General features: G+C 41.0%; 2 protein-coding genes across 3 annotated transcripts; one reads left to right on the top strand and one right to left on the bottom strand.

The window, feature by feature from the left end:
• Positions 1-35953: 35953 nt before the first annotated feature.
• crhb (corticotropin releasing hormone b) lies at positions 35954-37590 on the top strand. Its single transcript, XM_061921821.1, has 2 exons — positions 35954-36116; positions 36257-37590. Exon 2 carries the CDS (start codon positions 36277-36279, stop codon positions 36817-36819), a length of 543 nt encoding a protein of 180 aa, XP_061777805.1. The 5' UTR covers positions 35954-36116; positions 36257-36276; the 3' UTR covers positions 36820-37590.
• A 659-nt stretch (positions 37591-38249) lies between these two features.
• Positions 38250-59654, bottom strand: trim55b (tripartite motif containing 55b). 2 transcript variants are annotated; one of them, XM_061921819.1, is made up of 8 exons: positions 59215-59654; positions 58848-59017; positions 54876-55059; positions 54706-54801; positions 45372-45605; positions 45268-45290; positions 42749-42873; positions 38250-42692 (listed from the first exon to the last, which is right to left on the bottom strand). In XM_061921819.1, exons 1-8 carry the CDS (start codon positions 59332-59334, stop codon positions 42478-42480), a joined length of 1167 nt encoding a protein of 388 aa, XP_061777803.1. In that variant the 5' UTR covers positions 59335-59654; the 3' UTR covers positions 38250-42477. The 2 variants fall into 2 exon arrangements, with proteins under 2 accessions (XP_061777803.1, XP_061777804.1); XM_061921820.1 differs by having other exon boundaries at positions 54876-55056; positions 59215-59652.
• Positions 59655-72089: the final 12435 nt, after the last annotated feature.

The following is a 72089-nucleotide window of genomic DNA, read 5'->3' as shown; positions in this document are numbered from 1 at the left end:
TTCCCAAAAACAACAAAACACTCCTGTTATAGAGCAATGCTTTGACTAGCCTTGACACACTGTTGACTGTTTCTTCATAGAATGACCAATGCCAGGTTTTACCTTTTAAAGTAACTTTTTATGCAAAATCGTGCAAAATTCGTATGGGATCAAGCCTTTAAGAGTATTATCGGGATGCAACTGGGTTATTCCATCATAATTGACATAAATTGTAATTTTTTCAACTGTAAATCTGGTAATTCACATGCTGAGCTACTCAAAATGTATGTTAGTACATCTCAGACAACGTTATTGTACAAAATCCAAAACCAGTGAAGTTGGCACGTTGTGTAAATGGTCAATAAAAACAGAAGACAATGATGTGCAAATTATTTTCAACTTATATTCAATTTAATAGACTGCAAAGACAAGATATTTAATGTTCTAACTAAGAAACATTTTTTTCTTAAATAATCTTGAACTTAGAATTTAATGGGTGCAACACATTGCAAAAAAGTTGGCACAGGAGCATTTTTACCACTGTGTTACATGGCCTTTCCTTTTAACAACACTCGGTAAATGTTTGGGAACTGAGGAGAACAATTTTTGAAACTTTTCAGGTGGAATTATTTCCCATTTTTGCTTTATTCAGCTTAAGTTGTTCAACTGTCCGGGTTCTCCGTTGTGGTATTTTACGCTTCGTAATACGTCACACATTTTCGATGGGAGACAGGACAGGTCAATAGTGTCCACAGTTCTTTCCGCATCCTCCAATCATTTGTGGCAGCTTAGGGGTACTTTGAAGACTGCCATCCCTCCATCCATTTTCTAACACTTATTCCCTTTGGGGTTGCGGGGGGCACTGGTGCCTATCTAAGCTACAATCGGGCGGAAGTCGGGGTACACCATGGACAAGTCGCCACCTCATCGCAGGGCCAACACAGATAGTAACTTCCAATTTGTCGACAAACCAGAGCAACCCTTACTCCAATCAGCAGTCCTGTTGTCATAATTCCGAATAGGTTGATATATCTTCACGTCCTCGACAGAAAAGGTTTCGCCTGGCAAGCGGCACTCCTTCTTCTCCCAAGAGTCAGTCGTGTGTCCAGCAACAACCGCTCCATCACGACAAGCCGGGGGTCAGCAACCCACGGCTCTAGAACCACATGCGGCTCTTAAGCGGCGCCCTGGTGGCTCCATGGAGCTTTTTTAAAAATGTATGTAAATGGAACCAAACAAATGTAATATGGTTTTATGTAGGATGACAAACACAACTTATTGTTAGAAAGCCCACTGTTTAATATGTTTTTATTAATGCTTCACTGAACTCACCGTTGTGTGGACTGTAACTCAACAGTTTGTGTACATCTGTAACTTTCTCCGCAGAAAGACGTGTTTTATGCCACTCCTTTTTTGTCTCATTTTGTCCACCAATCATTTTATACTGTGCGTGAATGCACAAAGGTGAGCTTTGTTGATTGTATTGACTTGTTGGAGTGCTAATCAGGCATATTTGGTCACTGCCTGACTGCAAGCTAATCAATGCTAGTATGCTATTTAGGCTAGCTGTATGCACATATTGCATCATTATGCCTCGCAATCCTGTTCCAGACCAGAGCAAATGTTGCCCAGCTCGGAAAGATTGTAATAAATCCATTAGAAGAAGAAAGCCGGTTGTTTCCTTTAACTTGGACAAACACATCTATACATTTGGTCATTCTAAGACAGTCATTTTCAGGAGTTATCTCACCCTCTGAGAAGTTTTACTAATGTTTTCCAATGTTGTAAAAATGTTTAGAATAACTATTATATTTCAAAATTTCTGTCAACAAATAATCGCGTCATACATACTTGTTTTGATAGTTGGCTAATATAGTTAATTAGCCACTTACATCATGTGTTACCATCATTATAACACTTAAATAAGTCTTTTGAATTTTTGCGGCTCCAGACGGATTACTTTTTTGTATTTGTGGTCCAATACGGTTCTTTCAACATTTTGGGTTGCCGACCCCTGCCCTAAACCCAAGATGTTGTCAATTTCGTTGAGGCCAGTTAAATAGTTCCAATGTTGATTTGGAGAGCAGTGCAAAAAGAGGCAACAAAAAAGTTAAGACAAGGCAAAGAAGCAAACAGGAGAGATAACAGAGAGGAAAGGGGAGCGTCCACCCTCGATGAGTGCCAGAGAGAATAAAAATAAAAAATCTACAAATTATACATTAATACAAATTCTGTATTCCTACAAATTACAATATCTGACTGGAGGCATTTTTTTTTCATTGTCGTTAAAAGCATGTTTAGGTCCTTGTTGTGTTGAGCTGTTTAGAAAAGCATAACTTATACAAATTTATTTCATTAAAGCAAACTAATTGTCCAGTCATGGTAATAAAAACTTGAAAATTTTCTGTCCAGATTACACTTATGAATGACGAAAAATTGTCGATGAATCTCTATTAATTTTCAGTTAACTATAAAAAACTGTGATTCATCTCGATTATATTTCGATTGTTTGACAGCCCTACATAAAAATATAGCCACATGGTATTTTTGCCAACATTATCATAGTTATTCAACAAAAAAATCATTTAAGTAACAGGACTAAGCTGAGAGGCGCCATGGTCAGAAAAGGACACTCTATTTATTGTAAAGACAGACATAAAAATCTGAGCTGTCGACCATCATGAATGCTGCCCTCTTAGATGTAATGTCCTCGCATAAAGAGCTCAAACCCATGCACCCTTGAGAAATGCAAAGACGTGAACACCAAAGAATTTGGAAACTCTGCATGAAAATCACATTTCCACCTCCTTCAGCCCATCAAAGCAGAGAACCCTGTCAGTCCAAAAAATGCTTTCAGGCAGGGAGGGCACCGTAAAGGAGGCGTCTAAAGGGCAGAGCATGATAGGAAATGTTGGATGGGTTGGACACCAGCTTTTCCTTCTATTCCTAATGCCCATCTGAAGTGACCAATATCTGATGGCCTATATAGACGGCTCCACATTGTACAACAATTAATTTCCACAGAACAGTTATGTTGGTTTCCTTCAAAACTTCTTCCCCATGAAAACCCAAAAGAGAGTGAGGACAAGACTGACCACTACTTCTCGCTTGGCATAAACATGGCTTTAATAAGCAAAAGTCAGATACTCAAGTGTGGCGTAAACAGTAGCCATTGATCCTGGATCATAAAACATCCTTTTCAATAAAACAGAACATGGCGCCATGCCCAGACGGAGTGAAACGAGCTGCAGAGCACAATAACCGGCATGGAAGACTTTCATCAACACCACGGTGATGAAGGCGAGGAAATAATTCCTCCAGTAGATCCTTAAAAACATATTCTGTCACAGAGGATCTCTGATTAGGGTTTTTGCTGTACATTCCTAAAAACAGCAAAGTATTACGGTCGTATAGAGCAGTGGTTCTCAACCTTTTTTCAGTGATGTACCCCCTTTGAACATTTTTTTAATTCAAGTACCCCCTAATCAGAGCAAAGCATTTTTGGTTGAAAAAAAAGAGATAAAGAAGTAAAATACAGCACTATGTATAAGTTTCTGATTTATCAAATTTTAAACAGTGCAAAATATTGCTCATTTGTAGTGGTCTTTCTTGAACTATTTGGAAAAAAAGATGTAATAATATCTAAAAACTAGTTGAAAAATAAACCAGTGATTCAATTATAAATAAAGATTTCTACACATACAGGTAAGTAATCATCAACCTAAAGGGCTCTCTTTGGGGATTGTAATAGAGATCCATCTGGATTCATGAACTTAATTCTAAACATTTCTTCGCAAAAAAAATAATCTTTAACATCAATATTTATGGAACATGTCCACCAAAAATCTAGCTGTCAACACTGAATATTGCATTGTTGTATTTCTTTTTCACAGTTTATGAACTTATATTCAATTTTTTTTAAGTATTGTTCAATAAATACATTTATAAATGATTTTTGAATTGCTGCTATTTTTAGAATATTTAAAAAAAATCTCACGTACCCCTTGGCATACTTTCAAGTACCCCCAGGGGTACGCGTACCCCCATTTGAGAACCACTGGTATAGAGAATATTTGACATGCATTTTTTGCAGTACATCCTTAAAAACAGCACAGCAATTCTGTAATAAAGAATATTTGACCGCCGTTTTTGCAGTAAGTTCCTAAAAACAGTAGAGTGCTCCAGACATGCATTTTTGCAGTCGATCCTTAAAAACAGTAAAGAAATTCTTTCGTAGAGAATATTTGACTTGCGTTTTTGCAGTAGATTCCTAAAAACAGCGGAAGTTTTTTGTCATTTAGAGAATCTTTTATGGAAGTATTATTTTAGCAAAATAATTTGCAAATGCGTATCTCACATGCTTCCCGAGCACTAATCAGAGGCAGTATTTAAGCTCGTCTTTGCCAGTCAGTCGGTGGCGTCATTTTTCTTTTCATGCTCAGTTCATGCTAGTTTTTTTCACCTCATAGTTCATGCTGCTTGTTTCACATCACAGTAAGTGTTTTGTTTTTTTTTGGTTTCATGTCCATAGTCTGTCTAAGTTACTTTTTGTTTCCATACACTAAGTTTGTGTCTCCGTCTTGAGCGCGCCTTTCTGTTTGTACTTTGTTAGAGTTAGAATTCTTGACAGAATGACGCCCACTACTGACTGGCAAAGACAAGCTTAAATACTGCCTCTGATTAGTGCTCGGGAAGCAGGTGAGCAGGCGAGCACTAGTCAGAGACAGGTGAACACAAGGAGTAACCAAAGTGACAAAAAAACCAAGGAAGTGCAAACAGGAACTAATGGAGTCGTCATGGACACTAAAACAAACAAGGGTGCACAAAAACAGGAACTAATGGAGTCCAAAACCAGCAGAAAATACAAAAATATGATCTGGACCACGGATCATGACAAATAGTTGGGTTATGTATCAACCAACATTGAGTTAGATTATCTCAACTTTTGGGTTAAATAATGTACCCAATAGTTTGGTTGGGAATAAGCCTAACTCAAGTTTTTGGTTAAATAATTCAACGCAAAAGTTGGGTTGAAGAAACTACCCCAAAATGTTGAGTTAAAATAACTCAAACAAGGGGTTCCTCCTTTCTGAACCAGCAGGTGGGTTAAAATTGGGTTGATTTTTAACCCAACATTTTTTTAGTGTGTACAATACGAAATGCACAGATTATCACAACTGGGTATAAATGCCACAGGTTACATTACCAACAACATCTTTGACTATCAAGGCATGAACGCAACAGTACGTAATGTGCGAGGACAACACTCACACAAAAATTCATGTGTAAAAAGACATCCAATCACACGAATCTACATGCAGACAGACACATTTTTTTTTTAGTAACGCACAACTCTTAGACACAGATTTCTTTACACATACACACATCTGAATACGCACAAACAACTTGTAGTAAAAGGTGACGTGTAAAGAGACAACCGATAGAGGAAATAAGGACGGACAGATTTGTTTTTTACCCACAGAAAAATCATAATACGGTCAGACAACTTCAAACACACACACGCAGCTCTGATTACACACGTATACATTGAGATACAGACACACACCTTAGTATATCGACACATGAGTTGGATTACAGACGCACAGATTGAAATACTGTTAGAATAATTGTATCTAAATTATCACAAAACTTTGTGTTGTCATGAGTTCACATCACCCGGCGAGAAGACAAAAGCTGTCTTTATCCTACCAAGCAGAAGGCTTGTAAAATTCCACTGTGTAGGATGGGAAGCAACATGAAGGTGTCCTGTTTCTTTGATGTATTGTAATCAACAGAAAGATATTGCCTTGACCCGAGATCTACAAAGCAAAGAGGAAGCAGGACCTGACTCCACTACAGGGACCTCTTCTTTGAACTGTTTTACGACCTTTTCTGTGAACAGTTTACGACCTTTCCTTAGAACTGTTCTGTAACCAAAAGCGATGGCTGTTTACGACCCCCTCCCTTAAAAACAGCTGTTGCCAGGTAATCAAGGAAAGTCTAAATAAAAGAGGAGGCGTACAATCTTTCCTCAGGGGCGTGGGACGACACCGTACAAGGGTAAACTGTCTCTCCTCAATTGAGCCAAATTTAATTCTGTTTTTGTTTAATTCGTTGCTTCTTGTCTTGTTTACTAGATGTCATCAGTGTTTGAACCTGACAGATATGCATTTGCATATATTTTTCTACACTAATATTTCCATAATCTTTGATTAGGATTTTTGCGGTAGATCCTTAAAAACGACATAGCAAATCTGTCATAGGGGATCTTTGGCTAGCATTTTTTACAGTAAATTTTGAAAAACAGCACAGCAATCCAGTCATAATCAAGCATCTTCGACCAGAGTATATGCATCAGATCCTTAAAAACAACAAAGCATATTTTACACCCCCGCGCCCCCAACCCCGCCCACCTTACCGACGCACGGGAGGTGGGGGGGGGGGGGGGGGTAGCGGGTGGTGGGGTTTGCTGCTAGCGGGGTGTATAATATAGTCAGGATGTGTCATGGATGCAAAGGATTCCGGGTATTTGTTGTGTTGCGTTTATGTTGTGTTACTGTGAGGATGTTCTCCCAAAATGTGTTTGTCATTCTTGTTTGGTGTGGCTTCACAGCATGACGCATATTAGTAAGAGTGTTAAAATTGTTTATATCACAACCATTAGTGTACTCTGTATCACCCAGTATGCCTTGCAGTCGTGTGCGTGTGTCTGCGGAGGCCACATACAACATATTGCTGGACTGGCAAGTAGATTGTACATGTTGTAGAAGGCGTCAAAGGCAAAGACTTCATAGCCAGCCATAAAACGTATTAACTGGGTGACTGCCGGCAGACATTCTTGAGAATGTTTACGTCTCCTATTGTCTTCTTCGCTTTGTGACACGGGTCCAAAATGGCTCTTTGAACGGTAAAAGTTACCAATCCCTGAACCATGTATATCAAATATTTCCAAATGGTTCAACCGCCACCCGCCTGAATCTATTTAAAATCTATTTTTTCGTCATGTCAGCCGCCCGACCTGCGGTTTATCCGCGGATGAGACCGCAAACCGCGCATCTCTAACGCTTACATATGTCTGGTGATAATGATCCCCTTTAAGACCAGTAGTAGAGAGTTATGCAGAAGTTTGATGTCCACATTATTTTTAATTTACCAGTTTTATTTGAGTCGGGACTAAATCCTGATCCCATCCAACTCTAACATGTCAGCCGTTATTATTTTGAGGGCCTTTGCACTACACTAGTTTGCCCGTAGTGTCTGCAGAGAATAATGCAGAGTGACAGCCGCCCGGCCTGGACGTCAACGCCACCAACAATTCTCAACAGGAAAAAAAAATGTTTGATCAATCTTTTTTATCCCCAATGCGACGCGGTGACTGGAAAGTGTGTGAACGACCGCAGGATGTTTACAATCGCCTCGTGTTCACCCCTGCCCATCATTGCCAAGCAAACTACACCCGCTCCGAGGCTCAGGGTTACATCACAGGGCTGTATATAGCGCCATTTATTATTGTTGTGGGCATACATGTAGCCTTTACGCTAAAGTGAGCGCATGCAGACAAGAACTTTACAGCTCAGCGAGGAGTGGCTAATGTCTAATTATTATTTACATGAAAGCATCTTGTAATTCACGCCCCACAACCTCAGGAGAGAAGTGGTCAAGGAGCTCCGAGGGGGGAAGCCCACCTGCGTTAAAGATTGCACTCACAACTCAGTGAGCTGGACACAACTAATTAGCAAACAGTACAGACTGGCGATTATTAGTCAACATCCAGAATTGCCAATGTACATTTGCTTTTGACTACTTTTATCAAAGTGGGAATAAAATTGAACATGCAAATTAGACATGGTTTCTACTTCACCGAACAACAAGCAGTCAAAAATGTGATAATGTACAAATGTTCAGGAGTTGAGTTGAGTTTGAGTTTATTTCGAACATGCAAGCATACAACATGATACATCACAATTTCCAATTTCTCTTTTCAACATGTTCGAAAAGGAGTAGGAAGAAGCAGAGCTTATTTAATCCTACCCTTTTTCTTTTACATAGCAGTTGCTAATACATTTGTTCACTTCCTGTTCTCAATTTATTTACAATATACTCCATAAGTAATCACATTAAAGATCTACTGAAACCCACTACTAACGACCACGCAGTCTGATAGTTTATATATCAATGATGAAATATTAACATTGCAACACATGCCAATACGGCCTTTTTAGTTTACTAAATTTCAATTTTAAATTTCCCGGGAGTTTCTTGTTGAAAACGTCGCGGAATGATGACGTGTACGCGTGACGTCACGGTCTGTAAGGAAATATGAGCGCTGCGCACACACACAGCTAAAAGTCGTCTGCTTTAACAGCATTATTACACAGTATTTTGGACATCTGTGTTGCTGAATCTTTTGCAATTTGTTCAATTAATAATGGAGAAGTCAAAGTAGAAAGATGGAGTTGGGAAGCTTTAGTCTTTAGCCACACAAACACACGGTGATTCCTTGTTTAAAATTCCCGGAGGTGAAGCTTTCCTATGGATCAGAGCGGTCAAGCGAACATGGATCCCGACCAAATGTCAACCAGCAGTTTTCGGTGAAAAAATTGTGGTAAAAAGTCGCCACTTACCAGAGATCAGCTGAGCTTGTGCCGTCCATACAGCTGACGTCGACTTCCATCAGACACTGGCCTCAAGACACCCGTGGAGACACCCTACTATCAGGTACTATTAAACTCACTAAAACACTAGCAACACAATAGAAAGATAAGGGATTTCCCAGAATTATCCTAGTAAATGTGTCTAAAAACATCTGAATCCGTCCCAATGCAATCACGTTGTTTTTTATTTTTATTTTTTTCTAGTCCGTCGCTATCAATATCCTCAAACACGAATGTTTCATCCTCGCTCAAATTAATGGGGAAATTGTCGTTTTCTCGGTCCGAATAGCACTTTTTGTTGGAGGCTCCCATTTTAAACAATGTGAGGATGTGAGGAGCCATCACACGGGTGACGTCATCGTCTGCGACTTCCGGTAAAGGCAAGGCTTATCTTTTAGCGACCAAAAGTTGCGAACTTTATCGTCGATGTTCACTACTAAATCCTTTCAGCAAAAATATGGCAATATCGCAAAATGATCAAGTATGACACATAGAATGGACCTGCTATCCCCGTTCAAATAAGAAAATCTCATTTCAGTAGGCCTTTAAAAATAAATACATAAATAAATAATACTCGGTGAAGTATGATATAATTCATATGGTGAGATGAGTAAGATTATTTTGAAAATGAACGGATGGATGGAGGAAATAAATTCAGAATGTTTATCATGGTTCTACTTCTTTGTACTTTGTAAACACTAAGTTTGAAAAATTTATTGAAGAAGATTATATTCGTACATTGTTTGATTGCTTTGCTTTATCCATTCCATAATTTAATTCCACATACAGATATACTGAAGGTGTTGTACGTGCATACAAATGTTTTAAATTACATTTTTCTCCAATGTTATATTTCTCCTCTTTTTTTTATAGAAGAATTGTTGTATATTTATAGCAGATTATAGTTTGCTTTGTGTATAATTTTAGCTGTTTGCAAATTCAACGTCGTGGATTTTAAGTATTTTTGATTCAATAAATAAAGGGTTTGTATGTTCATGGGAACCAAATTCGGTTCCTTGAGTGGAACAGTAGTAATAACAATATAATAACAAAATAAAATGTACCCCGCCTTCCGCCCGAATGCAGCTGAGATAGGCTCCAGCATCCCCCGCGACCCCAAACGTGACAAGCAGTAGAAAATGGATGGATATCAAAATGTTTTAAAAAAAATTATGTATTTTTTCAAATACCCTTATGAGATTAACATACTTGGGATAGGAAGATAATGTGGAAATGACTCATTTACTTAAAACGTGTAAAATCATATAGTCTTTACATTTAAAAAAGAGGGTGGTTTGGGGGGTAATTATACCCATATATAAATAAAGAACATTAAACATCCATCCATCCATTTTCTACCGCTTATTCCCTTTCGGGGTCCCGGGGGGCGCTGGCGCCTATCTCAGCTACAATCGGGCGGAAGGCGGGGTACACCCTGGACAAGTCGCCACCTCATCGAAGGGCCAACACAGATAGACAAACAACATTCACACTCACATTCACACACTAGGGCCAATTTAGTGTTGCCAATCAACCTATCCCCAGGTGCATGTCTTTGGAAGTGGGAGGAAGCCGGAGTACCCGGAGGGAACCCACGCATTCACGGGGAGAACATGCAAACTCCACACAGAAAGATCCCGAGCCTGGTATTGAACCCAAGACTGCAGGACCTTCGTATTGTGAGGCAGACGCACAAACCCCTCTACCACCGTGAAGCCCGAACATTAAATATTTTAATTTATTTCAATTTATTTCTCATTGATATCATAAAATTAACAAGTATAAATAATTCGTTATGTAAAATGGGATAAATGACAGGTGTTTAATAAAAACTGATAAAAAAAAAGGCATATTGATTTTTTAGTATTTTAGAAAAAGATAATGAAAAAAGATAAAAGCAGAATTTTGTACATTAAAAACAAAATCCATATACATAATGATGTTGTAAATCAATGTGTTTTAAGAAACTTCTACCACATTAATAGTAGCACACAATTTAAAAGGAGAACAGTTTACTTAGTCTTATAAAATGGGATGAATGATATTTAAATAGTAAAAAAACAGGTAACACTTTAGTATGGGGGACACATATTCATCATTAATTATGTTCTTATTAACATGCAGATTAGTAATATATTGGCTCTTAATTAGTCATTATTAAGTACTTATTGATGCCTTATTCTGCATGGCCTTATTTTACAACCAGTAAGCCATTAACTAAGAGTTTACCCTCAAAAACTTCAGAATTATTGCTTATTAGTAACCCTAACCCTAACTCTTATATGTTCCCCTAGTGTCCAAATAACTCTAAATTAATTCTTTGTTACTTTAATAAGCAACTAGTTCATGGTGAATATGTTCCCCATACTAAAGGGTTACCAAAAAAAAGTATGCAAAATATTGCATTTTTATTTTATTTTGGGTATATGTATAAGTACTGTAAAAATAGTACTTAAAAAACAGAATGTAGAATATTTGCAGATTAAAACATGAAATTACCTTATTAAACCCGATACATTTTAAGAAACTGCCACATTAATAGCAATATATATATATATATATATATATATATATATATATATATATATATATATATATATATATATGTATGTATGTATGTATGTATATATATATATATATATATATCCATCCATCCATTTTCTACCGCCTATTCCCTTTCGGGGTCGCGGGGGGCGCTGGCGCCTATCTCAGCTACAATCGGGCGGAAGGCAGGGTACACCCTGGACAAGTCGCCACCTCATCACAGGGCCAACACAGATAGACAGACAACATTCACACTCACATTCACAAACTATGGCCAATTTAGTCTCGCCAATCAACCTATCCCCAGGTGCATGTCTTTGGAGGTGGGAGGAAGCCGGAGTACCCGGAGGGAACCCACGCATTCACGGGGAGAACATGCAAACTCCACACAGAAAGATCCAGAGCCTGGATTTGAACCCAGGACTGCAGGACCTTCGTATTGTGAGGCAGACGCACTAACCCCTCCGCCACCGTGAAGCCCTGTATATATATATATATATATATATATATATATATATATATAATTTAATTATATATATAATTTAATTATATAATAATTAGTCCTACAAAATGTGATGAATATTTAAAAAGTAAAAAATAATTCACAAAAGTGTATAACCTATTGACTTTTTTTAAACTACAGTTGTTTTTTTGTTTTGTTTTTTTATATATAAAATCTACTGTTATTAATATTAAATCCTGTATTTTTTTTTATATAAAACAAGATAAAAGTAGAATCTTTGCAAAAACAAACAAACATGTATACCTATAAATATGTACATTTATGCATTTTGAAAAAACTTTCACCTTAAAAATAATGGCACAAAATAAATATAAAAAATGTAATTAAAAATTTGAATGATATAAACTATTGACCAAAGTATACAGCATATTCAAATTTCTTTATTTTAGGTGTTTGAATAAGTTCTGCAAAATGTCTTAGTGAAAAAAAGATCGTTGTATAATTTTTTCAGATTAAAACATGAATATACCTAATAAAGTTGAATGTGAGTGTGAATGTTGTCTGCCTGTCTGTGTTGGCCCTGCGATGAGGTAGCGACTTGTCCAGGGTGTACCCCGACTTCCGCCGGATTGTAGCTGAGATAGGCACCAGCGCCCCCCGCCACCCCAAAGGTATAAACGGTAGAAAATGGATGGATGGATGGAAGTTGCAAATCAATACATGCTGTTCATCAACGTTTGTATTATATAAAGAAAAACATCATGAATTCAAGGTTATTTTGAAAAGTCTTTTACTGTAACTACTTTAAAAATAACTCACATAAACTATTATCGCATCAGAACACAATGATGTCAAAAAATGAAAACTGCCGTTGCATGAACGACCAGAACTGGAACATTTGAATTGGAGTTTGGACTGCGGCTCTCATGATGTAAGAGATTATACTACATTTAAGGGGGATTACACACACCCTTCATGGCAACAACACAATAGTTAGGGATGTCTGAGAGGATTTAAAAAAAAAAAAAGATTAGGAAGGTTCACAACAAAGAAGGGATGAAGGCAGGACGTGCTTAGCAGCTTAAACAGAAAAATGAAAACTTGTTGGAAGTGCACAGATTCCAATTTAGCATTTGGAGACGTTGACGTATTTCAAGTGAACACGACGACCTCTTCATGGATTGGTTTATTTCAACATTAGCAAAAACAATCAAATTTCATTTGGATCACCCTGCAAAGAAAGTCAACATGTTTGGTTCACCTGCAGCTGAAAAGGAGAGTTGATGGATCCATTTTCTACCGCTTGTCCATTTTGGGGTCGCGGTGGGGTGCTGGCGCCTATCTCAGCTGCATTCGGGCGGAAGGCGGGGTACACCCTGGAACTGTCGCCACCTCATCGAAGCATTTAAGTCTCACCTTAAAACTCATTTGTATACTCTAGCCTTTAAATAGAACTCCTTTTTAGACCAGTTGATCTGCCGCTTCTTTTCTTTTTCTCCTCTGTCCCCCCCTCCCTTGTGGAGGGGGTCCGGTCGGATGGCCATGGATGAAGTACTGGCTGTTCAGAGTCGGGACCCAGGATGGACCGCTCACCTGTGTATCGGTTGGGGACATCTCTACGCTGCTGATCCGACTCCGCTTGGGATGGTTTCCTGTGGACAGGACTCTCGCTGCTGTCTTGGATCCGCTTTGAACTGAACTCTCGCGGCTGTGTTGGAGCCACTATGGATTGAACTTTCACAGTATCATGTTAGACCCGCTGGACATCCATTGCTTTCGGTCCCACATATGAGGTCCTCTCCAAGGTTCCCATAGTCATCATTGTCACTGGCGTCCCACTGGGTGTGAGTCCTCCTTGCCCACTGGGTGTGAGTTTTCCTTGCCCTTATGTGGGTTCTTCCGAGGATGTCGTAGTCGTAGTGGTTTGTACAGTCCTTTGAGACATTTGTGATTTAGGGCTATATAAATAAACATTGATTGATTGATTGATTGATCGCAGAGCCAACACAGATAGATAGACAACATTCACACTCACATTCACACACTAGGACTAATTTAGTGTTGCCAATCAACCTATCCCCAGGTGCATGTCTTTGGAGGTGGCAGGAAGCCGGAGTACCCGGAGGGAACCCACACAGTCCCGGGGTGAACATGCAAACTCCACACAGAAAGACCCCGAGCCCGGGATTGAACTCCAGGCTACTCAGAACAGTTGTATGGTGAGGCACATGCATTAACCCCTCTACCACCTTACGGCCATGATGGAGTCATTATATTAGTTTTATTTGACTTGCTGGCTTGATGGATGCCCGGCTGTGACGGCTTTTCAATCACACAGGCAGTCATGTCGAATTAATCACTGGGAATTGGGCGCGGCGCCCTCCAAGTTAATGCCACGAAAGGTTAATTAAAAGCATATTACGACTACCTTAACAAAAGGAGTGTGCAACTTTGTGGGAGGCACATTGGTACATTTTAATAATATATTCCTGTGCTGTGCTGTTGCACACGATTGCATCTTGCTGTCACTCACTTATGGATTTGCAAGAAGGGAAGTCAAGACACAAAACAAAAAAAACACCAAAAAAAAGAGGTCGGCTTCAAATCCATTCTTGAAATGTTCTCCTAACGAGCTTATTCTTCTGCCTTCTTTGCACTGGCAAACAAGAAGGACGTGACCTCTGCAACTCCGTGTTTTGCGCATTAGACGACTTTCACACTCTACTTTCTGGAAAGCGTCTTTATCGTCATCATCGCTCTGCATCGTCACTGACCTGCATCTTGTTTATTGCGCTGGAGGACATCCATTATGTGTGCTACGCTGCATATGCGCATCCAAAAATAGGATGTTCATGCCCATTTCTGGAGTCTTTTACATGCACAGGAGCACTTTTTTTTTTTTGTTGTTTTGTTTTTAAAAAGAGTCAAAGCCTTTTTAAATAACAAGGGGCCATGTGAATTGACTCAAGTGGTCAGCGCTGTGTTGTTCCCGATATGTGAGCCTTCCTCTTATCACGCAGGCTCGGCACGTCCTCACGCCAAAGCGTAACTTAGTGTGACTGCCAGCGTCTAAAAAGGGTCACATGCATGGCTGACGTGAGTATTCTGACAGTTGTCTCTCGTTAGCTTGACAATCAGCTCCTCTCCCTTTGTTCTGCATCCTAAGATGCATCAACCTTCCGCCACAGATGGCTCCTTTAGGACAAAAAAGCCTGAGACGAGACAACCGGCAAAACAAAAATTGCCCTTTTTGCTTCTATGATGGTTACATGATATGAGTGGGATTGGAAAACAAAAATGTTTTTAAGGTCAACGATGCTGAGGGGGGAAAATGGGCATTGTGATCCTTCAGTATCTGCAGCGGGTAGTAGACAAAAAACAATAGTTTGCAACTCTGGGGTAGAAACGACATTAATGCATATAAACACACACTAATAAACTGTCAAGCACATGCCGGGCCAACAGGTGGCACTGACGTCCCTAAATGTAAGCACATTTCCGACTAGGGGTGTCAAACATTTTTATCCAGCCCGTGGGATGAGCTTGCTAAGTAAAAAAATTTGCCAAAATTTTTTAATGAAAGAAACTGCAGTTGTAAATGTGTCCAGTAGATGTCGCAATATCAATTCTTTGTATCTATGTAGATTATGCTATATATGTAAAAAATAAAAAACAAACCAATCAATCAATCCATCAATGTTTATTTATATAGCCCTAAATCAAAAGTGTCTCAAAGGGCTGCACAAGCCACAACGACATCCGCGGTACAGAGCCCACATAAGGGCAAGGAAAAACTCACCCCAGTGGGACGTCGATGTGAATGACTATGAGAAACCTTGGAGGGGACCGCAAATGGTCAAGGCAAATGAGAGTTTTACACCCTTGTTTCAGACCATCAGGAGCCGGAATTTCTGGAATAGCAGATTGGAGTAAATGGTCAATTGAAATCCCCTGCATACTGATTTGGAAGTGCAGTTATTGTCAGAGTAGCTCAGGCAACAAGAAAGAAATGGTCCCAGTGGAGTCCAGTCCATAGTGGATCTAACATAATAGTGAGAGTCCAGTCCATAGTGGATCTAACATAATAGTGAGAGTCCAGTCCATAGTGCTGCGATGAGGTAGTGACTTGTCCAGGGTGTAAACTGCCTTCCGCCCGATTCTAGCTGAGATAGGCACCAGCGCCCCCCGCGACCCCAAAAAGGAATAAGCGGTAGAAAATGGATGGATGGACAGTCCATAGTGTATCTAGAACAATAGTGAGAGTCCAGTCCATAGTGGCTCTAACAGAATAGCGAGAGTCCAGTCCATAGTGGATCTAACATAATAGTGAGAGTCCAGTCCATAGTGGATCTAACACAATAGTGTGAGTCCAGTCCATAGTTGATCTAACACAATAGTGAAAGTCCAGTCCACAGTTGATCTAACATAATTGTGAGAGTCCAGTCCATAGTGGATCTAACATAATAGTGAGAGTCCAGTCCATAGTGGATCTAACACAATAGTGAGAGTCCAGTCTGTAGTGGCTCTAACACAATAATTAGAGTCCAGTCCATAGTGGATCTAACACAATAGTAAGAGTCCAGTCCATAGTGGATCTCACACAATGTTGAGAGTCCAGTCCATAGTGGATCTAACATAATAGTGAGAGTCCAGTCCATAGTGGATCTAACATAATAGTGAGATTCCAGTCCATAGTGGATCTAACATAATAGTGAGAGTCCAGTCCATAGTGGATCCAACACAATAGTGAGAGTCCAGTCCATAGTGGATCTAACATGATAGTGAGAGTTCAGTCCATAGTGGATCTATCACAATAGTGAGAGTCCAGTCCATAGTGGATCTAACATAATAGTGAGAGTCCAGTCCATAGTGGATTTAACACAATAGTGAGAGTCCAGTCCATAGTGGATCCAACATAATAGTGAGAGTCCAGTCCATAGCGGATCTAACATAATAGTGAGAGTTCAGTCCATAGTGGATCCAACACAATAGTGAGAGTCCAGTCCATAGTGGATCCAACATAATAGTGAGAGTCCAGTCCATAGTGGGGCCAGCAGGAAACCATTCCAAGTGAAGACCACATGATGTTAGTACATCAGTACATCTTGTACTTTGATTTTGATATTATTTTTTTTATCTTGATTGATTGAAAATAAACACCAATGAGTTGACTGATGAACATTATCACAACATTTATTCAGAAAGTATAAAGAGCGACAAATAAAGGTAGAATACTTTTAACTGCAACATGTATGTGTAAAAACAACCCCAACAACATTATGATTTGTACATTTTTAGAATGTGCTTGTTCTATTTTTAAACGTAGAAAATGAAATTGTCTTTATTTTTAAGTTATCGTGCCGTGATTTTAATAGTCCGGCCCACTTGGGAGTAGATTTTTCTCCATGTGGACTCTGATCTAAAATGAGTTTTACACCCTTGTTTCAGACCACCAGGAGCCGGAATTTCCGGAATAGCAGATTGGAGTAAATGGTCAATTGAAATCCCCTGCGTACTGATTTGGAAGTGGAGTTACTGTCAGAGTAGTTAGGATAAGCTCAGGCAACAAGAAAGAATTTCAGCCAGTCAGAGCCCAGAAGAAAGTTATTTCCGGAAAAGGCACAATAACAACAATGGCAAATCAAGGAAAATGGGTAACAATACTGTCAATGTGGCCTGATAGGGAAAGGGTGTCACTGGCTTGACAGGTGGCTCGATAACTCCAGAAGGAGACCTCAGCCTATTAGGAACCAGAAGAAAATCACTTATGCAAAAGGTGGAAAGGAAAAATGGATGTTTAAGGGAAAAAAATCATACTTACACGTTAGATACATGATAAATAAGTCATGCTTGCATACTGTACATTACCTTTTGCATTTTATTAATTTCTAGTGTGTTGTCTACCTTGTACTTTTTTTGTTATGTCATTGCCTGAAATAAATGAAAAAATGAAAAAAATAAAATAAATGAAATGAATACTGTCTAGTGCAGGGGTGTCGAACTCATTTTAGATCGGGGGCCACATGGACAAAAATCCACTCCTGGTAAAATCGCTGCACCATAACTTAAAAATAAAGACAACTTTAGATTGTTTTCTCTGTTTAAAAATAGAACAAGCACATCCTGTAAATGTACAAATCATTGTGTTATCAAGAACCGTGGAAAGGTATCGTTATCGACGACAGAAATTCTGGTACACCACAATATAATAACGACAAATCAAGCTAAAGGGGGATTCAAAAAGTAAGAACTGAGTGATAAACAACATGAACAAGCTAAAACAACACCAAAATGCATGATAAAATCTTTTTCTTTTGAATTCGACACTAAACTCCGACAAGGTTTTAAAGCATCAGCAGCCGAGCGGTGTATTATTCCTGAATGGATGCAATCATCTAACCTGTGGTAGAACACCAAGAGTGGAGCTTTTCCTCCATTTTCCAACACAGACACAATAAGAGTGTTACTTTTAAAGCAGATCTGCACATATTGAGGCAGGCTTGTTCAATATCTCCAATTTGCACATTAAGTGCATGACGGGCGAGAAAAGCAGGTGCAGCCTATTGAGGCCCAACTGAGTCCATCATTCGGACGATACACCGGAAATTTGCACCAGGGAAAATCAATTTTAGAACTTAAGTGCATTAAAGATGGTAGAAATAATTCCACTTTAAAATAATTGCTCGACTTGTGTGGTTGAAGCAGCTTGTCTGTCGTCACGACAACCACACTTCACAAAATTACATTTGAATTTCTTACCATAAATTAATAAATATTGTCTTAAATATTTTTAAAATGTAATATATATATTTGAAATAATATATTAGGTTTAAAATAAAATGAAATAAAGACCATCGTTGTGTTGATTATTCATACCATTACATATATAAAACCAATAATTTACTCACTTTATTCTCAATATTCTCGAAATTCAACTTTAGTCAGAGAATCATCAAGATCTATGGCAGTGTTTTTCAACCACTGTGCCGCGGCACACTAGTGTGCCGTGAGATATTGTCTGGTGTGCCGTGGGAAATTATGCAACTTCCCCTAATTGGTCCCAAAAATATTTTTTGCATATATATAATCATAATAATGTGCCATTGTCTAGTGCCTGTGCTGTCTAGAGCTGGGCAGTGTAATCTTGTAATACTCCATATCAGTAGGTGGCAGCAGGTAGTTCATTGCATTGTCCAACGCGTCAAGGACGGTTTGTCGTGATCCCAATATACAGAGCACAGCAGGAGACAGCGTGCAGCTAAAAAGGTATGTAGCGCTTAAACCAAAAATCACCAAAAAGGCAGGTCCCGCGAGGAAAAGGCACTGAAGCATAGGGATGGCTATGGAAAACAGTAGTAAAACTGAAGTGGCTACAAAGTCAACAAAAACAGAATGCTGGACGACAGCAAAAACTTACAGCGTGTGGAGCAAAGACGGCGTCCACAAAGTACATCCGTACTTGACATTACAATCAACAATGTCCCCACAAAGAAGGATGGCCTACGCACAACTTAAATAGTTTTGATTGCGAAAACAACGCAATTTTGGGAAATAGCACTCAAAAGAAGGCGTGAAGCTGCTACAGGAGAACACCAACAAAACAGGAAATGTCACACAGGAAAGAACAATAAACTCAAAATAAGGCCAGACAACCTGGTGGAGTTTCATTTTTTAACCTTTTCTGCTGGTGGTGTGCCTCCGTATTTTTTTTAATGAAAAAAATGTGTCTTGGCTCAAAAACGGTTGAAAAACACTGATCTATGGAACGTATTATGACCCTACTCAATAAAATACACAAAGGCTTTTTATAATATAGTCCCAAAATTGACTGTGGCAACCTATTATTGGAGGTTGTTTAGCCGGTTTGAAGGCTTTAACAGGAACCAATAGTATTAATACGTTGAATCACAGACAGGGAAAGGGCAACAAATATATTGTCGTTTGTTTTTGGTGGTGAAGAAAAGTGCGGGACGTGTTCACATGTCACATGCAACCCTCCATCCGAACTGTTTAATATTTAAAATTGTCTTCAAAGAGCTTCACACAGACTTGATGAATACAGTTCCCAACCTGCATGCATGTTGCATAATCATTTAGCTGGCTTTACTATTTGAGCAAGCGTTTTTTTCCTCGTTTTTGTGTGTGTGGTTGGTTCAGTGTTGTAAAACTACAAATGTCACTTCTGTTAACATCCTCAACGGTAAAGGTCAACTCTCGCCCGTGTGAGCGAGGTGTTTTATAGACAACATCGCAACGTGCCGTAAACCGAAAAGGACACCTGAGCTGGAGCGCCGAGGTCATGTCGTGCGGGCATGGTGGCAATCATAGTCCGGGCAGACCGCCGCCCCACTGCGCCTGGGTTTTGCTTGAGGGAGTCTTCACTTGCCTCCGTCACCAAGCGCTTTCTCATATGGGGTTTTGTTGGTTCTCTGGGTGCATCTTTTAAAAGCAGCCTCAAAAAACCTTGGGGTTGTGTTTAAACAGTCCATGTCTTTGGAGGGTCACTGTTGTCAACTGACCAAAAACTGTTTTTATCATTTCAGAAATATTTCTAAAGTGAGACATCTGTTGTCATACTTGGATCTCAAAATTATCATTCACGCGTTCATTTTGTCTCGCATTGACTATTACAATTCTCTTTTTACTCTCTCCAAAAAGTCAACGCTAAAGAGACTTCAGACTAAGGCTGGGCGATATATCGATTTACTCGATATATCGCAGGTTTGTCTCTGTGCGATATAGAAAATGACCATATCGTGATATTCGAGTATACGTTCTCAGACAGTTGCTTTTAGCTGCAGGCATTACACTGCATGCGTTTCCCACTCTTTCTTGTCTCTCCTTCTCAAAGAGTCATAGACAAGCACACCTTCTTACATACGTCACGTGTGCAACGTCACACCCCCTCCCTGAGCAGAGAGGTACCGACATGGTAACATTTAGTGATGCAAACGGTGCGTTGCGAGTGGTAATACAAGAGAGAGAGAAGGTACAAATCTGGTAACAAATGGAGTAATAATTAATTCCCAAGAAAAACAGCACGGGGTCCATCGTCTGGCGTTGGTTTGGCTTCAAACAGGAATATGTTGAACAATTATGCAGCAAAAGCATTGCTACAAAAAGTAACAGCACTGCTAATGTAGCATCATTTGAAAAGTCACCCGCTAGAGCAGGGGTAGGGAACCTATGGCTTTCGAGCCAGATGTGTCTCTTTTGATGACTGCATCTGGCTCTCAGATAAACCTTAGCTGACATTGCTTAACCCGATAATGAATAATTCCGCTGGTAATCACAGTTTTGATTGATTGATTAATTGATTGAAACTTGTATTAGTAGATTGCACATTACAGTACATATTCTGTACAATTGACCACTAAACGGTAACACCCGAATAAGTTTTTCAACTTGTTTAAGTCGGGGTCCACGTAAATCAATTCATGGTACGTATTAAAGTGTTAAAAACAACGTTGAAAATATAAAACTTTCTAATGCATTTTAATCCAACCATCCGTTTTCTACCCCACAATTTCAAGAAGTCGCATTAAGAAGTATTTCATTTATTATTGGTTAGCTTCAGAATAACAATGTTATTAAAATGAAGAAGAGACTTGTTATACTCTAAAAATGTTGGTCTTACTTACAAATACACGCATTTAGTTGTATTCAGTGTTAAAAAATATGATATGGCTCTCACGGAAATACATTTTAAAAAATTTGGCTTTCATGGCTCTCTCCGCCAAAAAGGTTCCCGGCCCCTGCGCTAGAGAATGAAGAGTGCTTGAAACTGCATATCAACATGTCCGTTCGGTGCCACACCAACAAAATGCCGAAGCAACTATTTCCTTATCAACACTGTATGAAAAAAATAGTGAACAACATAAGGAGATAACGTCCGCAGGAACCTACCACAGAACTATTATGCAGCTCATTTGTATTTGACAGTTATTGAAATATCTTGTTTACAATCATGCACAAACGTGCACTTTATTTATTTTTAACGATTGTAGTGGCGTTCTGTACAAAAAGTGCACTTTAATTTAGTGTTGTTTTGATGTGTCATCTTATAGCTTGTTTTAAAATGTCTTTGACAATCTTGCACTTTCTGTTTTAAAATGACATGATGTTTGTCATACAGTTAAATACAGTTTTGCTAAATTGACTAAGTTGGGATTTCTCTCTCCGTATGAAAGTTTAAAAGTAGCATATATGAATGCAGAATCATCATACTGCCGTGATTATATGCATCAAGTGTTCATTCAAGGCTAAGGCAAAATATTGCGATATAAATCGTGTATCATGACATGGCCCCAAAATATCGAGATATTAATAAAAGGCCATATCGCCCAGCCTTACTTCAGACTGTACAAAATGCAGCTGCCAGACTTTGGACCGGTGCACTCAGAACAGCCCATATCTCCGCCATTTTATGTAGTCTTCATTGGCTACCAGTTAAAATCCGCATTGAGTTTAAAATTTTAGTCCTGACTTTCCGTGCGTTGCATGGTAAGGCCCCTTAGTACATCACTGACTTGCTATTCCCCCACTCTTCAGGGCGCAGCCTCCTGTCTCCAGGCCAGGGTCTCCGTGGAAACCTGGCATTCCAGGCTGTAGCTCCCAGACTCTGGAACAATTTGCACCAGTCCCTCCGTGATCTTGACTGTGTTGAAACTTTTAAGAAACATTTCAAAACGTCTCTATTTGGTAAAGCTTTTAGTTAATGCACCTTTTAACTATCAATTTTAATCCACTTTGTATTTATAATGTTGTTGCCCCTGTTGTTTTAAATTGAATTGTTGTTTTACTTCACCAATGTTTTGTACAGCGCTTTGTGATTTAATCTGTAATTTTATCCTTTCTGAACTGCCACCTTATCATGGTAGAGGAATTTGCATGTCCCAATGATCCTAGGCGCTATGTGTTTCCGGGGACTTCTATTCCCCCTGGTAGGGTCTCCCAAGACAAACAGGTCTTAGGTGAGGGATTAGACAACGAGCAGTTCAAAGAACTTCATGAAAAGTACAACTCGAGGATCTAGATTTTCCCACAACTGGACGCGGTTCACCGGGGCTCCCCCCTGGAGCCAGGCCCAGAGTCGGGGAATAATGGCGAGCGCCTGGGGCCCGAAGAGGCAATGTGGGTCCCCCCTCCAATGGGCTCACCACTCATGGGAGAGGTCATAGAGGTCAGGTGCAGTGTCAGCTGGGCGGAAGCCAAGGCAAGGCACTTGGCGGTCCGATACTCGGCTACACAAGCTAGCTCTAGGAATGTGGAACGTCACCTCGCTAGGAGGGAAGGAGCCTGAGCTGGTGCGCGAGGTGGAGAAGTTCTGTCTAGATATAATCGGACTCACTTTGACGCACAACAAGGGCTCTGGAACCAGTTCTCTCGAGAGGGGCTGGACTCTTTTCAACTCTGGCGTTGCAAGCAATGAGAGGCGACGGGCTGGGGTGGCAATTCTTGTTGCCCCCCAGCTCGAAGCCTGCACGTTGGACTTTAACCCAGTAGACGAGAGGGTAGCTTCGGGTGGGGGGACGGGTCCTGACTGTTATTTGTGCTTACGCACCAAACAGCAGCTCGGAGTACCCACTCATTTTTAGATTACCTTGAGGGAGTACTGGAGAGTGCTCCCTCGGGTAACTTCAACGCTCATGTTGGCAACGACAGTGAAACCTGGAGAGGCGTGATTGAGAAGAATGGCGGCCCGGATCTGAACCCAAGTGGTACTTTGTTATTGGACTTTTGTGCTTGCCACGGATTGCCCATAACAAACACAATGTTCAAACACAAGGGTGTCCATATGTGCACTTGGCACCAGGACACCCATAGGCCACAGATCCATGATTGACTTTATAGTTGTGTCATCGGATTTGCGGCCGCATGTTTTGGACACTCGAGTGAAGAGAGGGGCGGAGCTTTCTGCCGATCATTACCTGGTGGTGAGTTGGCTGCGATGGTGGGGGAGGATGCCGGACAGACCTGGCAGGCCCAAATGCATTGTGAGGGTCTGCTGGGAACGTCTAGCAGAGTCTACTGTCAGAAAGAGTTTAAATTCCCACCTCCGAAACAACTTTGAACATGTCACGAGTGAGGCACTGGATATTGAGTCTGAGTGGACCATGTTCCATGCCTCTATTGTTGAGGCGGCTGATTGGAGCTGTGGCCGCAAGGTGGTCGGTGCCTGTCGTGGCGGTAATCCTAGAACCCGCTGGTGGAAACCAGCAGTGAGGGATGCTGTCAAGCTGAAGAAAGAGCTTTATTGGGTCCTTTTGGCACATGGGACTACAGAGGCAGCGGACAGGTACTGACAGGCCAAGCATACTGCGGCTTCAGCGGTCGTGGAGGCAAAAACTCAGACATGGGAGGATTTTGGGGAAGCCATGGAAAACGACTTCCGGACGGCTTCGAAGCGATTCTGGTCCAGCATTCGCCGCCTCATGGGTGGGAAGCAGTGCATTGTCAACACCGTGTATGGTGAGGATGGTGTGCTGCTGTCCTCTACTTCGGCTGTTGTGTATCGGTGGAGGAAATACTTCGAAGACCTCCTTAATCCCGCCAACATAATTTATTATGAGGAAGCAGTGCCTGGGAAATCTGTGGTGGGCTCTCCTATTTCTGGGGTTGAGGTTGCAGAGGTAGTTAAAAAGCTCCTCGGTGGCAATGCCCCGGGGATGGATGAGCTCCGCCAGGAGTTCCTTAAGTCTCTGGATGCTGTGAGGCTGTCTTGATTGACAAGACTCTGCAACATTGTGTGGACATGGGGGTGGTACCTCTGGATTGGCAAACTGGGGTGGTGGTTCCTCTCTTTCAAAAGAGGAACCGGAGGGTGTGTTCCAACTCTCGTGGGATCACACTCCTCAGCCTTCCAGGCAAGGTCTATTCAGGTGTACTGGAGAGGAGGCTACGCCGGATAGTCGAACCTCGGATCCAGGAGGAACAGTGTGGTTTTCGTCCTAGTCTTATAAGGGTAGACCAGCTCTATACTCATGGCAGGGTCCTTGAGGGTGCATGGAAGTTTTCCCAACCAGTCTACCTGTGCTTTGTGGACTTGGAGAAGGCATTTGACCGTGTACCTCGGGAGGTCCTGTGGGGAGTGCTCAGAGAGTATGGGGTATCGGACTGTCTGATTGTGGTGGTCCGCTTCCTGTACGATAAGTGTCAGAACTTGGTCCGCATTCCCTGCAGTAAGTCGGACCCATTTCTAGTGAGGGCTGGGCACTTGCCAAGACTGTCCTGTGTCACCGATTCTGTTCATAACTTTCATGGACAGAATTTCTAGGCGCAGTCAGGGTGTTGAGGGGATCCGGTTGGGTTGCAGCAGGATTTGGTCTCTGCTTTTTCCAGATGGTGTGGTCCTAATGGTTTCAACTGGCCAGGATATTCATCTCTCACTGGATCTGTTCGCAGCCGAGTGTGAAGCGACTTGGATGAAAATCAGCACCTCCAAGTCCAAGTACATGGTTCTCTCCCGGGAAATGGTGGAGTGCCATTTCCAAGTTGGGGAGGAGATCTTGCCCCAAGTGGAAGAGTTCAAGTACCTAGGAGTCTTGCTCACGAGGGGGGGAAGAGTGGCTCGTGAGTTTAACAGGCCGATCGTTGTGGCATCTGTATCAATCCGTTTCGGTGAATAAGGAGCTGAGCCGGAAGGCAAAGCTCTCAATTTACCGGTCGATCTACGTTCCCATCCTCACCTATGGTCATGAGTTTTGGGTTTTGACCGAAAGGATAAGATCACGGGTACAAGTGGCCGAAATGGGTTTCCTCCGCCGGGTGACGGGTCACTCCCTTAGAGATAGAGTGAGATGCTCTGTCATGAGGGAAGAACTCAGAGTAAAGCCGCTGCTCCTCCACATCGAGAGTAGCCAGATGAGGTGGTTCGGGCATCTGCTCAAATACAGCCTCAAGTATTTTTGAGTATGATGCCACAAGCTTGACACACCTATCTTTGGGCAGTTTCGCCCATTCACTTTGCAGCAACTTTTCAATCTCCATCAACTTTTCAATCTCCATCACGTTGGATGAGAAGCCCTAGGTGTCATCTAGGATGTCTCTGCTGCATTCCTCTTAGTCTGGTCAGGGAGGTGACCAGGAACCCAATGGCCATTCCATCTGGGGCCTACATTGTACTCAAAAACACTTAAGTCTGTAATTGCTGCTAAAGGTGTATCAACTAAATATTGAACAGAGGCTGTGAATACGTGTGATTTTTTTTTGTATACATTTGCAAAAAAATATATATGTTATTGTCATTATGGGGAATTGTGTGTAGAATTTTGAGGACAAACATGAATTTATTCCGTTTTAGAATTAGGCTGGGACATAAAAAAAAAATGTGGAAAAAGTGAATTGCTGTGAACACTTTCCGGATGCTCTGTATATCACTAACCCATTTATTGTTTATATCGTGTCACCCTACTTGTCACTGAACAGGAAGTAACTGTTCAGTTAATGCTGCGGTATGTGAACATAACTCAGTTATTAAGAACATTTAGTGGGGCTGAAGCCCCTCTAAAATAAACACAAAAATGTCCATTTTAAAAATCCTTGCTGATTAAAATGAGTTGGTCAACAAGTATTTGTTTAAACAGCTGCACTAAGGAGGGGCAAGGATGTTCAATTATTAAGAACATCCCCCCATTAAGGGCGCATGATGAATCAAAAAATGTGTTGCTACTGAGAATTTGTAGAGGAGCCTCTTCCCCCAAATTATTACCATGAGCAAGAGGTTATCAGCAAAAGGTCAACGCCCGCAATGCCCTCGTTCATTATTATGTTTTTAATCGGCTCTAATCGTGGTTCTAATTGAGGAAACAAAGGTTGTGCGTGTGTGCGTGCGTGTATCTGTGTGTGTGTCTCTGTGTGTATGTGTGTGTCTGCGAGGTGTTTAAGCTGAATAATCTTTTCCGGTGTGTCGTCGCAGCGGGAGAGGATTTCTGATGGGACAGTGATTTGCAAAGGAGGCGACGTGTGTTCACCACGAGGTGTTTTCTATTTGTGTCAGCCGACATGTGCTCCTCATGATGGGACCTGACACCCACCACCCCCACCTCCCTCCCCCTGCAGCGACATCATAAGCGCAAAGTCAATATGGAAAGCAGCGTTTCCCACAGATGTCATTTCCATCACAATTTCTCCGTGATTGATGGTGATGACACTTTGACCCCACCAACTATAGCACGTAATGTATGTCTGGGGCCTACTTTTCCCTGCCCCCATTGGTCCGGGGGCTGAATTGGAAGCAATGGCGAGTGAGGAAGGAGATGCTCTTAAAGGGGAACATTATCACCAGACCTATGTAAGCGTCAATATATACCTTGATGTTGCAGAAAAAGGACCATATATTTTTTTAACCGATTTCCGAACTAAGTGGGTGAATTTTGGCGAATTAAATGCCTTTCTATTATTCGCTCTCGGGGCGTTGTGACGTCACCTAGGTAGTCAATCCGCCATTTTCTCAAACACATTACAAACATCGAGTCAAATCAGCTCTGTTATTTCCGTTTTTTCGACTGTTTTCCGTACCTTGGAGACATCATGCCTCGTCGGTGTGTTGTCGGAGGGTGTAACAACACGATCAAGGACGGATTCAAGTTGACTTACGTGGAGTGTGCATCGATTAGCACGGCATGCTAATCGATGCTAACATGCTATTTAGGCTAGCTGTATATACATATTGTATCGTTATGCCTCATTTGTAGCTATATTTGCATCCAAACTTTCCCTCCACCCACATTTAATGCCAAACAAACACTTACCAATCGACGGATTTAAGTTGCTCCAGTGTCAAAAGACCCAAAAGTCCCTCGTCTGCACATTTTACTGGCGATACTACGACAGAGATGTATGGATACCCTGCGACACTCAAAGCAGATGCATTTCCAATGATAAAGTCAACAAAATCACAACGGTGAGTTTTGTTGATGTTATTGCCTTTTGTGCTAATCAGACATATTTGGTCGCGGCATGACTGCCAGGTAATCAATGCTAACATGCTATTTAGGCTAGCTGTATGTACATTTGTAGCTATATTTGAATCCAGCCTTTCGCTCCACCCACATTTAATGCCAAACAAACACTTACCAATCGACGGATTTAAGTTGCTCCTGCACATTTTACCGGCAATGCTACGACAGACATGGCACAGAGATGTATGGACACCTTGCGACACTCAATCGTTGGTTAGAAGGCGATCGCTGAATAGCTTCAATAGCTATTCGCTCAATAGCTTCAGTTTCTTCTTCAATTTCGTTTTCTCTATCTGCCTCCATACTCCAACCATCCGTTTCAATACATGCGTAATCTGTTGAATCGCTTAAGCCGCTGAAATCCGAGTCCAAATCCGAGCTAATGTCGCTATATCTTGCTGTACTATCTGTCATGTTGGCATCACTAAATGACGTCACAGGAAAATGGACGATGGATTTAAAGATAGCGAAAATCAGGCACTTTAAAGTCTTTTTTCGGGATATTCCATGATGGGTAAAATTTTGAAAAAAACTTTGAAAAATAAAATAAGCCACTGGGAACTGATTTTTATTGGTTTTAACCCTTCTGAAATTGTAATAATGTTCCCCTTTAACGTAACAAATATGTGCCGTGGAAAAGTGTCACCAGTGACACGGAAAAGAAAGTAAGTGGTAATTGCCCCTTTTATTGGCCAGCACTTTAGTCAAAGCAAAGTGTGAAAACAGCTACTTTTTATCATCAAGCTGCTTAGGATTCTAATGGCTCGCCTTATATTGGATGGAGCTTTCCATCTTGAAAGTGTGATTTGGCGGTGGGCCCTCGCCCAGAAGAGGGGAAGTGGCCGAGGTAGTGACGCGCGTACGAGCGGCAGCGGCAATGAATCACTGCGGGACAACGCGGCATCTCGCGCTTCCTGACTTGGATGCAGATGCACATTCATTCATTAAGTGGCAACACAGGGGGGTCGACGGCCCGGGGAACATTTGAACGGGACTGCGCCACTGCCTCAACATTAGGTACACCTGCACAGTCTTACTAAAGTTACCCTAGGGTAGAGAAGCCAGAATATGAAAGTGTGATTAACGTGGACCCCGACTTAAACAAGTTGAAAAACTTATTTGGGTGTTACCATTTAGTGGTCAATTGTACGGAATATGTACTGAACTGTGCAATCTACTAATAAAAGTATCAATCAATCAATCAATGATCACAGTTTTGACAGCACTGCATGCTACAACAACGAATAACTACTGCTGTTAAACGATTATTTTCTTAAAAACAGATTATTCACTTTAGTCGCAATTAATCGCGGTAAATACTAGCGCGCCAATTTAAAATTAATTTTAAAACAGACTGCATTATTTGGACAGAAATGCAATAGTGTTGTCACGATACCAATAATTTGGTACCGGTACCAGTACCAAAATGTATTTTGATAATTTTGGGTACTTTTTGATAATTTTCTAAAAAAAAAAGGGAACCACACAAAATTGCATTATTGGCTTTATTTTAACACAAAATCTTACGGTACATTAAACATATGTTTCTTATTGCAAGTTTGTCCTTAAATAAAATAGTGAACATAAAAGACAATTTGTCTTTTAGTAGTGAGTAAGTAAACAAAGGCTCCAAATTAGTCTGCTGACGTGTGCAGTAACATATTGTTTCATTTTCTATTCTATTATTTTGTCAAAATTATTAAGGACAAGTGGTAGAAAATGAATTATTAATCTACTTATTCATTTACTGTTAATATCTGCTTACTTTCTCTTTTAACATGTTCTATCTACACTCCTGTTAAAATGGAATAAGCACTTATTCTTCTGTTGTTTGATACTTAACATTAGTTTTGGATGATACAACAAATTTAAGTATCAATCCGATACCAAAGTACTTACAGGATCATACATTAATATTCATTTTTAAAAAACGAAAAAAGATTTTGTGATGCTAAAAAATATTGATGAAATCATACAGTAGTAGTATCGACTAGATACGCTCCTGTACTTGGTATCATTATGGTGGATGCTCGCTGTAGATCCACCAATGCAGTTTGTTTACATTCATGAATGGAGTCATTAGGGAAGCATGTTTAGCTATTCCTCGTCCTGCAGGGGTGATACTTGTAAGAAACTTACTTTATTTGTCGCCATGGAGGCGAGGATTGGTGATTTAGAAGTAGCTAAAACACTGCCGACTGCCGACTATAGCCGGGTATTTAAGACTATAGCCACTAGCACATTTTCCTGGGGGGCTTTCAGTTTTATGACTTCACCTTTATTGTTAAATTTTAAGCCAAAATGTGTCCATTTTTCTATTTTCTGTCTATACACCTTGTCTGCTTGAAAGTACTCCATGTGTGTGCGCTGGCGAACATGCTTGTAGAACCAACAACGACACGACGTGACGATGGCGGAAGATGGCGGACCGGTACTTTTTAGAGGCGGTATAGTACCAAATATGATTAATTAGTATTGCGGTACTATACCAATACCGGTATACCGTACAACCCTAAAAGGCAATTGTATTGTCAAAATGTAACACATGAACATCTTACGTGTTTTACTTGAATGCACTACATATACAGTGGGGCAAAAAAGTATTTAGTCAGCCACCGATTGTGCAAGTTCTCCCACTTAAAATGATGACAGAGGTCTGTAATTTTCATCATAGGTACTAGAGATGCGCGGATAGGCAATTATATCATCCGCATCCGCATCACCAAAGACGTCATCCACCTGCCGTCCATCCGATCCAACATTTTATCTGGACCGTACCCGCCCGCCAACCGCCCGCTGAAATACATCAGTGGTGGTCTGCCTTTACCTCTCACAGCGCTATTTAAACCTGTTTCACAGAGTAATGATGACAATTGGAACCACTAACGTTCCCGCGACTATCCAAAAGCGTTCATCCTAATAACAAGAATATGGGCGTGCTGTGAAGCCATTGCCTTTGACACCTTCAACATCATGTACGGACCGATTGTTGGTCCGATTGTTGGTCCGGCAACATGTTGTGTGCAGCTTCCGCAATCACACGTACAAGATTGAAAGGCATACTGGGTGATACAAAGTACACTGATGGTTGTGATATAAACAACATTAACACTTACTAATATGCGCCACGCTGTGAACCCAACAAGATTGACAAACACATTTCGGGGGAACATCCTCACAGTAACACAACATAAACGCAACACAACAAATACCCATAATCCATTGTATCCATGATTCTTCCTGAATATATTTTACACCCTCGCGCCCCCAACCCCGCCTACCTTACCGACGCACGGGTCTTAAATGGCACTTTGAATGGCAAAGGATACCGATCACAGAACCATGCATATCAAATATTTCCGGATGGTTCAACCGCCACCCGCCCGAATCTATCCATCCATTTACTACCGCGTATTCCCTTTTGGGGTCGCGGGGGGTGCTGGCGCCTATCTCAGCTACAATCGGGCGGGAGGCGGGGTACACCCTGGACAAGTCGCCACCTTATCGCAGGGCCCGCCCGAATCTAATTAAAATCTATTTTTTCGTCATGTCAACCGCCCGACCCGCGGTTTTATCCGCGGACGAGACCGCAAACCGCGCATCTCTAATAGGTACACTTCAACTGTGAGAGACAGAATGTGAAAAAAAAAATCCAGGAATTCACATTGTAGGAATTTTAAATAATTTATTTGTAAATTATGGTGGAAAATAAGTATTTGGTCAACCATTCAAAGCTCTCACTGATTGAAGGAAGTTTTGGCTCAAAATCTCACGATACATGGCCCCATTCATTCTTTCCTTAACACAGATCAATCGTCCTGTCCCCTTAGCAGAAAAACAACCCCAAAGCATGATGTTTCCACCCCAATGCTTCACAGTAGTTATGGTGTTCTTGGGATGCAACTCAGTATTCTTCTTCCTCCAAACACGACGAGTTGAGTTTATACCAAAATGGATACATGGATGATACAGGAGAGGATTGGGAGAATGTCATGTGGTCAGATGAAACCAAAATAGAACTTTTTAGTACAGTTGTCCCTCAGTTATCGCTGTCAATTGGTTCTTAATTTCTATGATGTATAGATATTACTAACTATAGATCAAATATGTTCAGGGATAGGCCGAAAAAAAGGTTTATGACGTTCTTAATACGTTTTTCAACATTATGAGAGCCTTCTAGACATGAAACAACACCCCTCAGTCGCTCGTTTAATCCCATTCAGCAGTGATTCTCAAACTGTGGTATGCAGGCTCCATGGTACGCCAAAGAAGTCTGTAAATATCAAAATACCAAAATCCTATACCAAAATCTGAAACGATCTGCCTTTCCATGTGAGACAGGCCCCTTCTTTGGCTACTTTTAAGACCCTTCTTGAAAACCCATTTTTACTCACTGGCTTTTAACACAGCATGAGACTTTAAACTGTTTTTAACTTTTAACTTTTTTAACTGTTTTTAACTGCTTTTTATCTAACACATTGTTCTTAGGGTAATTTGTATATGCATTTTCAATGTGTATTTTACTTCTGTTTTAAATGTTATTTTTTAGTCTGTCCTTTGCCTGTATTTCTTTGTTGTGTGCAGCCCTTTGTTCTTCAACTGTGGTTGTTCTTAAAGGGCTTTATAAATAAAGTGGATATGGTATGGTATGGTACTGTATTATGGAGTATCATTGTTGATGATGTTTGTGCTTTGTGTATAATGTTGCACTGGCTAACAATATTACAAACCCTGTTTCCATATGAGTTGGGAAATTGTGTTGGATGTAAATATAATATAAAAGAAATACATTGATTTGCAAATCATTTTCAACCCATATTCAGTTGAATATGCTACAAAGACAACATATTTGATGTTCAAACTGATAAACTTTTTTTTTTTTGCAAATAATCATTAACTTTAGAATTTGATGCCAGCAACACGTGACAAAGAAGTTGGTAAAGGTGGCAATAAATACTGATAAAGTTGAGGAATGCTCATCAAACACTTATTTGGAACATCCCACAGGTGTGCAGACTAATTGGAAACAGGTGGGTGCTATGATTGGGTATAAAAACAGCTTCCCAAAAAATGCTCAGTCTTTCACAAGAAAGGATGGGGCGACGTACACCCCTTTGTCCACAACTGCGTGAGCAAACAGTCAAACAGTTTAAGAACAACGTTTCTCAAAGTGCAATTGCGAGAAATTTAGGGATTTCAACATCTACGGTCCATAATATCATCAAAAGGTTCAGAGAATCTGGAGAAATCACTCCACGTAAGCGGCATGGCCGGAAACCAACATTGAATGACCGTGACCTTCGATCCCTCCGACGGCACTGTATCAAAAACCGACATCAATCTCTAAAGGATATCACCACATGGGCTCAAGAACACTTCAGAAAACCACTGTGACTAAATACAGTTTGTCGCTACATCTGTAAGTGCAAGTTAAAGCTCTACTATGCAAAGCAAAAGCTATTTATCAACAAAATCCAGAAACGCCACCGGCTTCCCTGGGCCCGGGATCATCTTAGATGAACTGATTCAAAGTGGAAAAGTGTTCTGTGTTCTGACGAGTCCACATTTCAAATTGTTTTTGGAAATATTTGACATCGTGTCAGACCAAAGGGGAAGCAAACCATCCAGACTGTTATCGACGCAAAGTTGAAAAGCCAGTATCTGTGATGGTATGGGGGTGCATTAGTGCCCAAGGCATGGGTAACTTACACATCTGTGAAGGCACCATTAATGCTGAAAGGTACATACAGGTTTTGGAACAACATATGCTGCCATCTAAGCGCCGTCTTTTTCATGGACGCCCCTGCTTATTTCAGCAAGACAATGCCAAGCCACATTCAGCGCGTGACTTTGTAAAAAAAGAGTGCGGGTACTTTCCTGGCCCGCCTGCAGTCCAGACCTGTCTCCCATCGAAAATGTGTGGCGCATTATACGACAGCGGAGACCCCGGATTGTTGAACGACTGAAGCTCTACATAAAACAAGAATGGGAAAGAATTCCACTTTCAAAGCTTCAACAATTAGTTTCCTCAGTTCCTAAATGTTTATTGAGTGTTGTTAAAAGAAAAGGTGATGTAACACAGTGGTGAACATGCCCTTTCCCAACTACTTTGGCACGTGTTGAAGCCATGAAATTCTAAGTTAATTATCATTTGCAAAAAAAGAAAAAAAAAGTTTATGAGTTTGAACATCAAATATCTTGTCTTTGTAGCATATTCACCTGAATATGGGCTGAAAATGATGTGCAAATCACTGTATTCTGTTCATATTTACATCTAACACAATTTCCCAACTCACATGGAAACGGGGTTTGGACCAGTTAAATAACCTCTGCCTTGTTTTTAATGAATAATTAGGCCTACTATGCTGTTGTATTTCAATGTTGGTCATTATGGTGGTACTTTGAGAGCCAAGTGTTTGCTGATGTGCTTGTTGAAAAAAGTTTGAGAACCACTGGGTAGAAAATGGATGGATGGATGCAATTTTGTAGTGCTGCACCAATCAGTTGCCATGATACTGATTGGTTTGGTCTACTCAAATGGCCAAAATTATTGATATTCATCGGTTATTTAGCGATTTTATGCTTAAAAATGCTACATTTGGAACTCAAAAAATGTAGAAAAAGCATTGGAAAAAAAAAAAAAGATTACCAAAAATTTGCAATACAGTCAACCAACAATATTTGAGGCGAGGGACAACTGTATCTCTAGTATAAATAAATAAGTGGGTTGTACTTTTATAGTGCTTTTCTACCTTCAAGGTACTGAAAGCGCTTTGACACTACTTCCACATTCACCCATTCACACACACATTCACACACACTGATGGAGGGAGCTGCCATGCAAGGCGCTAACCAGCACCCATCAGGAGCAAGGGTGAAGTGTCTTGCTCAAGACACAACGGACATGACGAGGTTGGTACTAGGTGGGGATTGAACCAGAGACCCTCGGGTTGCGCACGGCCACTCTACCACTGCGCCACGCCGCCCCCTAGTATGCACGTTAAAGGTCTACTGAAACCCACTACTACCGACCACGCAATCTGATAGTTTATATATCAATGATGAAATATTAACATTGCAACACATGCCAATACAGCCTTTTTAGTTTACTAAATTGCAATTTTAAATTTCCTGGGACTTTTTTCTTGGAAACGTCGCATATTGATGACATGTACGCGTGACGTCACGGGCTGTTATGAATATGAGCGCTGCGCACACACACAGCTAAAAGTCGTCTGCTTTAACGGCATAATTACACAGTATTTTAGACATCTGTGTTGCTGAATCTTTTGCAATTTGTTCAATTAATATTGGATAAGTCAAGCAAGAAATAATGGAGTTGGGAAGCTTTAGCCTTTGGCCACACAAACACACGGTGATTCCTTGTTTAAAATTCACGGAGTTGAAACTTTACTATGGATCACAGCGGACATGGATCCCGACCACCTGTCAACCAGCAGGTTTCAGTGAGAAAATTGTGGTTAAGAAGTCACCACTTACTGGATATCAGCTGAGCTTGCGCCTCCCGTACAGCTGCCGTCGACTTCCCTGAGACACTGCGCGTCAACACCCGGCCGTGGACGTACACTTCCGACTATCAGGTACTGTTAAACTCACTAAAACACTAGCAACACAATAGAAAGATAAGGGATTCCCCAGAATTATCCTAGTAAATGTCTCTAAAAACATATGAATCCGTCTCAATGCAACGCGATTGCAATCGCGTTTTTTTTGTTTTGTTTTTTCTAGTCCGTCGCTATCGATATCCTCAAACACAAATCTTTCATCCTCGCTCAAATTAATGGGGAAATTGTCGTTTTCTAGGTCCGAATAGCAATTTTTGTTGGAGGCTCCCATTAAAATCAGTGTGAATATATAAGGAGCCATCAACATGTGACGTCATCTTCCGCGACTTCCGGTAGAGGCGGGTTTTTTCTACAACTTTATCGTAATTGTTCTCTACTAAATCCTTTCAGCAAAAATATGGCAATATCGCAAAATGATCAAGTATGACACATAGAATGGACCTGCTATCCCTGTTTAAATAAGAAAATCTCATTTCAGCAGGCACATTAAGATGGAGAGAGATATACTTTTTTCTGCACTTGTGGATCCCCTGATTTAATTTAAGTGAAAATGCCAGCAGGTGTGGCGTCTATGGGCCGCACACACACACACACACACACACACACACACACACACACACACACACACACACACACACAGGCACACAAACTCTCATATGACTCATCTCGTCCAAACTAAAGCACTTTGTCAGAGAAAAGGGGGGGGGGATCGCGCAGACTCAATGTGTCTGGACTTGTCGTGAGGTAGGTGGGCTCTATATATATAAGTCCACTCAGCATCGTGTCTTGAAGTAACTACAAGCACTTTGGTTCTTCTTTAAAAAAAAAAAAAAAGGGGAAAAAAAAGGAGAAGAAGGGAGGACAGCATCTTCGCCAACTACATCTGGCAACCCACATCGCTGCTCCGGACCTCCTCCAAGCACTGAGGGTTAGTATTTGTTTCTTCTTGTTAAGTTGATTTTCGGCATGAATGAAAAGTTACGCAATTTAAACGCAGACTTTTTTTTACGCGCAAAATCCGCATGACGCAGCACCCAAACCCAACTTTTTTTTCAACCCCTCCTCCAGATTCTTGTTCACATCCTGACATGAAGCTCAATTTCTTTGGTACCATTGTGATTCTGCTCGTTGCCTTCCTGCCGCGCTACGAATGTCGGGCTGTTGAGAGCCCCGGCGGAGTTCTGCGCATCCCCGCTGCCCAAAGCCCAAACTCCCAGCAGCAGCAGCAGCAGCAACAGCAGCACCGGTCGCCCTCGGGTCCCATCCTGGAGCGCCTGGGCGAGGAGTACTTCCTCCGGCTGGGCAGCGGGGACTCAAACTCTCTCCCCCCGTCGTCCATGTACCCCCTGGGCGCAGGTGGCCTCCTCAACAGGGCGCTGCAGCTCCAGCTGACTCGGCGGCTTTTGCAAGGCAGAGTTGGCAACATGCGCGCGTTCGTCGGCGGCTTGGCGGACCGCAAGGAAGACGGTTCCTACGACTCGAGGGAGCGGGGACGCAGGTCCGAAGACCCGCCCATCTCCCTGGACCTCACCTTCCACCTGCTGCGGGAGATGATGGAGATGTCCAGGGCGGAGCAGATCGCGCAGCAGGCTCAAAACAACAGAAGAATGATGGAGCTCTTCGGGAAGTGAGGACCAAAGACCCTTCCCACCTAAAATCCTTTTATTTATTTATTATATATTATAATATTATCTTTTGCATTTGTAAAATCAGCACAAAAACATGCTCTGTACAATATCGTGCTGCTTTATCACTCTATTATTTATAGCTGTGACCACAAACATGAACATGGAATGACTTAAAAATGATAATGATGCCATGTCAGAAAATTATATATATATATATATATATATATATATATATATATATATATATATATATATATATATATATATATACACCGTATTTTTCGGACAATAAGTCGCAGTTTTTTTCTTAGTTTGGCCACGGGTGCGACTTATACTCAGGAGTGACTTGTGTGTGAAATTATGAACACATTACCGTAAAATATCAAATAATATTATTTAGCTCATTCACGTAAGAGACTAGACCAGGGGTAGGGGACCTATGGCTTTAGAGACAGATATGGCTCTTTTGATGACTGCATCTGGCTCTCAGATAAATCTTAGCTGACAGTGCTTAACACGATAAGTAATGAATAATTACGCTGGTAATCACAGTGTCAAAAATAACGTTCAAAATATAAATCATTCTCATGCATTTTAATCCATCCATCCGGTTTCTACCGCACCAATTCAAGAAGTCGGATTAATGGTAAGAAATATTTCATTTATTGTCGGTTAGCTTCAGAATAACAATGTTATTAAAAAGAATAAGGGACTTATTTTACGTATTATATTAAAATGTTGGTCTTACTTAAAAATACACGCATTTAGTTGTATTCAGTCTTAAACAAAATATTATATGGCTCTCACAGAAATATTTTAAAAAATATTTGGCTTGTAAGGCTCTCTCAGCCAAAAAGGTTCCCGACCCCTAATATAGCATGTTCTATATGTTTTAGTTATTTGAATGACTCTTACCATAATATGTTACATTAACATACCAGGCACCAACTCAGTTGGTTATTTATGCGTCATATAACGTACACTTATTCAGCCTGTTGTTCCCTATTCTTTATTTATTTTAAATTGCCTTTCAAATGTCTATTCTTGGTGTTGGGTTTTATCAAATACATTTCCCCCAAAAATGCAACTTATATTCCAGAGCGACTTATATATGTTTTTTTCTTTCTTTTTAATGTATTTTTGGCAGGTGCGACTTATACCCTGGAGAGACTTATACTCCAAAAAATACGGTGTATACATATATATATATATATATATATATATATATATATATATATATATATATATATATATATAATGTGCTTCATTATGACATTAGGATGCATTCTTGCTTTTGTTCACTGTATTTATGTTTGTTAATAAACTGATGTGAAAGCAGTCATTCCACATCTTATATATTTTCAAATAAAAAAACACCAATATAAAATCATTTGTCTGTGGAAATATACTCCCCTGAAATGAAACTCCATTGCTAACAATTGTAGACATTTAATGGTAAACATGGAGAGGCTGCTTAGTTTGGCAACACAGTGAAGCATATTTAGACTCTTGCCCACACAGATATGAACAAATAGAGCCGAGCCGTGGGTTAACTCTGTGGCGAAGCGGGGAAAAAAATAACAACACAAGAGTCATACATCCACTTAAACTTTAGAGGCTTGGTAAATTTGCTCAAATAAAGTGACAAGACGCTGAAATGGACCTAATTAGGTTGATGTGTGTGCGTGTGTGTGTGTGTGTGTGTGTGTGTGTGTGTGTGTGTGTGTGTGTGTGTGTGTGTGTTTGTGTTTGTGTGTTTGTGAGATGGTGCATGATCTTTGACTGACATACCAAACAAAAGCTGTGAGTCATCCTATTGTGCTGCATCGAATGTTGCTCAAGCTCAACGAGTGACCGTCCTTTGTGGTAATTAGACAAGACTGGACACCTAAGGCGTCCTAATTGAACAATTCATCAATCACAGGTCGTGCCATGGTCTCCTAGTCCTAATTCTTCACTGTAGCAAAGAGGTTTCGGACAATGAGAAAATAATTTAGGGAAGGTTTTGTGCTTTTTTTCAAGACACATTTGGGTTGAATGAGAGCAGAGATGGCCAGCCAGGTCCAACACCAGTGAGTGGCAGAGTCTTCCCAGAAGAGCACAGGCAACTTTATAACCAGGTGTCCCTATACTTTTGTACATAACATGTGAACAGTGTAAATTGTAAATTAGCAATAAAATAACAATTATAAATAGGGGTGTCCGATCAGGGTTTTCTGCCGATTCCAATACGATCATCCATGAGTGAAATCAGCCGATACCAATACTGATCACATGTACTAACTGTACATGGTTTCATTTATTTATGGTGAGTGCTATCGACAGTATAACAATATAAGACATAGACTTAGACTTAGACTTTCTTTTATTCTCATTTAAATTTGAACTTTACAGTACAGATAACAATTACATTTTGTTGCATTAGCTCGTTGTAGTGCAGGATATAAGAGCAATAAGGTGCAGATATAAATAAATAGATTACTGTACGAATAAATATATTGCACGTTTGCATATGCATCTATGTTTATGGATGTATCTTATATTGTCTTTACATTCCAGCGAGTTAATCTGTTTTTTGGGGGGGGGGGCTATATCAACGCAATAGTTAAACTACCGTATTTCCTTGAATTGCCCGCAGGGCATATAGTATGCGCCTGCCTTGAATTACTGCCAGGTCAAACTCGCTTCCCAAAATAATTAGCGCATGCTTAGTATTACCGCCTGGTCAAACTCCTGACGTAACTAGTGACACTTCCCCTGTCATCATTTTCAAAATGGAGGAGGCTGATTTCAATACCGGTAATTTGAAATCGCATAAAGGGTGGAAGATTAAGAGCTATACAGTAGGATTTAAGGTCCAAGCTTACATCACACTCAAATTTTTACTGCATACCTTTGGTGATTCCCGGAGTGAGAAGAGGATTTAAAAGAATTAGCGCATGCTTACTTTTACCGCATGCCTTTGGTAAGCGCAAGAGTGAGAAGAGGTTTTAAATTAATTAGCACCCTGGCGAAAATTTAAGGAAATACGGTAGTTCCTCATTCTTTTTTGTTGGCTCAAATCGAAGTCAATAGTACACAATAACTAAACAAAAGTAAAAACGACAGTCCTTTACTCATTTAAATCCTTTGGTTTTCTGAGTCCAAGTAATTATTATTATTACTTGAGTTTATAAAGTTTCGCAAAAAACGACAACCAAATTATTGAAAAATTGAAATTTCTATCTAATTACTCTTGTATCGATTAAATACTGATACTACCCCTGGTATTGACACCACCAATGTATTGTTCCATCCGCCTTGCCCACATGTCGCGTTCTGGCTGTGACAATGCTGAAGCAGCAACATACTTTCTGCTGCGACGTGGTTAAATGTACACTCTTTAAAGTTTACTAAGTTAAAGATAAAGTTAAAGTCCCAACGATAGTCACACACACACTGGGTGTGGTGGATTTATCCTCTGCATTTGACCCATCCCCACGTTCACCCCCTGGGAGGTGAGGATAGCAGTGAGCAGCAGCGGTGGCCAAGCTCAGGAATAATTTGGTGATTTACCCCCAATTCCAACCCTTGATGCTGAGTGCCAAGCAGGGAGGCAATGGGTCCCATATTTATAGTCTTTGGTATGACTCGGCTGGGTTTTGAACTCACAACCTTCTAGTCTCAGGACAGACACTCTAACCACAAGGCCATTGGCAGGTTAGCTGAGCACTTAGTTCTTAATGTTTAATTGTTTCTAGCGAGCTTAGCTATTACCATGCCTCGGTGTGGGGTATTTTTATACTCGTCCTCTAATACGTGATAATGATACTTAAGAAACAAAAGAAAATACATTTTTTTTGCCAATTTGGGGGCGGTATAGCTCGGTTGGTAGAGTGGCCGTGCCAGCAACTTCAGGGTTGCAGGTTCGATTCCCGCTTCCGCCATCTTAGTTACTGCCGTTGTGTCCTTCGGCAAGACACTTTACCCACCTGCTCCCAGTGCCACCCACACTGGTTTAAATGTAACTTAGATATCGAGTTTCACTATGTAAAGCGCTTTGAGTCACTGGAGAAAAGCGCTATATAAATATAATTCTCTAATTCTCTCGATTTGAAGGTGATTATTATTAATTAAAGGCCTACTGAAACCCACTACTACCGACCACGCAGTCTGATAGTTTATATATCAATGATGAAATATTAACATTCAACACATGCCAATTCGGCCTTTTTACTTTACTAAATTGCAATTTTAAATTTCCCGCGAGGTATCCTGTTGAAAACGTCGCGGAATGATGACGCTTATGTTGACGCGTGCTTGTGACGTTATTGGTTGAAGGGGACATTTCAGCCCAGCACCACACACGGCTGAAAGTCGTCTCTTTTCATCGCATAATTACAGAGTATTTTGGACATCTGTGTTGCTGAATCTTTTGCAATTTGTTCAACTAATAATGGAGACGTCAAATAAGAATGCTGTTGGTGGAAAGCAGTGGATTGCAGCTGCCTCTAGCAACCGAAACACAGCCGGTGTTTCTTTGTTTGTTGTGAAGCTTTAACACAGAGCGGTCAAGCGAACATGTTTCTCTACTTCAACCAGCAAGTTTTTGGATGGGAAAATTGTGATATTAAGTCGGCTTTTACCGGCGACTTGAGTGGATTATACGACCTCATCCTGAAGCTCACAAAGGCAGCTGTGATCTTGGCTCCTCGGCTTTTCTCAGAGACACTGGCGTTCACCGCAGCCATCCGACTTTCAGGAATGACTTTATAATCTCACTAAAACACTATTAACACAAGAAGCAGATAAGGGATTTTCCAGAATTATCCTAGTAAATGTGTCTAATTACATCTGAAACGCTCCCACTGCCGCCGCCAGGAGCCGTCGCCTTTTCTTTTTTTTTTGTGCTTCAATCTAACTTCCTCATCCACGAATCTTTCATCATCGCTCAAATTAATTTTTGAAATCGTCGCTTTCTCGGTCCGAATAGCTGTTGCTGCTGGAGGCCTTGATTATAAACAATGTGAGGATGTGAGGAGCCCTACAACCTGTGACGTCACGCGCACATTGTCTGCTACTTCTGGTACAGGCAAGGCTTTTTTATTAGCGACCAAAAGTTGCGAACTTTATCGTCGATGCTCTCTACTAAATCCTTTCAGCAAAAATATGGCAATATCGCGAAATGATCAAGTATGACACATAAAATGCACCTACTATCCCCGTTTAAATAAGAAAATCTCATTTCAGTAGGACTTTAAGGGGCACGGCTGTGTATGGAGAGGCACAAAATTGGCTGCTGGCGGCAGGCTTGTCAGACGGGGGAACCAAAAATTAATAGTTTCAATCATACGGAATCTGTGTTTGTGATCGGCAATAAATGACATAAATTGGCAATGGCTGATCACATCTTTCTTCAGGAGAATCGGCCGGACCCGATTGGCGGTCAATCGATCGACACACCCCTAATTATAAAATATAATTTTGGTTCTACTAAGGTGATTATACAACTCATAGTCTTTTGGCAGAAAATAGCAAAATACTCAAATGTCACAACAGATGAGTTACATTTTTAAAATCCAGTAATTACAAGTCACATTTAAGTAGTAAAAAGACAAAAAAGTCTTAGCACAGTGTGCTTTCTTCAGGGTATACTCAAAAAGGTGTACCCCAAAAATATCCCTACTGACCTGCTGGCAGTGAGCTGGACGATGGGCTTTTGGCTGCAGCAGGGGCGGGGCTTGTCTGCAGCGGGGCGGGAGCAGTTGGGGCGGAGGTGGCCGGGGTGGGCGGGGCGGGTCGGGCGGGTGTGGCGTTGCCGACCACAGACGCGGGCGCCGGCTCCCCTTGCTCGGCCTCTTCGTCGTCATCCTCCTCGTCATCGTCATCCTCCTCTTCTGTAGAAGAAGACTTGTCAGAGAGTTGGCTGAGCTGTGGAGTTGTTGTGATGCACCTTGGATGAAGTCGATACTGCGCAACGCCTTGCGTTCCCTCCGGAAGTCGGCGGTAAAGTGGTCCATCTTTTCGTAGCCACGCTCCACTTTGTCCAGGTGCGACGTGCTGCATGCTTCGGCAAGTCTGTGTGCAACAAAGACCAGCATTAGGGTTATGGTTTTAGCGATAATAACAACAATCAGTAGGGATGTGAATCTTTGCCGATTCACCGATTCATTCTCATTCTGATTCCTGAGGTGACAATTTAAATCAGAATCGATTCTCGATTCAATAGGATTCTTGATTCAAACCAATACTTCTATTCTTTTAATTGTTTTGGAATCGAGATGAAAAATAATCAAGATTCAGATGTACAAAACAAAAAGCATTCTTTTTGGATCCATGCATATGCTGGTTGATGACCCTCAGCTTCTTCCAATGTCAGATATACCATTTGAGCAGGTAAAAAAAAAGCAAAACTTGGTATGCTATTAGACAGTCAAATGTCATGGTCAGATCATATTGATGGTATTCTAATGAAAATGAGAAGAGGTTTAGCCATGATCAGGAAGTGCTCCACCTACTTGACATCCTCAACAATGGGTCAAGTCATACAGTCCTTGGTTTTCTGTCATCTTCCTTACTGTCCTATAATATGGTACGCTAAGACTAAGTCTGATCTGAACAAACTGCGACTTGTTCAGAACAGAGCAGCTAGACTGGTACTTAAATGTTCTTTGCACACTAATACTTCATATATGCATTCACGCCTGTCCTGGTTATCTGTTGAACAAAAGATGCATTTTAGTCTCCTTATGTTCTTCAGAACTATCTTGTTAGAGATATTACCAGATTACTTTTACAAACAGCATTTATAATCAACTAACACACATATTAATGGCACAAGGAATGCCAGCAATGGCCATTTGGCACTTCCTGCATCTAGGAAAAATCTCCTTAAAAATGCAGTCATGTATAGATGTACATCATTCTGGAATCGGTTGCCATCTCACATTAATCTCTCAAAAAGTAAATTGTCATTCAAGACAGCTTTGAAGATACACCTATTGCAGCTGCCCACATGACATTAATTTTTAATACTGGGTTTAACTAGTTTTTTATCTTATGTTGTACTTTTCTTTCGTATAATGTATGGTCTTTAGGGCTGTGACTCTTTGGGTGTCCCACAATTTGATTCAATATCAATTCTTGGGGTCACGATTCGATAATATGTCGATTTTTTCAATTCGATTCGATTCGATTCTAGATTCAAAAACGATATTTTTCTGGTTCAAAACGATTCTCTATTCATTCAATACATAGGATTTCAGCAGGATCTACCCCAGTCTGCTGACATGCAGATTTAAAAAAAAAAAAGCTTTTATAATTGTAAAGGACAGTTTTATCAACTGATTGCAATAATGTAAATTTGTTAAACGAACCAAAAACATGACTTATTTTATCTTTGTGAAAAAATTGGACACAGTGTGTTGTCAAGCTTATGAGATGCAATGCAAGTGTAAGCCACTTTGACACTATTGTTCTTTTTTTATTTTTATAAATGTCTAATGATAATGTCAATGAGGGATTTTTAATCACTGCTATGCTAAAATTATAACTAACATTGATACTGTTGTTGATAATATTCATTTTTGTTTCACTACTTTTGGTTTGTTCTGTAGTGTTTGTGTCTTTGCAATTGCTCTGTTTATTGCAGCTCTGAGTGTTGCTGGGTCAGGTTTGGTTTTGGAACTGGATTGCATTGTTATGGTATTGCTGTGTAGTGGTTTGTTGGATTGATGAATTAAAAAATAAATAGATAAATAAATACAATATCTAAAAAAATCAACAACAAAAAAATCGATTTTTTAAAAATGAGAATTGATTCTGAATCGCAAAACGTATTCGATTCGATTCGTGTTCGAATCAATGTTTTCCCACACCCCTAATGGTATTGTATGTATTATTTGTATTTTTATTTTGTATGCGCTTATATGGACCCCAGGAAGACTAGCGATCACCTTGGCGTCAGCTAATGGGGATGCATTCAAAAAACAATAAACAATAAATCAGTCAGAAAACATCAGCACTAAACGCTGTGGCTGCAGGCAACCTACTGATGGAGTTTTTTTTAACGCCACAAGATGTATTTGGAGTTTCATTAGACGCCAGCAGCTGCCCCTGCACGCGCTCTGAAATATTGGTTGCAAATGTTGATGTGGGACTTCGACTGTACTGTTGTATGCAATCAACCCATCAGCTGACTGAGCGGTTTGCCCTTTTGTATGGTTCACTTGCCACTTTTTTGTGCTACGTACTCCTTAATGAATAACAAATGTGGTTGAACACAGCTATGTTTTTTTTTAAATCCCATAAATTACTTTTGTGTTTTGCAAAACAGGACTATTTATTTCTGAAATCTTTAAGTGACAAAAGGAATAGACCAAAAACAAATGTCCACTGCACATGATGCTGGTTCTCAGGAGGACATTGTGAGTTTGTCTGTGCCTGTTTAGGTAAATCAGCAAGTCTACTTACTTTTTGAGAAGAGGTTTTGTGCTCTAAAAGTGAAGAGAAATAATGCAGTCAAATCACAGTTCAAAAATAGATCGTGTTGATGAGTCTCCATGATATGGACCGACCTGCAGGAACACGGCCATTTCCTGCTCTTCCATGTTCTGGATGCCCATTTCCACGATCTTGCAGCTCTCCTCCAGGTGGTCCCCATACTTAATGGTCAGGCTGCGGATGTAGTTGACCTTCTCCTCCTGCTCGGCCGTCACCTTTAGACTCATCTCCCTCTTCTTCTCCTCCAGGATGGAGTACAGATGGTCAAACTTCTCACAAACAAGGTTCTTCTGCCGTCGGCTGTTCTCCTTTAGCAGCATTGAGTGACAGCAATATTTGAGTAGGATGTGGTAGAATACACTCCAAATACTAATTAGCATATGTGAGCATGTATAGCCGAGGAAAAACACTATGATGCGATTTGTTAGCATTAGCTTGAATTGTTCCTGCGAGCTTCCTTTTCAATATATTTGGTAAGCAAAAGGCAGAAATATTTCAGCAATGAAATATACTGGAGTAAGAGGTCCAATGCGTTTGCTTTGAGGACCTTTTATAAGAAACTGTTATGATCCGCTGCCCGGATCATATTATGTTTTGGTTTTGAGTCTTTTTGTACTTTGTTCTGCTAATATTTCCCTTAGTTCCTGGTTGCACTTCCTTGTTTGAGCTTGTCTCCATAGTTACTTATTAGTTTCACCTGCCAGTTGCTTTTGACGTGCACCTGTATTCTGATTGCTGTCCTTATTTAAGCCCGTCTTTTCCGTTCATTCAGCCTTGCCTCCTAGTTTGTGTTACACCAAGTTTGTGTTTTGCAACAGTGAAAATTCCATGTTTCTACTTGCTAGCTTTCGCGTTATGCATTTGTTTTCCTCTAGCTCCCACGCTAGTAGTTTTGTTTTGCCTTTTGTGTGTTGCGATCCGCTACTTGGATCACCACATATTATTGTTTATACTTCCAGTTGTTGTATCACTCTGTCGTTCTACCCTCTTACTTCCTGTTTAGTCGGTCACCATGGTTGCTCATTGATCCCACTGGCTAATCACGGTCCCTGCACACCTGTCACTTTTGATTACTTCCCTATTTAAGCCCGTCCCTTTTCATTATTATTTCTGAGTTCATAATTTGCTTTCACGCAACGAGTTACGCCTGCACTCTGTCATCGTATGTATATATTCTCGCTAGCTTTTCACGCTAAGCCTTTTGTTCATTCCAGCTCTCATGCTGTATGTTTTGTTTCACTCTTTTTATGTGCCTACGTGCCAGTTTAGTTCTCATTGTTGTATATCCTAGCTTTTATGCTAGCGTCTTTGGTTTGCCTTTTATTAGCCCCAGTGTTTTGTTTCATGGATCCTTTTCGTTAAATAAATTGTTTATATCTTACCTTTGCTGTGTTCTTTTGTTGACGCATCCTCAAGGGAATCGAACCCAGCACCACAATGCCCACCAGTCATTACATTGTGCTTTGTGCAAGTTTGTTTGTTATTTCCCTAGCTCCCATGCTAGCGCTTTTGGTTGTTTCTAGCTCCCATGCTAGTTCTGTTTGTTTTGCCTTTTCTGACTAGTACCAGTTTTTCTGTTCATAGTCTGTTTTATTTATTGAATAAGTCTTCATTTCGTACCGTACGCTGTGTTCGAGCCCGACTGCATCCTTGAAAGAGTGAACCCGCATCACCATGCCGGGCAATCGTTACAGACAAGATTACTGTATTAATAAATTACATAATTGTCATGTAGGCGCTAACATAATGGTTGTCCATAGGAAATATAAATAACACTGTTGTTTCCCTTTTATCTCCATGTTTATCATTACCATTTTAGACTGATAGCATTGAAAAAAGTTATACATACATAACGAGTAAAAAGTTTTAAAACGCCTTATTTACCGCAGTACTTTAGAATTTTCACACATTTTCATGCTAATATACTTTTTAACACCATTTTAGCATTGTTTGCTATCAATGTTGTCGTTATTGTAAACATAGCAACAATAAGTTCCAGAATTATTTAGACGGTGACTTTTTTATGATTTTGCCTTTCCGGTACAGTCGTCCCACGCCACATAGCTTCATCATCCCTTCAAATATTGCGGCTTCATCACATCGCTGACTTTTTTATTTTTATTTAATGCATATTCTACAACATTCTTGGCCAAGACTAAGTATTCTCAAGCATTAAAGTGGCTAAACAAAAATCAAACAAAAACATCAATGCTACAGTAGTATTGGCACACCACAGGAGACCAAACCAATCAGGGTTTGCTGAGGCCACTGATAGGCTCTGCTTCAGGCAGCATTACTACATTGGATTAAAATAGTGTAAAGGTGATTAAAGGGTGTTATTTCATGTCTAGAGGGTTTCCATAATGTTGAAATATGTATTTTAAAAAATGTAAACCATTTTTATCATGCTCAAGCTACGAAACTTGTCATTTTGTAACTAATTTAACACGGTCATGTCCAGAACAAATTAACAGCAATAAAAGAAGGATTACTGTATAGGTGTTCAAATGAAGCCAAAAGACTAAACTTCAATCACAAGCTGATTTTTTTTACTGATTAATAATTGATTTGTAGTATATTGTGGTGGTATATACACACTGTAAAGGCAATATCATAATAATGCTACTGTCCAAATATTTGTAGATTGTCCATATAGTTTTGAATTGCATGACTGCAAACTAATCGATGCTAACATGCTATTTAGGCTAGCTGTATGTACATATTGCATCATTATGCCTCATTTTTAGCTATATTTGAGCTCATTTAGTTTCCTTTAAGTCCTCATAGTTCAATTTATATCTCATGACACTATCTGTTTGTAATATGGCTTTTATTTTTTAGCGGCTCCAGACATATTTGTTTTTGTATTTTTGGTCCAATATGGCTCTTTCTGTTGCGATCTGCTGCTCAGATCTTCACGTGTTTTTTTTCATTCTGTCTGACCCGTTTATTTCCTGTTTTTATCCATCACTATGGTTACACATCAGTCCACCTGTTAGTCTCGCCCCGCACACCTGCTAATAATTATCACCCTCCTATTTAAGCTCACCTTTTCTGTTCACTCATTCTCGGATCCTAATTTGCCCACGCGCATCAGTGACGACTCTCATCATTCGTATGTATTTTCTCGCTAGCTCTCACGCCAAGCCACTTTATTGTCTAGCTTTCATGCTAAATGTTTTGTTTACTCTTTTGTGTCCTCGTACCAAGTTCTAGTTTTCCTTGTTTTATCCTAGCTTTCACGCTAGCGTCTTTTGTTTATTTTTTCTCTTTACACCAGTATTTTTGTTCATAGACTCTTGTTATTAAATACCCTTTATCTTACCTATGCTGTGTTCTGCTTCGACGCATCCACGGGAAAACCACACCGGCATTACAATGCCGAAGAAGAGTCTTCACAGTAGGATCCGAGCATCAAGTTGTTTTTCCGCGTCGAAACCACGGGAGGAACCCTTCGACTTAGGGTTGTGGTTGGAGCTCGTGGCTTGGGAGCAGGAAAGACTCGACTGTGGGCCTGAAGTCTCCTCCGAAGCCGTTCGCGCTGCCCCGAAGAAGCGGGGGGTCCAGTGGAGAGGTCCCCCGCGCGGCAGTAATGTTCCAGCACCACTTATTCCTCCCCATGGACACAGCAAGTTTCACCCCGTCCAGGATTCACCCGTCATTACCGGTAATCCTGCTTGTTTTTTTTCAAATCATTCCTTAAGCTGCCATGACACTTTTTCTGACACAAGCGATGACGTCATTTGGGGAACGCCCACCGGTGTCGCAACACCGGCCTCTGTTGATGACATTTTTTCAGAAGATTTTTTTATTGTGGACGATATATCTCAGCCATTTTCCAAAAACTTGGACAGTAATAATACTTTCACACAGTATCAGGACATTTATATTGATTCTAGTCACCCTCAGTATATTGTTAATTGTCAAGATCAGCCTCCCATTACTTTGGCCCCGCCCACATCTCAGCCTATTTCACGTCCTACCCCTACGTCACCTGATTTTGAAACTGACCTAGAAAAATATAGTCCTGCCTGGATGGACGAGTGGTACAGGAGAGTTTTGATTGAACTGGAGCTGGAGGAGAAATTTCTTGCTGCTCAGAACAATCCTCTCCTCATACAGACTAATGGGGTGGAGTCTGCCCTCCTCCAAACCTCCCACCGCCCGCCCTTACGGTCAGCCTCTATCCAACGGGACCCCGTCTGGAATCCGGGTCTCGAGGGGAGGGCCAGTACTACTACTAAGCCTCCTAGACCTCCACCACCGGTGTTCACCCCTGTTAAACCTGTTAAGCCACTACGGCCTCCTAGACCTCCTCCACCGGTGTTCTCCCCGGTCAAGTCACGCCCTCTTAGACCTCCTCCACCTGTGTTCCGTCCGTGCCCTAGTTCTAGTTTTAGTCACAGTCTCTCTCAGAGTTCGAGTCCCAGCCTTCTTCGTAGCCCATGCTCTAGTCCTACTCGTAGACCGACTTGTAGACTGAGTCGTAGTCCAAGTCCTGGTCCGAGTTTCCGTTCTGATTCTAGTTGTAGTCGTAGTCGTCGTAGTCCTAGTTCCACTCGTAGACTGATCCGTAGTCCGAGTCCTGTTTCGAGTCCGGTCCCGAGTCTTGTTTCTTGCCTTTGTAATATTAGTACTGATTCCCCTCGTGGTCTTAGTCCGAACCCTAGTCCTTACCCAAGTTCTTGTCCGAGCCCCAGTGTTACTGTAAGTCCTAGTCTTTGTCCTAGTCCTTGCCCGAGCACCAGTTTGATTGTTAGTCCCAGTCCTTGCCCAAGCCCTAGTTTGACCGTTTGTCCTAGTTCTTGCCCAAGCCCTGGTATGACTGTAAGTCCTGGTCATTGCCCAAGCCCTTCTCAAAGCACTAGTGTGATTGTAAGTCCTGGTCCTCTCTCAAGTCCTTGCCCGAGTCCTAGTGTTTGTCTTATCACTCATCATAGTCCTAGTCCTGCTCACAGCCAGTCCCCTAGTTCTCCTCGGCAGACCCCTGTGCCTGCTCCTCGGCTGAAGCCGACACCTGCTCCTCGGCTGAAGCCGACACCTGCTCCTCGGCTGAAGCCGACACCTGCTCCTCGGCTGAAGCCGACACCTGCTCCTCGGCTGAAGCCGACACCTGCTCCTCGGCTGAAGCCGACACCTGCTCCTCGGCTGAAGCCGACACCTGCTCCCAGTCTGGTTCTCACACCAGCACATGACTCTGACCTGGTTTTCACACCAGCACAAACTCCAAGGCTGGAGCCCACTCCGGTACCAGCACCACGACAGGTACCGGTGCCAGCTCCGCGCCGCCAAGCACCGGTGCCAGCTCCGCGCCGCCAAGCACCGGTGCCAGCTCCGCGCCGCCAAGCACCGGTGCCAGCTCCGCGCCGCCAAGCACCGGGGCCAGCTCCGCGCCGCCAAGCAGCGCCGACGACGGGGCTGGAGCCCACACCAGCGCCGACGACGGGGCTGGAGCCCACACCAGCGCCGACGACGGGGCTGGAGCCCACACCAGCGCCGACGACGGGGCTGGAGCCCACACCAGCGCCGACGACGGGGCTGGAGCCCACACCAGCGCCTCCGACGACTCCTGCGGCTCCCAGGCCGCCTCCGACGACTCCTGCGGCTCCCAGGCCGCCTCCGACGACTCCTGCGGCTCCCAGGCCGCCTCCGACGACTCCTGCGGCTCCCAGGCCGCCTCCGACGACTCCTGCGGCTCCCAGGCCGCCTCCGACGACTCCTGCGGCTCCCAGGCCGCCTCCGACGCCTTCTTCGGCTGCAGCACCCGCATCATCCTCGCCAGCTGCACTCGGGCCTGCTTTGGCTGCAGTCCCCGCACCCTCGTCTGCTGCTTCCAAGCCTGCTGGGATTTCGGTGCTGAGGCGTCGTCCACCACGTCGACCACGGGCGTGGCCTCTGCGAGGTCATCCTCCTCGCCAGATACTCCCTCCTCCATGTCGGCCACGAATGTGGCCGTGCCCGGGTCGTCCGCCTCGCCGGGCACCTCATCCTGCGAGGCGGCCACTAATGTGGCCTTTTCGAGGTCGCCCGCCAAAACTTTTTCGGCAGCAGCGTTCCACCCGCCGCCGCCACATGATGTGTCCTCGGTGGATTCGGGGACATGCGATCTGGCGACCCTCCACCGTGGACTCCCTCCGCCCTCCCTTCGTTTGTGAACTTTCTGGTTTTGGGGAGGGGGTTCAAGTTTTTGTTTGTTTTTTTTAAGACATCTGGTATCTGTCTTTTGTTGGGGGGGAATACTGTTGCGATCTGCTGCTCAGATCTTCACGTGTTTTTTTTCATTCTGTCTGACCCGTTTATTTCCTGTTTTTATCCATCACTATGGTTACACATCAGTCCACCTGTTAGTCTCGCCCCGCACACCTGCTAATAATTATCACCCTCCTATTTAAGCTCACCTTTTCTGTTCACTCATTCTCGGATCCTAATTTGCCCACGCGCATCAGTGACGACTCTCATCATTCGTATGTATTTTCTCGCTAGCTCTCACGCCAAGCCACTTTATTGTCTAGCTTTCATGCTAAATGTTTTGTTTACTCTTTTGTGTCCTCGTACCAAGTTCTAGTTTTCCTTGTTTTATCCTAGCTTTCACGCTAGCGTCTTTTGTTTATTTTTTCTCTTTACACCAGTATTTTTGTTCATAGACTCTTGTTATTAAATACCCTTTATCTTACCTATGCTGTGTTCTGCTTCGACGCATCCACGGGAAAACCACACCGGCATTACAATGCCGAAGAAGAGTCTTCACACTTTCAACATTTTAGGTTGCCGACACCTGCCCTAGGGCAACATGATGGACAATAAAATTTGAGCATCAACTCGATCAAAATGTTGTAAAGCAAGGGTCTTCAACATTTTTAACATTTCAATTTTACATTAAACTGGTCGTGATTTTTATTGTGGAATACTAGTATAGTATCACTAATAGCTAAACAACAACCAGCACTCTAATCGGCAGCTAGCTCGTTAATTGCTAGCTGGCAACTAAATCACTAATCTTTAGCTGGCAACTAGCACTCTAATCGCAAGGTGCCAACTGTCGTGCTAATCGCTAGCTGGCAACTAGAGCACTAAACGCGAGCTGGCAACTAGCACAATAATCGCCAGCAGGGAACTGGCACAATAATCGCCAGCTGGCAACTGGCACATTAATCGCTAGCTGACAATGAGAGTGCTAATTGTTAGCTGGCGACTAGAAGGCCGATTCTTGTCATTTTCTGTACAGCTCTTTGGATCGCCTTGTGTACGAATTGTGCTGTATATATTAACTTCCATCCATCCATCCATCCATTTTCTAGCGCTTGTCCCTTTTGAGGTCGCGGGGGGTCGCTGGAGCCTATCTCAGCTGCATTCGGGCAGAAGGCAGCGTACACCCTGGACAAGTCGCCACCTCATCGTAGGGCCAACACAGCTAGACAGACAACATTCACACTCACATTAAATTGTCTTGCCTAATTATTAGCTAACATCTAACCCGCTAATTGCTAGCTGGGAAATAGAGCTTTAATCGTTAGCTGCAAACTAGCACGCTGATCGCGAGCTAACAACTTGCTATCTTAACTTGAATAAAACGATATTGTTATGTATTCATGTTATGTCTATCTGTGTTGGCCCTGTGATGAGGTGGCGACATGTCTAGGGTGTACCCCGCCTTCCGGCCGAATGCAGCTGGGATATCCTCCAGCACCCCGCCACCCCTGCCCCCCACACCCCAGTTTCCCCAAAAGGGACAAGCGGTAGAAAATGGATAGATGGATGGATGTTATTATTTATTCACATTTGACAGTGTGTTGGCTCAATGGTAAAATGTATTTAACATTGTGGGCAAATTACAGAGGTAAACATGGAAAAATATGCTCAAAAACGTTTATTTTGTCTTCTCATCCATATATTTTTAGATTTTTCTTTTAGTCATTTTCGGTATATTAGATTAATTTTTGCGGTGTTTCGACTGTCATCTGCAGTCTTCTTCAGAAGGGTCCTCTGACCACCTGGTGCTTGTTTATATACTTTTTAAGTAAATGTATTTCTTCATGGATTTGAAAAGTCCATCAAAAAATATGTTTGAAAAATAAACAGAAATTTCACGGCTTCCATGCAGCACTCCTGGGGGCCGCTTTTGAAGAGCTCCGTTGTACTTTTCCTGTCAATCTATAAATATTATGATAACGTGTTAGCCACTAATTGGGGCTGAGTGACGCACACGGAGCATGTGCATGCCTTGTGTGACGAAATCACACCTTCTAGTAAATGACAACGTGGGGGCAACATAAGCTTAAAGGCCTACTGAAATGAGATTTTCTTATTTAAACGGGGATAGCAGGTCCATTCTATGTGTCATACTTGATCATTTCGCCATATTGCCATATTTTTGCTGAAAGGATTTAGTAGAGAACATCGACGATAAAGTTCGCAACTTTTGGTCGCTAATACATAAGCCTTGCCTTTACCGGAAGTCGCAGACGATGACGTCACCCGTGTGATGGCTCCTCACATCCTCACATTGTTTTTAATGGGAGCCTCCAACAAAAAGAGCTATTCGGACCGAGAAGACGACAATTTCCCCATGAACTTGAGCGAGGATGAAAGATTCGTGTTAGAGGATATTGATAGCGACGGAATAGAAAAAAACAAAAAAACGTGATTGCATTGGGGAGGATTCAGATGTTTTTAGACACATTTACTAGGATAGTTCTCGGAAATCCCTTATCTTTCTATTGTGTTGCTAGTGTTTTAGTGAGTTTAATGGTACCTGATAGTCGGAGGGGTTTGTCCACGGGTGTCTTGAAGCCAGTGTCTGATGGAAGTCGACGGCAGCTTTATGGACGGCACAAGCTCAGCTGATCTCCAGTAAGTGGCGACTTTTTACCAAAATGTTCTCACCGAAAACTGCTGGTTGACATTTGGCCGGGATCCATGTTCGCTTGACCGCTCTTATCCATAGGAAAGCTTAAACCCCGGGAATTTTAAACAAGGAATCACCGTGTGTTTGTGTGGCTAATGGCTAAAGCTTCTTAACTCCATCTTTCTACTTTGACTTCTCCATTGTTAACTGAACAAATTGCAAAAGATTCAGCAACACAGATGTCCAAAATACTGTGTAATTATGCCGTTAAAGCAGACGACTTTTAGGTGTGTGTGTACGCAGCGCTCATATTCATGACAGCCCGTGACGTCACGCGTACACGTCATCATTACGCGACGTTTTCAAGAAAAAAGTCTCGGGAAATTTAAAATTGCGATTTAGTAAATCAAAAAGGCCGTATTGGCATGTGTTGCAATGTTAATATTTCATCATTGATATATAAACTATCAGACTGCGTGCGTGGTGGGTAGTAGTGGGTTTCAGTAGGCCTTTAAAAAAGGGGATAAAGGCGTGCTTGTACACAGGTGAAGATGCTCACTGACCTCGATGGCACGACAGGCCTCATCCAGCTGACAGACGATGCCCTGTAACCTGTCGTTGTAGCCCAGCATCATCGCGATGCCGTCGTTCAGCTCCGTCTAAGGGAGACGCGTTGTATTTTTTAGCGCTTCAGGGAGGTGGCCTTGTTTGTTTGCGTTCTCTCAGGCCTCACCTTCTTGGTCTGGTAGATGCTGCTGATTGGCTCCACCTGGCAGTCTTTGTGGGCTCCAAAGACCTTACACATGGAGCAGGTGGGCACATTATGGGTCATGCAGTAAATGTTGATCTTCTCTTCTTTGTGGACGTCGCACATGGGCGACGCCGCTTCCTTTCGTTCGGGCGCTGGCGTGGTACTGCTGGCAAAAAGAGCGAAAGCGAAAGAGAAAGGAGTTTACATTAGAGAACATATTGATGGGTTGAGCGATGTCACTTTGATAATGTCAAAGGTTCACATCGCTGTGGTGTATTGACGAGCTATCAGTCTTGCCATGCACTTAGAATGTAAGCATTGGCAATAACAAACACTCACGAACAGTATACTGACATCCTGCAGCAGGGTTTGCCGAACGTTATCAGCTTCAAAAGAATAAGGACAAACTCCAACCACTACTTACATGAAGTAAGATGACTCGTATCGAAAGCAGTAAGGGAAAAAAAGATTGTTGTTAACTTCTTTTTAGTCTTAAATGACTTTTAAAAATGTTACTTCAAACTAGTGTTGTCCCAATAAGAATATATTGGTACCGCTACCAAAATGTATTTCCATACTTTTCAGAACTTTTCGATACTTTTCTAAATAAAGGGGACCACAAAAATTGCATTAGACATATGTTTCTTATTGCACTTGTGACCTTCAGTGACGTGAGGTGAACTAAAAACCAGGTGAGGCCTACATACTTTTTTTTCTTTCTGTTTTTTTTTTTTTAACTTAACTTCATATGTGCAGCTCTAGTTATTGCATTGTTGATTTAGGTTGCACATTAGAGTTACAGGAAAAAAAAGGGAGTTATTCGCTTTCATAAAAACGTTATCATAAGGATATTATGAGATGATAAATGGGTCCAAAAAGTATTTGATAAAGTTCTTATTAAATACTTTTTGGTCCCATTTCCTTTTAACAAAATAAATCATGTATTGTGAGTGTAATTTACCCTTCTGTATTTGTATCTGAAGAAGCAATAGCTATCCTTCATTAAAACATACTTTCTATGACCACATTCATTTTGTCTTGAAGTCCAGTTTAGAGAAGTATTTCATCTTGGATACAGTATATAATCCTCCATATTAGCAGACATTCATTTAATTTATTTCATTCCAAAAAATTAAACAATATTTTTGCATCTGACAAAAAACACCAACAAACGCTGGCTCACTCTAATAAAAATGCCATGTTTGTTATAAATACAGTTATAAAAAAAAAGAAAAGAAAAAAGGCGGGCTTCCGCTGGAGAGACCTATGTCTGCTAGCTTGAGCGCCCCCACTTCTCCCAGTGTGGCGAGTCAGAGTACCGCTGAGGCATTGAACTGCCAGTTGACAATTTATCGCCCCCTACCTTGAGGCAGAGGTACTTGCTGCCTCAAGACCTGCCTTTTCCACATGGCAACAAGCATGTGCACCTAACGCACATGCCCAATACACACTGTGTGTAGCCATGGAGGCACCCTGTGTAAGCCTCACTTCTTGTCTGCTGCAATGTTTTGATCAGGAAACATGGAATTTCCACGATTTTGACATTGAAAATTATCATAATATACAGGAACCACACCAAAATCACATGGAAAGCATAAACCAAAAGAGAAATATTAAAAATGATTTGATTTTATTACTTCGTTTTGGAACATCTTATAGTTAAGCCACCTGGTGGCAGGTGAGGCACTGCCTCACTTGCCTCCCCTGACAGCAGTCACCGGTGTCCTTAAATAAAATAGTGAACTTACAAGACAACTTTTCTTTTATTAGTAAGTAAGCAAACAAAGGCTCCTAATTTAGTCTGCTGATATATGCAGTAACATATTGTGTCATATTCCATTCTATTATTTTGTCGAAATTAAGAGGGACAAGTGGTAGAAAATGAATTATAAAACTACTTGTTCATTTACTGTTAATATCTCCTTACTCCTTGTCTTTTAATATGTTCGATCTACACTCATTTTAAAATGTATTAATTATTCATTCTTCTGTTGTTTGGATGCTTTACATTAGTTTTGGATGATACCACAAATTTGGGCACTGATCTAATACCAAGTAGTTACAGGATCATACATTGGTCATAGTCAAAGTCCTCATGTGTCCAGGGACATATTTACTGAGTTTATAAACATGAAATACATTTTTTTAAAACAAAAGAAAATGTTGTGATGCCAAAAAATATCGATGTAATCATAGTAGTATCAACTAGATAAGCTCTTGTACTTGGTATCATTACAAGTGGATGTCAGGTGTAGATCCACAAATGGCGTTTGTTTACGTTTTGACGCCGGTGAGCTACGGTGTGTAGTGAAGCATGTTTAGCCTGCAGGGATGATACTTGTAAGAAACTTACTTTATTTGTCCCCGTGGAGGCGCGGATTAGTGATTTAGAAGTAACTAAAACACTGTCTACTGCCGATGGACTTTAGCCATAAGCTAGCTAGCCATGTCTTAAAGCACCTCTTCCTGAGGGCGTTTCAGTGTTATAACTTCACCTTTATCGTTAGTTTTTAAGCCAAAATGCATCAGTTCTTCCTTTTCTGTCCATACACATTGTCTGATTGAGAGTACTCAGTGATTGTGTGCTGCCGAACATGCTCCTCTGCTCGTAAAACCAGCAATGTCACAACGTGACAACGACATGCTGTCATGCCCATTACAGAAAGAGGGAGGAGGGGGAACAGTACTTTTTAGAGGCAGTGTAGTACCGAATATGATTAATTGGTATCACGGTACTATACTAGTACCAATATACCGTACAACCCTAATATTTTAGCCCAATGCGGCCCCCGGGCCAAAAAGTTTGGACACCCCTGGACTACATTATAAAGACCAGCATTAGGTTATGGTTTTAGCAATGATAATAATCAGTGGGTGTGTGAATCTTTGGGCACCTAACGATTCAATCTGATTCTGATTCCTGGGGTGACAATTCGATTCAAAATCGATTCTCAATTTCAAAGTAATGCCCGTTTCAACACGACTCTTGCCTTTTTTTTCACCGATTTTTCAAAAATATGAATAAATTTAGAACCGGGATATGAAAAATAATCATGATTTAGATGTGAATTGATTTTTTTTTTGTTCATCCCTAATAATCAGCTATAAATGCTCCAATTATTGCCTTTATTCAATTTACTTCTGTTTCCCATACAGTCATCAGGTATGGCCTATATAAAAGCAAATCATTGCAGAGTATTCGAAAACATCTGCAATAAAAGCTGTGGCTGTAGGCAACCTCCTGGTCAAGTTTTAGTAATGCCACAAGATGGCATTAACTTCAATTGGAATATCCTGCAGTTTTCCAAACTTTATCAGCTTCAAAATAATAAGGATAAACTCTAAACACTGCATGAAGTAAGCTGACTCATATGGAAAGCAGTAAGGGAAAAAAGATTGTTGTTGAGGTTAATTTCTTTTTACACTTAAATGACTGTAAATAATGTTACTTTAAATACTGCTGATGGCACCAGTTTGATTCTGAAACAGACTAAAGTATTGCTCAGAGGGCCGCGTGTTAATAAATGATGAATTACAGCATATTACTTTAAATGAAAAAATTGATCCACAGTTTTTTTAATGTTAGATGTAGATATTTTACTATCATTTTTACAGTGTACAATTTGAGAGATAACTTTCTTTGAAGTCATGAGTTAAGCAGATATTTAAGTTTTCATAGTTAAAATGTAATGTTTGGAATGCATGATATAATATTTGTTGCATGATCAGATAATATGAAAGTTTTAAACATATGCAATTGCATGTAATATTTTATATGTCTTTTTTCTGTCAAAATTGAAGGAATGAATACATTTATTAAGAATATATGAAGTACTTTATTGACAAACATTATTTCCAGGCTTTTGCAGAACACATTAAATGTTGTGGTGGGCCAGATCTAGCCCCGGGCCTTGAGTTTGACACCTGTGTCCCAGTGCGTCTTGTCCAGCTTACCTGCTAGATTCCTGCTTGAACATGTCGATAATATTTTCCACCAGCAGGTTTCGCTGCAGTCCGTAAACGCCATGCCGGTCCAGAACCACTTCGTGTCTGCAGGACGGACATCGGAAGCGGCCTCCCGATGCCAACGAGCCACTCCTTGTCGGGAGGTATGGGTTTGAGGCCTGTAAAAAGTAAACAATCAAGCCACGAAGGCAGTAGGGTTTGGTCCAGTGGTGATTTTCTGACCAAAAACTTCCAAAGTAGGACACACTCATGATTCCAGAGACACTAGCTGGCAAGCTTTGGGTGGCGATGTTATTTATAGTGTTCTGCATGTTCACTTAGTATATGTTGTGATAATAAATAGCTTGTTTCTTACCTGGAAGACATCATTGGCACACTTTCGGCAAAGATTGTGCTGACAGGGCAAGATAACCACAGGCTTTGTAAACATCTCCAGGCATATGGGGCAAATGAGCTGTTTCTCCAAGCTCTCCATGTTGTTCACGTAGAAAAGAACCAAAATGCCCAAATAGTCCTTTACAGCCGGTAAAGTAAGTTTGAAAATTTACGTGAGGCCAAGCAGGGAACGTGCGGCGTTTGTCCCAGCGATGTGCGTGCTCCTATCTCGCCGTCAGGTCTGTTTTTAGCAGCCACTGCAGTCACGTCAATGCCATTTATACCTTGGCCATATTTGAAATGGAGCTGGGAAGTGGTCGACAGCTGCTAGTGTCAACAGTCCCCCCTTTATTTACACAACCATGGAGCTTCATGTGGCTGTCTTTTGTGTAAGGAAAAGCCTAAACACAAACAAAATGGACCAACATTATTGTCATAAGTGGGCAACTGCACTCTCAACAGAAAGAGCTTGCAGTTCCACATGTTACCGCTAGGCTAGTGTTAGCTTCGAAATGCTAATACAAGCTAGCCATTCATGTGGCATTATTACACCAACCGGCTGCTCATAAAAAATTATTAACATCATAAGAAAATTCCAGACGTTAATGCGCGCTTATACAAACTTTAACACAATTTGTAGTTCAATTGCCGAGTTAGCATCGATCGCTACATGCTAACACAGCTATCACTATTACGTTATTATTTGTATTTTATTTTATTTTTATTTTTTTTGTCCAGTCCAGCTTCTCAGGCAAATCATATACCGTATTTCCTTGAATTGCCGCCGGGCATATAGTATGCGTCTGCCTTGAATTACTGCCGGGTCAAACTCGCTTCGCAAAATAATTAGCGCATGCTTAGTATTACTCGTGACGTCAGGAATGATACTTACCCTGTCATCATTTTCAAAATGGAGGAGGCTGATTTCAATACTGGTAATTTGAAATTGCATAAAAGGAAGAAGATTAAGAGCTATTCAGTAGGATTTTAGGTCCAAGCTATTGATTACCGGTATGCTAAAAAGAACAGTAAGCAGCTATCCATCCATCCATCCATTTTCTACCGCTTATTCCCTTTCGGGGTCGCGGGGGGCGCTGGCGCCTATCTCAGCTACAATCGGGCGGAAGGCGGGGTACACCCTGGACAAGTCGCCACCTCATCACAGGTATGTTTTATTAATATACCTGTGGAGCCGACGGTCCGACAGACAGGCAGCGCACGCTGGAACCCGGCCCAAGATGGCGGTTAGGAGACGGCGAGCGAGCGGAGAGGAGGAGCGGAAGAGCGACCTGGACTGAGGTTTTATTGAAAAATAAACAAAGTCAAACTGCTCAAGCCATGTCCTTCCTTGGTGGTCCTGGGAACCCGCAAGACGATGGCTTGAGACCGTCACAATACTGTAGCTGCGTCTGTCAAATATGAGTCATTAAATGACTCCCGCCTCCTGATGGTAGAGGGCGCTAGTGATCCTTTTTGCGACTACTCGGCTGCAGAAGAAGTGAAATGAATGACGTGATATGTGCTGGAGGAGGTAATAAATGAAGATCTCCATCGAGACAGAGAGACTTTTAAAACTGAAGAAAGATAAGGAAGACTTCTATAATTAAGATATAGATGCTTTTGATCAGAAGTAGCTGGCATGGACTATATTTATAAGTAAAGGTAAGATCAATATAACGTTTATTTTTTTTTATTAAATGTGCTTTTCATTATGGTATCCTTACATCACACTCCAATTTTTACTACATGCCTTTGGTAAGTGCCGGAAAGGGGAAGAGGTTTTAAAATAATTAGCCCATGTTTACTTTTACCGCATGCCTTTTGTAAACCCAGGAGTGAGAAGAGGTTTTAAATTAATTAGCGCCCCGGCGGCAATTCAAGGAAATACGGTAGTGTATGTAGATGCCCATATCAGCTGTTCAGATTTACTTTACAAAAGAGAAGTGTAGGATACTTCTCTTGTTGCCTTATTTGTATTTGACTTTATTAAATGTATTTATATTATCATTTGGTGCAGCGGGGCCGGAGCAGGAGGGGATAGAAAGAGAAAAAAAGGAAGCCAGAGGGGTAAATTGTGGGGACGAGAGGGGGATAAGACAGAGAGACAAAAACAACAACAGCAAACACAACAATAAAAACAACAACAGTAGAGCGACATCAGCAAATACGATGAGTGCAAATATGATGGTAAAAGTGATAGCAAAGACAGTTAGCGAAATACATAATAATACAGAAATGACAATGAGCATTATTACACTACAGAAATACAAATACCAATAGAAATAGCGCTATTGTTAATGAACAATACAACTAATTTACCTCTATTATCAACAAAACAGTTGTTCAAATGCAACACTACATATACGTAACAACAACTGGAGATACAAAAGAATGCAGAAAATGGAGGGGAAGAAAGAGAAACAACCTACATTAACCTTGTAGATTGTTATAGTAAAAATATGTTAAGCTTAACTACAATAGCGACATTTGTCGAGGCTGAAACCCATTATTGATATTCACATTGTTTCTTTATGGAGAAATGTGTTACGCCGAGGTCGCATGGTGATGTGCGGATTGTTCTCCCAAGATGAAGATGCAACTCCGGATGCAACATTCAGGTAACAAAATAATTTCATTTCCGTAAGTCAGTCCATGAATAAGGCAGGAGAAATACAAAACACAAGAAGAGCGTGCCTATAGCATGGGGAGCTAACGGAATTGTTAACAAGAACGCACAAGGCGAAGCTTAGCTCAGGGACGCAAAAAGTAAACAACATAACATGTTGCATGAGAGCAAACAAAAGTAAACAACATAACATGTTGCATGAGAGCAAACAAAAGCATCAGTCCAAGTGAGGCGAGAGGATAGATCAAATAGCTCTCTGATTAGTGCCTGGGAACAGGTGAGCGTCCCGAACACTAATAATCAGAGGCAGGTGAAAACAATGAATAACTATAGTAACCAAGGAGACCTGTCTCCACTCGGGATGGTCTCCTACTGGCCCCACTATGGACTGGACTCTTACTATTATGTTGGATCCACTATGGACTGGACTTTCACAATATTATGCTGGACCAGGGGGCGGCAACCCGCGGCTCTGGAGCCGCATGCGGCTCTTTAGCGCCGTCCTAGTGGCTCTCTGGAGCTTTTTAAAAAATATATGAAAAATGGAAATGATGAGGGGGAAAAAAATTAATTTTTGTTTTAGTATGGTTTCTGTAGGAGGACAAACATGAGACAAACCTCCCTAATTACTATAAAGCACACTGTTTGTATTAAACATGCTTCACTGATTCGAGTACTTGGCGAGTGCCATTTTGTCCTACTCATTTTGGCGGTCATTGAACTCACCCTAGTTTGTTTACATGCATAACTATCTCCGACGTGATTTATGCCACTTGTTTTTCTGTCTGATTTTGTCCACCAAATTTATAACGTTGTGCATGAATGCACAAAGGTGGGTTTTGTTGATGTTATTGACTTATGTGGAGTGCTAATCAGACATATTTGGTCACTGCATGACTGTAAGCTAATCGATGCTAACATGCTATTTAGGCTAGTTCTATGTACACATTGCATCTTTATGTCTCATTTGTAGCTATATTTGAGCTCATTTAGTTTCCTTTAAGTCCTCATAATTCAATTTAAATCTCATGACACACTATCTGTATATAATAAGGCTCTTATTTTTTTGCGGCTCCAGACAGATTTGTTTTTGTATTTTTGGTCCAATATGGCTCTTTAAACATTTTGGATTGTCGACCCCTGTGCTAGACCCACTCGACGTTCATTGCACCAGTCTCCCCCTAGAGGGGGTCCTCTCCAAGGTTTCTCATTGTCATCCCACTGGGTTGAGTTTTTCCTTGCCCTGATGTGGGATCTGAACCGAGGATGTCCTTGTGGCCTGTGCAGCCCTTTGAGACACTTGTGATTTAGGGCTATATGAATGAACATTGATTGATTGATTGATTCATTGATTGATTGATTGATTGATTGAGACACAACAGGAGTGCAGAAACAGAACTTAAACAAAAAGTAAATCAAAATGTAAATAAACTATGATCTGGGCAACGCTTCATGACAAAATGTGCTTCACTGTACGAACTTTTCGATTTACAAACCATGTTCAAGTACCCATTAAATAAATCGTGTTTCCAATCAATCAATCAATCAATGTTTATTTATATAGCCCTAAATCACAAATGTCTCAAAGGACTGTACAAACCATTACCACTACGACATCCTCGGAAGAACCCACATAAGGGCAAGGAAAACTCACACCCAGTGGGCAGGGAGAATTCACACCCAGTGGGACGCCAGTGACAATGCTGACTATGAGAAACCTTGGAGAGGACCTCAAATGTGGGCAACCCCCCCCCCCTCCCCCCACGCCCCCTCTGGGGGACCGAAAGCAATGGATGTCGAGCGGGTCTAACATGATACTGTGAAAGTTCAATCCATAGTGGCCCCAACACAGCCGCGAGAGTTCAGTTCAAAGCGGATCCAAGACAGCAGCGAGAGTCCTGTCCACAGGAAACCATCCCAAGCGGAGTCGGATCAGCAGCGTAGAGATGTCCCCAACCGATACACAGGCAAGCGGTCCATCCTGGGTCCCGACGAGTGGTCCATCCTGGGCCTCGACTCTGGACAGCCAGTACTTCATCCATGGTCATCGGACCGGACCCCCTCCACAAGGCAGGGGGGGACATAGGAGAAATGTATTTAACTTGGAGAGTCGACTTCTATATCTTCTTAGAGCTGCCCCTTTGTCAGACAATCAGAATTCTTGGCATTAGACTCATTCTGCTTCAGTGTGGTATAGACTAGCAGTGATATACGCTTCACCAAGTTGACGACACGTCCAGTAATGTTTTTCTTTCTTTAATTCAATAAACATAATCTACTTCCCAGCAGTGTCCTTCACACTCACTTTCCTCCTTCCAATGGTTGGAAAACAAAATTAAAGTCGCTCTCTTGCTATATGCTAATGCTTGCTGGCAAGACTGGATCTTGTTGGGTTAAATGGGTTATACTTATATAGCGCTTTTCTACCTTCAAGGTACTCAAAGCGCTTTGACACTATTTCCTAATTCACCCATTCACACACACTGATGCCGGGAGCCTCCATGCAAGGCCCTAACCACAACCCATAGGAGCAAGGGTGAAGTGTCTTGGTCAAGGACATAATGAACGTGACGAGGTTGGTAGTAGGTTGCTGGCACGGCTACTCTCGCAGCGGCGCCACACCGTTCCCATTCTTGTGACATTTGCTACACCAACTAATGGTGATGATGCTTGTCATTCAAAAATTTGATTTTAAAATTTACATTAAACAAAAATTATGCATAAATAAAAAATATGTCGTTTTTTGCCACTTTTATTTTTCATATTGTTGTGTTATTAATGGCCTTTATTATTATTATCATTATTATTATGCTAGTGTGCCTAATGAAATGGATCCGAGCACATCATCTCAACGAAAAGCTGCTCACGTAAAGCCATTTGTATAAGTGCATACACATCGTCTCATAATCATTTCATGCAGGTAGATTTTATATAACGCACTGTCCCATTGTGTGACGTACAGTCCTGCGTCAGTCTGTTATACAGTCACCGCTGTGTGCTTGTTTCAGCAAGTTCCCTCCACTCCCAGCCTATACTGCATTAATGAAGTTACAGTATGTGCAAAAAACATGAAATAATTGCATTTAATAGACTATCATGTACTTTAACATTGATATAATAGCACACAGATATCAGATTAGCCTTGTATTATTAGTGTGTTACTTATTTTGTCAAAACACACAATTAGTTATGTTTCCACGTGCAGCAACCATCTGAATAAATTGGCATTATTTGTTGCATTTGGATGAACTTTAAGAAGTCTATTATTAACAGAGGGGCAACACAGTAAAGGCTTATTGACCATGGACAAAGTAAAAGGGCACCATCTAGTGTATTTAACTGAAAGTTCAACTGAAATATTATGTTATGAATTTAAATTAATGATAGACAAAATTTGTCTGGTACATCATTAAAAAAATAATAATAATATAATATTATTATTATTATTATTGAATATTTTTGTTGAATCTATAGTAATATAAAAAGTGAGTTAAAAGATCAAATATGACCTTTACATTTTTTCAAACAAATTAAATAATTGTAAATCAATTATACAAAAAATGGTTTGAGTTAATGTACATGTATATAATTTAGGAACAAAAATCACTAACTCCTTATTGTATTTGCCACCAGATGGTGCCACATACACAGACATAATATAATGTCACTTCCCTGAACTTTAATGCACTGCCAATACAGTTTTTTTTTTCCATATCTTTACACTCAAATTTACTAACTGTGTGTCTTTTTCTAAAAGGATTTACACACTTTTCCACGACATTCTATTTTCTTAATTCGTAGATTATTTGCAAAATGAAAGACTTTGGTCAAAACATATGCTCATTCATCAAAATAAAGCAAGCATTTATAAAAATGCAGTTTTATTGTCATCCCACGAACACAGACTTCAAATGATAAGACACTATTGGAGTGAGTTATACAAAACAGATTTGTAAAAAAAAAAAATATATATATATATATACATATATTATTATTATTATTATTATAAGAAATCACATGTTTGTGGCAGTTTTCCCAACCTTTTTAGCATATGTGAGGAATGATTACTGTAACTTGACAAAATATACCGGAAAATCCATAGCAATCGTCATAGTTTACTTTGAAGTGGGCCCATACGTAAGGACCTAAAGAGAATTAAAAAAAATATCCTGTAATCTTTTCAAGAACTGCTCAAAAATGATGCTGCAAACTGTCCATCCATCCATTTTCTACTGCTTGTCCCTTTTGGGGTCGCGGGGGGGGGGGGTCGCTGGAGTCTTTCTCGGCTGCATTCGGGCGGTAGACGGCGCACACCCTGGACAAGTCGCCACCTCATGGCAGGGCCAACACAGATAGACAGACAACATTCACACTCACATTCACACACTAGGGCCAATTTAGTGTTGCCAATCAACCTATCCCCAGGTGCATGTCTTTGGAAGTGGGAGGAAGCCGGAGTACCCGGAGGGAACCCACGCAGTCATGGGTAGAACATGCACACTCCACACAGAAAGATCCTGAGCCCGGGATTGAATTCAGGACTACTCAGGACCTTCATATTGTGAGGCAGATGCACTAACCCTTCTTCCACCTTGCTGCAAACTGAAAATATTTATTTTTACCACAGTCAGGTAAAGAAACATCTCACAGTAGTCAACAGTTATATGCAGAACAAATTAAAATCTGAGACAAATAAAAAGGTTTGGAAAAAAATCTGGACATAAAAATTACAAATGGAAAAAACTGTATAGCCGTAGCACCCACTTGAAAGCTGTGTTCTGTGTGTCTTTACACCTGGTGGGTGTGATTATCCAATGTCGTCGTTGGCAAGCCAGCCCTTTGGATTGACCAGGAAGTAACTTCACAATCCTTATCTTTGTGTAAAGTGTAAAGATGTGTGTATCACAGTCCAAATGTGTGTGTGTAAAGTGTGAAAATGTGTGTATGACAATCATTATCTGTGTGCAAGATGGGAAGGTGTGTGAAAAAAGCATTGTGTGTAATATTTCGCAAAAAATGTGAAGCAGAGTCTATGCCTAAAATTATGCAAATCTGCACAATGGTTTTGTTTACTGTGTGTAGACTTTTGTCAACTGTGTGAAAATGTAACATTTAGTGCAAGCAATTGGAAAAAACTGTAATAAAAAGTATTCTAAACAAGTACAGTGATGCCTGGATATATAAATACATGTACTATACATGAATAGGTGCAATAGTTGTCATTGTTTATATCCAGTACAGGCCAAAAGTTTAGACATTCATTCTCATGTCAATGCCTTTTCTTTATTTTCATGACTATTTACCTTGTAAATAGTCACTGAAGGCAACAAAACTTTGATACCTGTGAAGTGAAAACCATTACAGGTACTACCTCTTGAAGCTCATCGAGAGAATGCCAAGGGTGTGCAAAGCCGTAATCAAAACAAAGGGTAGCCATTTTGAAGAATCTAGAATATAAAACATGTTTTCAGTTATTTCACCTTTTTTCGTTAAGTACAACTCCACATGTGTTCATTCATACTTTTGATGTCTTTAAGTGACAATCTAAAATAGTCACGAAAAAAAAGAAAACGCATTAAATGAGAAGGTGTGTCCAAACTGTGTTGGCCCTGCGATGAGGGCGACTTGTCCAGGGTGTAGCGCGCCTTCCACCCGATTGTAGCTGAGATAGGCACCAGCGCCCCCCCGCGATCCCAAAAGGGAATAAGCAGTAGAAAATGGATGGATGAATGGATGTTCAAACTTTTGGCCTGTACTGTATGTATGTGAGCGACTATTGCATATGATTCTATTTTTCAAAGAAAACAGTACTTTTATACAAAGCAAGCATGCTATGTGCAGATCTCTAATAAAAAAGAGTACAATGATGTGTGTGATAATGTGTGTGTTCAAAGGTGCGAGTATATAGATGGTGCACAAACAAGGTGTAAAAGCGCTGCCTGGCAATGGAGCCATCGTTAATGACTCACAGCGTTTTTACAAGATAATGTGAATCAATTAGGTGCACAACGGAGGATGTGAACTTCCCTCCACAGAGATCTGGAAAAAGATGACAGTCAGGGGGTTGTAAAGCACGGGGAGGACCTCCGGGATTCTCCACCTGTACCCCCGAGGGCAATCAGCCAGTATACTCAACACTCTTTACCTCCCATTGCAAGAACGTAATGAACAATAATGCCTGCTTTGTCCTGTACAGGCCTTGAGAGCGTATTGGAACTTGTACATGACGTGCCATTGACGCAACTGTTCTATACTAGTTCAGGCCATGTCAGGGTTGTGTGACAACACCAGCACTTCCTCTCACATCCTCTCTCTGGGGGAGTAAGCTATGTGCTTTGTGCACATTCAAATTGCACTTTAAAAGTTGCCTATCCTAATACTAAACGTGGTTGACTTATTAGGGAAGTTACACCATATAGTCGTAACTTTATCATAATTCACTGTAAAATCACAGTTTTGTAGTTACAGTAAGTTGCTGAAAATGTTACTGTAAAAAAAGTAATGCAAATTACACTTAGACTTAGACTTCCTTTTTATTGTCATTCAAATTTGAACTTTACAGTACAAATAACAACGAAATTTCGCTGCATTAGCTCTTGGTAGTGCAGGATAGCCAGTAAATTTCAGTGTGAATTTCCAGTTCGTAAACTAACGCTGTCAAATGATAATTTTTTTTAAATCAGGTCGTTCACACTTTTCAATTGGGATTGATCACAACCCAATATTTGGACACAAATGCAATTTTATCGTCAGAATGTCATACAGCAGGGGTAGGGAACCTATGGCTCTAGAGCAAGATGCGGCTCTTTTGATGACTGCATCTGGCTCTCAGATAAATCTTTGCTGACATTGCTTAACACGATAAGTAATTAATAATTCCGCTGGTAATCACAGTGTTAAAAATAACATTCAAATTATAAAACATTTTCATGCATTTTAATCCAACCATCCATTTTCTATCGCACCTGTTCAAGATGTCGCATTAATGGTAAGAAGTATTATATTTATTGTTGGTTAACTTTAGAATAAAAATGTTATTAAAAAGAATAAGAGACTTATTATACTCTAAAAATGTTGGTCTTAAAAATGCACACATTTAGTTGTATTCAGTGTTAAAAAAAATATTATATGGCTCTAACGGAAATACATTTTGAAATATTTGGCTTTCATGGCTCTCTCAGCCAAAAAGGTTCCCGACCCCTGTCATACAGGAACATATGTTAAATGACATCAATCTGCAAAAAATAACTTGATAACAATTTTATCTAAGGTCCATTCAGGGCAGGCCTGGGAAATTATTTTGACTCGAGGGCCACATTTAGAGAAAAAAATTTGTCTGGGCGCCGGTATACCTATTTTTAGGAACACTAATACAAAACCTCACAATAATGTCTGATTGAATGCTACAAACATTATGACAGATCGCCTTAAAAACGTAATGAAATTTTACATTTTTTATGAAGGATAAAGAACTGAATATCGACAAAATATGACTGCGATGAGGTGGCAACTTGTCCAGGGTGTAACCCCACCTTCTGCCTGATTGTAGCTGAGATAGGCACCAGCGCAGGGAATAAGCGGTAGAAATGGATGGATGGATGGACAAAATATGAATGTCACACCCCATTTCGATCGACATCTTTTACAATCAAGAGAAACGCAACAAAAACGCAAGAAACAGTGAAATATGAACCTAAAGGGTACAAAATAAACCCACCTACAATCTGATACATCTGATACATCACAAAGCTTTAGAATTTTGTTGTGAAAATTTCCTTCCGCGTCTGTGGAAAGGCTTCCCGCCCACACTGCTTGGTGCCTCGTCTGAGCTGCTGTGACATAGATTAGATTACCATAGTAACTGGTATATCATCCCAAAGTGCAAATTCCAACCATTGAGATACTTTGTATAGTTCAAGACTTACGGTCATTTGAAAACATCACTGCACATCATAATGGCAGCTACACTTTCCATTTTATAGATCTCAAAAAAATATTTGGGAATGTCCAGCGGGCCACATTGAAAAGCTCAGCAGGCTTCCTGTGGCCCCTGGGCCTTAACTTGCCCAGGTCTGATACAGGGTGTATTTTGGAGTGAAATTTGCCAGGGAGCACAACAGTCGAGAGTGTTCTCACTCATCTCGCAATGACGTGCCTTTCAGGTAACCATCTGCAGTTATGGTAAAGGAAAATGCAGTGATGGGCTGTAGCAAGTTACATGTAGCGAAACTATGAAGCTTAACTACATTTTCTAGTAGCTTTGGCAGTAGCTTGGCTACTTTTTTAACAAGTAGCTTTTCTTGTGGTTTGGTTACTTCTAGAGTCACGTAGCGAGGAAGCTTACATCAAAGCTACAACCTACAAAGAGAGAAAATGGACTGCAAATCCAGGCCCCCAAAAAATGGAGAAAATACAATGACCTGAATGAATGAGAACATCCGTACATATGGAGAAAATCCATGATGATTGGTTGGCTATGTTTAGGGTAAAACATTTCTTACTGGCCAGTCAGAGGCAAGATAAGGCATGTCATCGAAACTAGTAAGCAAAATCGTAACACTCATGTCACATGACCACGAGGGAGTCTGGGACAAAGGGACGCTTCAAGCTGACGACTCAAAAATAAAACTAAAAAGAAACATACTTGGAAATGTCAGAGGGATTATCTCCAGAAGATTCTATTTTTCCTTTAATAATGAAGATGACGTCCAGGAGACTCACAAAAATTCGGGTCCTTGGCCATATTTAGACACATGTAATATTGCCCAAAACCTTAATTTTTAGTTGTTCACTCTGTAAACCAAAATCATAACTGTTCTCTTCATCTAAGACGTCCAACACAAATTTAAGAACACACATTAAGGTGAGTTGAGTTCATTAAAAGTTTTACTGCGCGTAAACAATTATCAACTGTTCCAAAAAAAAAACAATTAAAAAAACAAATAGAAGCTGTTTTTTTTCACTGTAGGTAGAAAAAAAAGAATAACATTATAGAGGTGGGCCAAAGAAAAGGCAAACTAAAATAAAATAAAAACATACAGTGGGGTGAAAGGACAGATAGAGGTAGTAAATGAAATATAGTTATTTTAATGGACCCTTATTTGATCCATTTGTACACTCTCAGATATTATACATGTGGACCCACAGATATTAATGCCGTTAAATGTAGCTTTGATGCCATGTAGTTTGTAGTGTAGCTTGCTACTATTCCCAGAGGGACAGCTTCCCCTGCAGCTTAGCTACATTTAATCGAGAGTAACTTGTAGCTTAGCTTATTACATTTTCTAAGTATCTTGCCCATCACTGGGAGCATGTATGGTCAAAATAAATTGCGTGATTAATCTGCAAACATGCACATATTAATGCAATCATTTTTTGGGATTAATCGGATGAGATAGAACGTTATTTCTGACAGCCCTAATACAATATAAACATTAAATGTGTATGACTTTATTGTACAAATATAAACAAAAAACATAAAAAACTGCCTGTACACAAATCAATGTACATGCCTCCTTTATTCTTGTAGATGTTTTAATGTGTGTTTCAAATTAATTCTGGGATGCACATATGATTGAGCCTATACAGTCATCCCTCATTTATTGCTGTTAATTGCTTTGGGACATTAATAGAAGAGAGTAATAATAATAATAATAATAATAATAATAATAATAATAATGGATTCATTGGCAGTGTACTTAAAAAGTACAAATTAAAGTTAAAGTTAAAGTACCAATGATTGTCAAACACACTAGGTGTGGCGAAATTATTCTCTGCATTTGACCCATCACCCTTGATCTCCCCCTGAGAGGTGAGGAGAGCAGTGGGCAGCAGCGGTGCCGCGCCCGGGAATCATTTTTGGTGATTTAACCCCAGTATTAGTTTTCAGTACAACCTGCCCAAGAACAGACAATATGCAGTCACAGGGGTAGACAGAACAAGATGACTGATGAGTCACCAACTAGTGGTGCACCGTAAACTGATAGGAACAAAATGTAAACATGGGGTGAGGGAGAGGAGAAAAAAAGTCACCCTCAAACTAAACCTCTATAAGGTGTGGCACTCAGTTTGAGACCAGCAAAAAAAAACTTTAGGAACAATAAGCACGAATGAGCACATATTTCCGACACAAATACTTAAGACTTGCAATGGGGGGCATTCGGCCCGAAGCTGCAGCCATGGGGGCGCTGCTTCGTATACTATCATATCGCGGAAGGATAAGTGGCAAA

This window comes from Nerophis ophidion, linkage group LG15 (assembly GCF_033978795.1).
Source record: "Nerophis ophidion isolate RoL-2023_Sa linkage group LG15, RoL_Noph_v1.0, whole genome shotgun sequence".
Lineage (NCBI taxonomy): Eukaryota > Metazoa > Chordata > Actinopteri > Syngnathiformes > Syngnathidae > Nerophis > Nerophis ophidion.
This window is presented reverse-complemented; position numbering and strand designations above follow the sequence as displayed.

Bases quoted from the DNA above. Each gene is read 5' to 3' on its own strand.
- crhb (XM_061921821.1), top strand. From the start codon at position 36,277: ATGAAGCTCAATTTCTTTGGTACCATTGTGATTCTGCTCGTTGCCTTC.
- trim55b (XM_061921819.1), bottom strand. From the start codon at position 59,334: ATGGAGAGCTTGGAGAAACAGCTCATTTGCCCCATATGCCTGGAGATG. The intron at 59,018-59,214 runs GTAAGAAACAAG...TACTTTTTACAG, and splicing joins GTGCCAATGATGTCTTCCAG to GCCTCAAACCCATACCTCCC. The intron at 54,802-54,875 runs GTGAGGCCTGAG...CGTCTCCCTTAG, and splicing joins GCATCTACCAGACCAAGAAG to ACGGAGCTGAACGACGGCAT.